At 34.9% G+C, this 72,089-nt stretch overlaps 3 protein-coding genes, 1 long non-coding RNA gene and 1 pseudogene across 4 annotated transcripts; 4 read left to right on the top strand and 1 right to left on the bottom strand.

The window, feature by feature from the left end:
• The first annotated feature begins 3,485 nt into the window (after nt 1–3,485).
• LOC142640760 (homogentisate 1,2-dioxygenase) lies at nt 3,486–9,346 on the top strand. Its single transcript, XM_075815007.1, has 9 exons — nt 3,486–3,980; nt 4,140–4,373; nt 5,546–5,625; nt 6,095–6,262; nt 6,421–6,596; nt 6,780–6,849; nt 6,960–7,114; nt 7,576–7,659; nt 8,699–9,346. Exons 1-9 carry the CDS (start codon nt 3,778–3,780, stop codon nt 8,951–8,953), a joined length of 1,425 nt encoding a protein of 474 aa, XP_075671122.1. The 5' UTR covers nt 3,486–3,777; the 3' UTR covers nt 8,954–9,346.
• Nucleotides 9,347–26,655: 17,309 nt separating this feature from the next.
• Nucleotides 26,656–30,457, top strand: LOC142638865 (basic leucine zipper 34-like). The gene is made up of 4 exons (XM_075812929.1): nt 26,656–27,660; nt 28,550–28,640; nt 28,842–28,968; nt 29,997–30,457. The coding sequence occupies exons 1-4, from the start codon at nt 26,975–26,977 to the stop codon at nt 30,152–30,154; spliced, it is 1,062 nt and encodes a 353-aa protein (XP_075669044.1). The 5' UTR covers nt 26,656–26,974; the 3' UTR covers nt 30,155–30,457.
• A 15,631-nt stretch (nt 30,458–46,088) lies between these two features.
• Nucleotides 46,089–50,640, top strand: LOC142639102 (uncharacterized). The gene is made up of 3 exons (XR_012845123.1): nt 46,089–46,556; nt 46,856–47,074; nt 50,267–50,640. It is a non-coding gene; the product is annotated as an uncharacterized LOC142639102 (long non-coding RNA).
• Nucleotides 50,641–57,086: 6,446 nt separating this feature from the next.
• LOC142639734 (glutamate receptor 2.9-like) lies at nt 57,087–60,429 on the bottom strand (annotated as a pseudogene).
• A 4,292-nt stretch (nt 60,430–64,721) lies between these two features.
• Nucleotides 64,722–65,831, top strand: LOC142639733 (uncharacterized). Its single transcript, XM_075813871.1, has 2 exons — nt 64,722–65,150; nt 65,271–65,831. Exons 1-2 carry the CDS (start codon nt 64,722–64,724, stop codon nt 65,829–65,831), a joined length of 990 nt encoding a protein of 329 aa, XP_075669986.1.
• Nucleotides 65,832–72,089: the final 6,258 nt, after the last annotated feature.

Below are 72,089 nucleotides of genomic sequence, written 5' to 3'. Positions count from 1 at the left end.
CATGTGAAGGTAAATCCAACCGTGACATCCCTCGTTACTGTCTTACTTTCTTAATTAGTTGCAAAATTTGTTATGGCTGGTAGAAAGTCTAGGCAAATTATTAAAATAAAAATTCTTTTGACTTGCTCTAGTCAAGACATTATAGTTCCTCGCAATAAGTTTAGAGTGACTCTAGTTTCCATTAAATATTTCACAACAATCGAGAGGAAAAGAAATTGTGGGCCAAGAAGAGAAACCCATAAATGAATTTAATTGTAAAAAAAATGTAGTGAAAAAATTATAATTATTGATGTAGGGTCAATGGGCCTACGAATATGTATTGGGCCAAAGGTCCAATCCGAGGACACTAAATGGTCTGAGGATATGGGAATATTAACTCAAGGAAGCAATATTGATGGGAGTGAAGATTAATCATAGTCATCCCGAAAGTTGGTCCGAGAAGGGTTCTCTCGTCAGCTAGATAAAGCCGGGGTAGGAAAGGTTTGCCTGACGTCCAACAACGATGTTCTATGAGATCCTGCATGTAAGGACATGCGTGGTGGGTGTATAGGATAAGAAGAAGGGTTGTGAAATATCCAAGATAAAGTTGCTACACTAAATGGTCCGAGGATATGGGAATATTAACTCAAAAAAGCAATATTGATGGGAGCGAAGATTAATCATAGTCATCCCGAAAGTTAGTCCGAGGAGGGTTCTCTCATCGGCCAGATAAAGCCGAGGTAGGAAAGGTTTGCCTAACGTCCAACAACAATGTTCTAGGAGATCCTGCATATAAGGACATGCGTGGTGGGTGTATAGGATAAGAAGAAGGGTTGTGAAATATCCAAGATAAAGCTGCTACCACTGCATTAAATGCTCTGCAACTAAACACCTGGCCGCATTAATGGGGAGGTGATGCTTGAGCATCAGGATTCAACCTTACAGCTACCTCCAAAGACTTCAAGAAAGGGTTGATGGGACAAGTATCCAAACAAGTAATCTAATCTATACGTGAAAGAAGGAGAAAGGAAGAGGGAGGATATAAAAGGAAGAGAAGGCTTTTAGGAGGAAGGATCGGAGAAAAAAAAGGAGAACAAATGCTGTAAAACATTAAGATCAATATTTGTAACCTACCTTCTTAAAGGAAAAATACAAGATCTAACATCATCGGCCTGAGTCCGAGGAAATTTTTTGTTATAAAGACTATCCCATTTATATGATGCTACGATCTAGCCCATCATCTTTGTTATTTAACATTGCTAGAACCTAGGTTTTCAAGCCCACTCTCTACAAATTCATTATATCGGGCTTTTTAGGCCTATTCCACTCTAATTTTTGGGATTTGGGTGCAAATTGTGTCCTTACAATTGAGTATTCTTGAAGTACTATACATGCATATTCCCTCCTCTCATATAATTGTGAATCTCACTAATTTATATATATATATATATATATATATATATATATATATATATAAAACCGAAACCTCTGAAACTCCCACAATTTTTCACGTTAGCACAATATTTAAATAAAATTATTTTTGTTTAGTCCAAACTTAATAAGGAGTGAAACTCAATCTCTCTAACAAATCCAACTTAAACTCAAATTCATCATTTTTTATCTTTTTTTTAAATAAAATTATTTTTATTTAGTCCAAACTTAACAAAGAGTGAAACTCTATCTCTCTAATAAGTCCAACTTATGCTCTGTTTGTTTCAATGTAAAATATTTTCAAATGTAAAATATTTTACATGTAAATGTTTTACTTATAAAATAATTTACTGTAAAACATTTGCAAGTGTTTGGCAAGTGTTGTGTCCTAAATATTGCAAATATAAATCGGCCAGCACCAGTCACCACATACCCGCCACCACCAAACATTGCAAAATATACCCACTATAATCCCATTCCATCAGCCATCATCATCTACCCAAACACCCAAGAGCCATCAGAATCACCACCAACCACTCAAAACACAGCCATCAAAACCACCACCAACCACCACCAAAGCTTCAAAAAAACCGCCACCAATTACCAAAAAAAAAAAACCACCAACCACCAAATCATCACCAATCACCCAAAAAACAACCATCAACAACCCTAAAATCCATATTAGAAAAGTTAAAACACCCATAAACCATATCAAAAGCCTAAAAATAAAAATCCACGAACAAAGAATCTAATATGAAAATCCAACAACCCAGCAAATCTAGCAGCAGCAAGATCAAAACAGCCACCAGCAAGATCAGAGCAACCATTAAAACCCAAGCTGCCGCCAGCAATATCAGAGCAAGATCGGAACAGCCACTAACAACCCGATGGACTTCGTGAGAGAGACGAGAGGAGGGAGGAGTGTGGAGTCGGTTGGTGGTGGCGCCGCTAGTGGGTAGCACCAGTCGGTGAGTGGCTCCTGTCGGTGGGTGGCGCCGCTATTGGGTTGCGTCAGTCAGTGGGTGGCGCCACCAGGTTTTGGGAAAGAAGGTTCAGGTTAAGAAGGAGAGAAAATTAAGAGGGAGAGAAGAGATAGCGTGAAAGGGAGAGATAGATACCCTGAGAGTTGTCGGGTGAGAGTTGGAGAGAAATTGTGAAATATTTTACCAAAATTTTAAGCATAAAATATTTTACACAAATTTACTTAGGTTAATTTCGTTGACTGAAAATATTTTATTTTTGACTAAATCTTTTACTGCAAAACAAACACCATAAAATGAGAAAATATTTTTCTACAAATGTTTTACATCAAAACAAACAGAGCGTTAAACTCAAACTCACCATTATCAGTTTTTTAAACAAAATTAATTTTGTTTAGTTCAAACTTAATAAGAAGTAAAACTCTATCTTTCTAACAAGTCTAACTTAAACTTAAACTCAAACGTTGATTAAAAAAAAAAACTTGAATAAATCCTATATTAAGATTATCCTAAATGTGGCTTTATTTGGATAAATATAAAAATCATCGACTAGTGATAAAGTTCAACATCTTTGGATAATTGATCCTTTCTACGGTAACTTCTTTAAAAAGTAATTTTCGTACATAAACCACCAAACTCTTTTTAGCTATTTTGTACGAGATAAAAAAAAAATTTCAATAATTGAAATTATTCTTTTAAATGTAACCCATCTTTCTTTTATATTTATCTATTATTTAGTCATATATATTTTGTTTTGTTTCAATAATTTTTAAGGAGTGAATCATTTGATTCTTTAATATTTTTTGGTATTTTAGAAGTTTTAATATTTGATGTTTGGTTATAAATTTTTTTGTAAGTCATTGCATGTTCAAACAATGATTTCTTCATTAAATTGTAACACAAATTAAAATCATACAAAAACAAATCATACAATAATATAGCTTCTTAATCAATTTAAAATTTTATAAAATTATTTTAGTTTTTCTTACAAATACGTAAGTTTCTCGTCTATAGCACGAATTAGCGACTGAACACACCATTCATACAACAGAAACCGTACGCATTTATACTACTAGCTGATTTTTCAATCATTTTGCGTGAAAAATGTAGTTTTGGTATCTCATTAAGCGGCATACGTCTCCTGCAACAGACAGTATCGCCACGTCATCATGATGACCTCTACGCATTTCTCAATCTTCCGGCTTATCCTCCGTTCCTCTCCTTTATAAAATGGTGATCAGTGACTCCTTCAACATGCAAATAATGAAATAAAATAATAATACCCACCTTCACCTTCACCTTCACCTTCACCTTCACCTTGGCCTTGAACCTTCTCTTGTATTTGTTCTTCTTCTTCTATAGATAAAGATAAAGATAAAGATAAAAAATGGAGAATAGTAAAAGCAATAAGAGCCCAGAAGAAGAAGAGGTGGAGTACCAATCTGGGTTCGGAAACCACTTGGCTTCGGAGGCAATCCCAGGAGCTCTTCCCAAAGGTCAAAACAGCCCTCTTATTTGCCCTTTCGGCCTCTACGCCGAGCAGATCTCTGGCACCTCCTTCACCTCTCCTCGCAACCTCAATCTTCGCAGGTCCTCTCCTTTTCTTTTCTTTCTGAATTAATAATTGGTTTACTTTCAATTAAATTACATATTGATCAAAATAATTGCATAGCTAGTTTGGTTACTGGATAGAAGAAGAAGAAGAAGAAGAAGAAGAAGGAGTCTAATTAATTTCGCTGTGGGCTGCAGTTGGCTATATCGAATAAAACCATCAGTTACGCATGAACCGTTTAAACGTCGGGAAGCAAGTCATGAGAAGCTGGTTAGTGAATTCAACAACCAGTCCAAAGCTTCTTCCACCCCAACTCAGCTACGATGGAACCCCCCTCATATTCCCGATGAACCCACGGATTTTATCGATGGCTTATACACCGTGTGCGGGGCTGGCAGCTCATTCCTACGCCATGGATTTGCTATTCACATGTAACTAATTTCCCTTTTTCATTCATTCTTCTTTTTTACGACTACATTAACGCCATATTCATATTCATGTGATTATTGTATTCCTCACTATTGCATACTTTCCCTACTTTCTTTCTTTGTTTGTTTGTTTGGTAATTAATTTTTAGTTAATTTGCATTCTGCCGTTTTATTTTATTTGTTATGTATGAATTGATTATCAGGTCAGCTATTAAGGTAAGGACACCCAGTTCTTCCACTTCCATATATATCATATATGGACCTATCATTTTTTTATTTTTTTTTATTTTTTAAAAGATAGAATATGGACCTACCAGTTTGGTAATGGGTTATCATATCACACTTTTTTAAAGTATATTTTTAAAAAAAAAAATAAATAAATTATCTTTTTTCTAAGGTGCAGCTTTTTTCAAACAATCTCAATTTCAAAAAGTTAAAAAATAAGCTATGCGAACTTTATTGTTAGATGAAGTCCAAGTTTTATCTTATCTTATGATTATTATTATTATTTTAAAAAATAGATAGAAAGAAAGAAGAAAATAATAGGGTATTGTACTTTAAAGTTTAAACTGTGTTTAATTGCTCAGAAATACTAGTTAAAGAAAATTTGGATTTTTTTTTTTTTGTTTTGAGTTTTACAGCTATCAAATGGCTGACCTTTAGTGTTGCAGAAACAGCTACAGTCAAGGTTTAAAAAAGCTGTGATGTTATAAATTAACTTAATTTATTCACAACTTCAAAGCTAAATAGTTTCTTTTGACTGCCGATGGTTTGCTGAAATGTAGCAAACTGGAGCTAGTGTTACTTAAGAGTGTTCTGTTTATACATTTTTGCTTTATATGCTCTGTGGCAACTAAATAACTGGTTCATAGTTCAATGTGTGAAAGTGATGTAAGAAATGCTAACAAGCAGTTGTCTTTTTATTTAGTTATTTATTTTTAATGCATAAGGGTAAGACTTGTGCACTGGGAACAACCCCATTTTTAGATCTTTCACACAATTTTTGTTGCTGTCTTGCTTTCATTTGCAAGTTTGCAAAATTTCTTCAGTAGAAATATTTTCCGAAGAGATTAACGAATTCCTAGATCCTAAATCTTCTTTATTTATGTAAACACATGAATGAAATTATGAAGGTTTTATGTACACCTTGATAGATTGAGGAATTAAATTTGTAGGTACACTGCCAACAAATCTATGACTAACTGTGCCTTTTGCAATGCTGATGGTGACTTCTTGATAGTGCCTCAACAGGGAAGTAAGTGATGTTTCTATCTTAAAGGTTGATTTCAATTTTGGTTTCTCTTAAATAGGGATTCCCCCCCCCCCCCCCCCGATATCCTGTTAGAACGCCATACTCTGTTAAAAATTGGAAAGGGACAAAGTCTGCAGATGTCTTTCTATATATGTACACACATGAAAGACAATTTCCCTTAATTGATGGAGATTTTTAGACACTGATTGCTTAATTTTAGAGGGTGATGAACGAATTCACCTTTGAATGAGCTCATTGATGCGAAACACATAGCCATAGTGCCCTCTTGCTGAAGGATTGGCATTCCAAAAGTCTTATATTCTGATCTTGTATCTAATTGTTGGCTCCTTGTGCTACTAGGTATTTGAAATTTTGCAAGTACACTGCTTAAAAAATCTAACCCTTTTTGTGAGGGCATTCTGTGTTAAATCGATAGGAGTTTTCTTTCTTACACTCTATGCTGGTTGTGCAGGGCTGTGGATCACTACTGAATGTGGAAGATTGCAAGTTTCCCCAGGTGAAATTGCCGTTCTACCTCAGGGATTTCGTTTTGCTGTTAATTTGCCTGATGGCCCATCACGTGGTTATGTTGCTGAGGTTTTTGGTACCCACTTTCAACTTCCTGATCTTGGACCCATAGGTACATAGTCTCTTGTTCAGCTGGTGGTGTTTGAGTAAAAAACAAGTGCAATTTTTTTTTTTTGGTCTCAAATTATATGACATAAATTACTTAATTGATCAATCACTAAACTTCAATACTTCCAAAAGTGAGAATATTATTATTTTGATTGCATGTAGGTGCTAATGGTCTTGCTGCTCCAAGGGATTTCCTTGTCCCTACAGCCTGGTTTGAAGAGAGTTCCTATCCAGGCTTCACTATTGTACAAAAGTTTGGTGGCGAACTCTTTACTGCTAGACAAGATTTCTCTCCTTTCAATGTTGTTGCTTGGCATGGTAACTATGCTCCGTATAAGGTGGGTGGTACTTTTAAGAAAGCAAGTCTTTCTTGCATGAATGAAATAAAAAGAATGGGCAGCTCTCTCTCTCTCTCTCTCTTCAGCTGTTTATATAACATTTTGGACTGTTAAAACTCTCTATATATGACTATGATAACCATAAAGGGACTTGATTTGGTGTGATATCTGATTTGCTTGCAGTATGATCTAAGTAAGTTCTGCCCTTACAATACAGTTTTAATCGATCATAGTGATCCATCAATAAATACAGGTATGCTTAATGGTGTGCTATTAATTCAAAATTGGGTTAATGAGGTTTTCGCTTTCACCTATAAAGTCTGTTTGATTATCTTAGTTTATTATTTTGCAATTACTATGCAGTATTGACGGCACCAACTGAAAAACCTGGTGTTGCTCTGCTCGATTTTGTCATTTTTCCTCCCCGATGGTTGGTTGCAGAGCATACATTCCGGCCTCCATATTATCATCGCAATTGTATGAGTGAATTTATGGGCCTCATTCACGGTGGATATGAGGTTGTTCTCAAAATCTGATTTTAGCTACTTATCTCATCGTGATGTGTATGTTGCTTGTGGTGGACAAAGTAATTTCCTAATATTCGGGAATTGAATATTGGCTGAGAATGGGATGTAAAATTCTTTGTGTTGTAGGGGAAGGTGGTTACTGCATATATTCCAATGCCAAACTTCTTTTTTATGCTGTTAATATTTAAAATAAATAATTAACATGAGGCTTCTAAATGCATGTTAGTCATTTAATATCATAAGATGTCTTTGTAGAATCATCACATTTTAGGGTCATATACATGTTGAAGTCTTCCTGGCAACAGGTGGGAAAATCGTGTTGTCCAGTTCTGGTCTATTATACTGTGTATTTAATGCATGTGCAGAACAATTTGGCATATGAGGAAGTGGATACTTGAACTCAGCTTTGTTCTTCATTTTATTATACAATTTATTCTTAATCTTGTTTTCAGGCAAAAGCTGATGGGTTTCTCCCGGGTGGTGCAAGTCTTCATAACTGCATGACTCCCCATGGGCCTGATACCAAGACATATGAGGTATGTATTTTATAAGCAACCAAAAGAAAAAGATGATGGCTACCTTTTATTTTTTTTGGTTAAAATATAAATTACTCCTTTCAAGATTATATCTGCTGTCAATCTGAACCCTCTGCATTTAATTTAATACCTAAACTTCCATATTGAGGTCAGTATGGTTTTCCATCCTTATCCATTAATGCTGTTAATTTTCATGTGAGTTAAAGGTGCTGACCAAAACAGTATCCTTTTAGTGGAAATAATTGAGAAAAAATAAAGAGAGAGCAGGTGCTGTGTGGTGGATGGGGTAGGATAGCTCTTGCTCACCTCATCATCATCCTTCTTTCCTTTTCCTATTCTTCTTGTCCCCGTTCAAGTACTTTTTCAATTCAGATATGTAAAAATTATCGTCGTCAAGCCAGACATAGTTAAAGTAGATCTAGAAGAGATTCCCCATCTTCTCCTAAACTACCGTAGTATTCAAATCTGATAAACAAGAGGAAAAATAAATTCCCCAAAATGAATTCAATGAAGCAAACAATCCCAAATTCATCTTTTGTTTTTCACTTTATGTCTTCAATTTTTTTTTTCACCCTGACTCGCTTTCCACTCTACTCTCCCCTCACTAATTACCCTAACCCCTCTCCATGTTTCTCTTCCTAATCTATTTCTTCATTATTTACCTCTTTTATGTTTTTTCTTTCTCCCAACACTCTCCCTCTCATTTTTTTACCAATACTTCATTAGTTTAACAGTTATGTGTGGGTAACATGGCATTTAACAGCTAGATAGAAGGATCATATTGATAGCAATCTGAATGGTCAATAAAATTGTTTAAATTTGAAAGAGAGATCAAATAATGGCAATCTGAAACATAGAGGGTCATATATCGGCTCCATTTCCAGGATTTGAAACCTTGAGTGGATCTAATGTTGAACACTTCAAACCTTGAGTCAACTCCTGGGGAGTCCCTTTACCGGCCAATGACATAATCTTGTTCATTAGGGTTAGAGTCAATGAATAGTCCTAATCTAACCATATTGCTCATTTTGATGCACAGGCAACAATTGCACGTGGAGATGAGGCAGGGCCGCATAAAATAACTGATACCATGGCTTTTATGTTTGAATCGTGTTTAATACCCCGCGTCTGCTCTTGGGCTCTTGAGTCTCCTTTAATGGATCGTGATTATTACCATTGTTGGATAGGCTTGAGATCCCATTTTACAGGCGAAGGGACAGATATGAAAAGTTTAAGCATACAGAATGCACATGATACTGAAAGTGGAGGCGAGTCTATGGTGGTTAATATATAGAACAAACATTATCAACTTGAAGCAACCATAAGTCAATCCAGCATGTAGATAATACAATAAAAGATCATCTATAGTGTAGATATATTACATATATAGGAATCCTTCGGTTTTATTGTTCTGTCTTGTCTTAGTTTGCTTAATAGCATGATTGTATCAAAATTTTACAAGTTGGCATGTGAAGTAATGTACGTATGTTTCAACCTACCAACATGCTTAATCATGGCCTTGTATCAGTTTTAAGGGTCTGGTAAGCATTGCCTGAGTTGCAAATATTGATAAGCACCTTCCACTTGTGATTGTTGATGATGTATTTTATCCAAATTTTGGGTGAAAAGTTTTCTCTGAACAGTGGGTGTTTCTATTGGATATATGTGATTACTATAATTCTGGTCAGACTAAACTGATTTTTAGTGTTTTCTGAAGTCACTGTCGTACAAGCAATTTGCCTCGCTCCCTCTCTCACACTCAAAGATATCAGCACTGTATATGCTTAGTTTGTTGTGTTTGAAAGTCGGGCATCCTAATTGTAATTGTTAGAAATATAACTGTTAGACTTAGAAATATAATAGCCCAATAGCATAGGCTCAAGCCTAATGCTATCTTTTGTCAAGTTAAGTCTCCTAGGGCATGTTTGGTAGACTGTAAGAGCACCCACAGCAGACGTGAAATATGTGTCAAATGCTAAATATTTGGCACATATTCCACACCAAACACCATTTGACCCCATTTATCAGATGTTCTAAATGCCATATTTTTTGCAACATGCAACAGTAGAGTTACAAATTTGCCACGGTACGATAAGCTGTGGCATATGGATTTATTAATTTTTTATTCATCTTTCTGTCTCATATCTCTTTCATCTTCTCCTTCAGCTATTCAGTATTCACCACCTCCATCTCCACTCTCCCATACTCTTTCTTCTTCCCTCTTCCCTTTTGCTCTAATCTCTTCCCATTCATGAATATGAGCCACCACCGATTTCCTCTCTATCATCACTGATCTATAAAATCTCTTTCACCGGTTTTTTTTTCCCCTTTTGTTTGCTCTCTCCTCTCTGTTCTATCTCAGAGTCGCCTATCGGCGTGGGTCTGGTTGTGGTTGTGATTTTCGATTGTGATCGGCGTGGGCGTAGGTCTCTGGGTTGTGGGTTTGTGATTTCGAATTGTGATTGGCGTGGGTCTCTGGTTGTGGGTTTTTTTTTTTCGTTCACGTTTTTTGGTTGTCGTTTGATGGGTGGGTTGGGCAATGGGTGGGTTCGGATGGGCAGATCGGTGGTGGGTGGGTACGGGTTGTGGGTTATGGCGGTGGGTGGGTTGAGATGGTGATGGGCGGATCAGTGGTGGTGGGTGGGTTGAGTTTCATGGGTGGTGGGTTATGGCGGTTCGGATGGGTAGATCGGTGGTGGGTGGGTTGTTTTTGTTTTTGTTTTTGTTTTTCTGTTTTGGTGGTTGTGATTTGACGGTGGATTCGGCGGCAGTTGTGGGTTGATTTTGGTGGTTGTGTGTGTGTGTATGTGTTTTTATTTTTTTATTTTTTTTTTATCTGGTGATTGTGGCCGCAACCATTTTTCTGTATGTTGTTGTAATTGTTGTTGTTGGTGTTGTTGACGATGAAGATGGGGATGAATTTAATATATTATTTGAATGTGTTGTAAATATTATTTTAATGTATAGAATTAAATAATAAAACATCTGATAAATAGGATGTTGTAAAATGATGTGGTAAAATAATAAAGTAGGGTTTTGGTGTTGTAAAATGACTTCTTCTTTTTTTCAAAATCTGCTACGGATGCTCTAAGAGACGCTATAATGTAATAGTTATTCCTATGGTTTACTTATTTTTTAGTTTGGTTATGTTTTTATTACAAGAAATAGTCATTTCTTATGAATAACTATTCTTCAAAATGAAGAATAACTATTCATTTTTAAAATGTTGTATTAGCTATTTATTAGTAAGTATAATAATTTCAAAACTTAATATATTTCCAAATAAACAAACTTTCCATGTACATCTTTTTTTATCTAACTTTCCATATATATCTAACAATTATAAAAATAAAAAATCATAAAAAATAACACATATCTCTCTTAAATTTTAAAAAAAAAAAAAAATTTATGAAGATATAATTGTATGAGTAAGATCTTTCCTAAAATAAATGTTAAGTTTCATAATAATGTTATAACTCACAACCAAACTAATAAATATGTTTAGTTATTACATTACAACACATTTTATTACTAGTAATAAAGATTACAATTCCTGTTGTAATTCCCATTCAGTGTACCAAAAGTTTATTTTAGGAAATTTCTTACTTATACAATTATATCTCCTTAAAAATTATTATTTTTAAATTTAAAAGAGATATGTGTTATTTTTTATGATTTTTTATTTTTATAACTATTACATTACAACACCTATTACACTCTAAATCTTAGATTAACCATATACTAACTATGGTTAATAGACTTGTACTATAAGTGGGTTCATTATATTTCTAACGCTAAGTTAGCTGGATTCTCAACAAAAAAAAAAAAAAAAGTTAGCTGGATCTCATTAATTTGTTGCTTCCTGGTGAGAAATTAGATTTTCTGCTCTCTTCATATATCAGACGACACGTCTTTCTCCCATTAAAAAAATAATAATAATAATAAAAAAAGAAAAAAAAGATGACATGTCTCTCTCAAGGTTGAGCAAGTAGGCAGTGGCAAGTTTACTGCTGCAATATGACTGCAAAATAAATAAATAAATAAAACAAAAATTAAGTAAGACGTAAAACTAGATAGATAATGACGCATTCAACTCAACTCAACTCAACTCAACGGTGAAGTAAGAAATTTTTCTCTGAGCAAGTAAAAAAATTTATATAATATATAATATCCTATATAATACATGTATCAAGTATGTCTTTTAACAGGAGTACAGGACCCAATATATGTTATTGTTTTATGTAGAGTAACATTTATATCCAAATAAAACTCAAAATAAGTATTTCCTTTCATAAATTAGCTTTTTGAACTTAAATAAAGTTGTGCTGCACATATCTTCTTTTTGGCGTTACAAGCTTTCTGATGACACCTTGTTTGAAGCAATTCGAGGTTAGAAGGCCAAGAACCAAGTGCATGAAAGTGGGAAGTAACTTGAAAAATTCTCATTTTTGTCCGCAAAATCTGCTTAGGGTGCCTACTTTTGGCATATATGTGCCACGAACTGCGTATATTTGATTTGAAAAACCTGTACTTTATGAATCTACGCGTTTTCCTCTAAATCTTGGTTGAAACTTGAAATGGCATTGCGAGATCATCTCTAGATTTTCGGAAATTAATTCCACAAAATGACAAAAAACCATTTTCAAAAGATTATATTTTCACAACAAATCTTAAATGGCAGGTTGTTACTGGTTATTATTGTTGGGGCAAAAAAGTAATCTTAGTGGTAAATTTAAATTTGAACCAATAACAACTAACCAACTATGATTTGTTGTGGAAATGTTATGAAAATGTTGTGTATGTAACACTTCTCTTTTCAAAATCTGACAATTTGAACTACCCAACTTCCCACTTGAATAATAATTTTTTTTTTGATACAAGATAAAATTCTACTCTAGCCTAATCTAAATGTATATGTGTGTGAAGCTCCCTCCTGGAGACTTGAACCCCGGCCCTTGCCCCCCACACCCCACAAGCACCTATACTTGTGGAGTGACTATCGTACTAAGGGTATGCAGTGGTATAATTTTTTTGAATATTAAATCAAATTGCACAAAGTTAATATCTTTGGAAAGTAGACATCATGATCCTTCCAATGATGCCAAAAAGACTCAAGATGGAGGTTAGAAAGGCCATTAACCAAGTGCACAAAATTCGTATTTGAGAATGGTAAAATGTTAAATAAACTGAGTTGAAAAAAAATAGGCTCACATTGTATGTGTGCCCTTCTAGATGGGCTTACATATGGTATGTGTTTCTGCCTAAAGGATTTTATTCTCTCTATAAGTAAAGTCTTTTTATTTGTAGGTTCTAGTTAGCTCAATTAGTAAAGTCTCTGATGGTTGAAAAAAATATTTGGGGTTTAACCCCCTACACCAAAAACCAATTGGTATCTTGGTCTAATGATGAAGAACTATTATCATGAGCGGATGCCATAGGTTGAAACTCTCTCAAAGTCCTCTTATCAGACAAAGGGGATGAATTCTAGAGCCTTAAACCCCATTTCTCTAATTCCCAAACCTCTCTAAATGCCTTAAAACACAACTACTAATCAATTCCATCAGATCTTCAAAATTTTCTTCATCCATATGAATAAATATCTTCTCCCTTGTTGAGGTATAAATTTTCGGGCTCTAATTTCATTAGCCAACTCTCTAAAAAATACTCATACAAGCCCATAGACTATTTTGAGCCCACATAAATATTTCCTACATACCTCCCATATATTACCCAAATATTTTCCCATACTATTACCCACATTGAACTCTCACGAATATTACCCATTATAGCCCACATATTATCCAACTTGTGTTTTCATGAAAATACTTATTACACTACTACCAAAATTATATAATCTCCACAAAAAGGCACAAACTCATTTTACCTTGTGGGCAAAACCCAAAAGTCCAACAAAACCCTCTAAAAGCCCGTTACGACACGACACCTCTAAAAAACCTGTTATGATATAGCACCTCTAAAAGCCCGTCACGACACAACACAACACTCTTACTAAAGTCTGTTACTACACAGCAACATTTTTACAAAATCTCACAAAGCCCAAACCTATTTTGGCATATATTCATAAAAGCTCAAATCTATTTTGGCACCTATTTATAAAAGCCCAAATCTATTTTGGCATATATTCATAAAAGCCCAAATCTATTTTGACACCTATTTATGAAGCCCAATACTATTTTGGCACATATTTACAAAGCCCAAATACTATTTTGGCAAAAATAATTACATTATGCTCAAAGCCCAAAATTATTCCTAGGAAAAACATATTTTCATATATTAAAGTCCCTAACTCATGGGAAGTATAAACTACTCATCCCTCTAAAATACTTCTTTTACAAAATTTATGGGAACTTTGCTTGTTTTCTTTCCATAATCAACTAACTACAAAAGCCCATGAATATCACCCATGGCAAAACTATTCATTTTGTAAGGATGGACAAGGCCAAAGAAGCTTAAGGCCCAGCTGAGCCAGCCTAGCTCACATGCAAATCCTAGCAGATGAAGCTCATGTGAGCTGTCAAGTCAAATTTCAACACAACCTAACAACTAAGGCCCATTACCATCAGTTCCAGCTTGTCAAATCATATAAGAAGAGGACACGTGTCCAACAGGGATTAAAGCCTTCCTTGCCAAGTTGATTTTCATCATTTCTCATTTGACACAAAGCTGAGATGACATGATATAAAGCTAGGAAGCTTCAGCTAGGCATATTTCCTTTCTTCTCCAACCCATTAGGTCAAGGACTAAGGGCAACCATAACCGGACCATGAAAGCTTCTGGAATAACTTGAAAACAGTTCACTATCATGCCAAAAATGTGTACTTTCTGGTTCATAGACCAAGCACATGAACCCAAATGGGGAAACTTAGGGAAATGTAGTTTGGAGGGCGCCAAAGGGATCTTCAGCAGAGTTCCTAGCAAAGGGCTCCAAGATTGACACCTGGCTTGGGGTGATACAATCTGCCCTAGGGAGCTCTAATTCTAGCAATAGCAAAACCAAGATCATTAGCTTAATAAATGCTCTAATCCCATTAACTGAAGACAATCAGCATTTAATACCAAGTCAGAACTCCAATTGCTATTACCCAAAACAGCAAAAATATTCTAAAAGCTGAACTTACCACTCTTGGCCAAAATCCTAGGAACGATTCTCTAAGGATTTTCTGAAGATTGAGGCTGATTTAGCAGATATTATTTGCTAATCACTCCCTAAAACTCAACTATAAATAGAAGCTCTTCACCAACACTCCAACACACACCAATAGAGAAGAATTCTCTCATAAACTTCTTTATTCTCCTTTCTCTAATTTTCTTAAAGCTCCTAGTGAGGTGCTGAGCCTCTGAATTCTTAGTTTCTAACTTAGAAACTAATCTCTCTAGCCCCTAGCTCATAAATACCCCTCACACCTCTACTTATCCATCTCCAGCAGAAAGCCCCAACAACTCCACTAAACACTCTCTCTCACTACTCATATTACTTGAAATGATCCTCACTACTCACTACATATACTATATCCATGAGCATACCTTGGCATCATAATGATCTTACTACGCTAGCTGGAATCTCTCTCTCTCCCTCCATCTCACACTAATTCCTCATTATTTGTTATAATGGAGCCCATATTATTTGTTTATTCATTTACTATTGAAGGTTATGATGTAATTGTTACTATAGATTTTTCCCTCATATTATTGTGTTAGAGAACTCTTCTCTATAACCAATGGATGATGAGTTTGAAGATACAAATACTTTCCTTAATCTATGAAATAGTTAATGGCTGGAGGTTTATTCTGTTCTGTCTCATTTTACCACTGGAATATTTTACCGCTGGAATAGTTTACCACTGGAATATTTTATTGTTAGGTGGCTATTTCTTTATTGCAGTATGCTTTTTAATCATGCTAATGTATCTGCTATAGGAAGTGTTTTTGGGCCATCCCATAATCCTTGTTAGGCTCAACCTAGGCCCAAGGCATAAAGTAAGGTGAATTCTTCAAATCTTCACTGATAGCCTTTGGGCCATGCATCAAGCCCATCGTCGAGTTTCGGTTTAGGCCCCCAACCTAACACAAATCTCATTTGTCGGAAGGAAGACTTTTCCACCCCCCGACATTTTGGTGACTCTGCTGGAGAGCCTACTGAAGCCAAAAGTTCACCATGCCTCCTAGGTTGTGGAATAGCCGGCAAGAAGGGACTCAAAACAATGACCCTCCAGCAGCACAAAGCCATCACAGCCCAGCTACACAAGAAAAACAAGCTGGCCAACATGAAGTTAATCAAGAGGGTTTTAACCATCGATTCGCTTTCCTCTTGGAGATGTTACAAGGAATGTAGCAAGCTCAGTTCGAACTTGGTGAATCTATGAGAGTCTTGAGGGAGGCTCAAGAGCCAACACCCCAGCCATTACATGAAGGTCTAGATCCTAGAACACAGTAGGAGAAAGGATGAGCCACTGGAAATTCTCAATCTGGTGAGCAAAACCCCTCCCCTCCTCAGTTTGCAACATTATCTGATCTCACTGCTTTGCTGGAAAGGGAAAGAATTAGCCAGCCAAGGGAACCAAGGCACTTTGTTCGAAGGCCACCATACCCAGCTGAGTTACTAAGCAAGCCATATCCGGAAAAGTATGATACTCCCACCTTCACTCTTTATGACGAGAGGAGAGGGAATGCTCTTGAGCACGTCAACAAGTTCTTAGATTCTATGGTCTTTTTGCTGGAAATGGAGGTCTTTGTCTAAGGGAGTTCTCAAAATCTCTTACCGATCGTGCTTATACATGGTATTTCACTCTCTAGCTAGGTTCCATTGCCACATGGGATGACATGGTTGAAAGTTTCTACTCAAAATATTTTCATGGGGAGGAAAAAGTTACTATCCTTAGTCTCCACAACACAAAGCAAAAGTCCTTCGAAGGACTCCTTAACTTCAATCAATGATTTAGAAATGTTGCTCTTAATTGTTATGGGTAATACAAAGAACAAGAGTTTGTCAAAATTTGCATTGATAACATGTCTCATGAGTACCGGGCCCATTTGGAGAATCTTGATATCATTTAGTTTGCCCAGCTGCTCCAGAAAGCTCGTAAGACAGCAGTATCAGTCAAGCCCTCCACTGTTGAAAAACCCAAGTCAGAAAAGAAGAGTGTTCCTCAGGCTTTCATGGTCTCCAACAATGAACTAATGGTTGGGGTGAAGGGAAAAAGAGAAGAGGAAGAACCAGAAGAGTACCCTCCCATACCATGCACTGATGAAGAAATGAATGCTGTCATTGACAAATGGATGGCTGATGGAGTACTTAGGCCCTTCAAGCCTAGCCAAGAGCCAACTCCAGAGGACATGCGAAAGCCCTTTTATTGTCGGTATCATCGATATGTAGGTCATGGAACTAGAGATAGTAGAGTAATCTAGAGAACATTTCACAAGAAAATTTCAAATGGCACTTTAAACCTCACCCATGAGCAGGAGGTCCAGTGGAACCCACTGCCTCAACATCACAGAGGGAAAGCCAGAACAGCTGTACTCTTTCATAATGGGGCTGATGAGGATGAAATGGCCAGCAGTACAAGCATGCCTCCAGCAGCTATCTCTGCTTTTCAAAAGAGCCCTACCTTTTGAACTTTGTTCAACCAATTGGGGCTTAAAGAAGAGTCAAGGAAAACAGTAACCGAAACTCTTGTATCCATTGCTGCCAACTTTGGAACACACTGCCTTACAGTTGAAGCTCTTGCCAACCGAGCTTTCCTAGAGACTAATAATGCCATTACCTTCACCGAAAAGGATATGGAGGTACAACACTCTAATCATAGCAGACCATTATATGTTGCTGCTCAAATTAATGATGTTCGCATAAGAAGGGCACTAGTCGACACTGGTGCATCACTCAATCTTGTCCCAACCAACACCCTCAAAGTAGTTGGAATCCCACTCAGCAGAATCATTGGGGCTCCTATTGAAGTTTCTAGTTTTGCTAGAATTCATTAGTACACTATTGGAAGTATGCAGCTAGTTCTCAAAGTAGGGCCCATTGTTACTCCCACCAAATTTCATGTGATCAACTCACTCGTCTCTTACCATGCTCTACTTGGGAGGCCATGGCTCCACAAACACAAGCTTGTGCCATCCACTTACTACCAATGTGTCAAGGGAAGATTTAATGGTAAGCCCATACGCATCCCTGTTAATCCTACACCATTTGATCTATCCAAGGCACATTACTTTGAGGCTACTTTCTATGATGAGCTCACCGCAAGTTGGGAAGATTCTACTTCAAGGCCTGTTGGAATCCCATTACCGAGCTGGCAAGATATCGAGAATGATCCAAAAATAGACATGAGGTTTCTCCTTGATCCAAAGAAAAAGAAAAGAGAACATGGGGAAACCTCCAGCAATGTCTCACAGCCACGACGTGTACATGTCCAACTACCAGATGATCGTTTGGGGTATCATTTATAACGGTACGCAAGGCCTAGCTGTCTCAAGCAGAAGGGCCCCGGACTGAATGAAGCAAGCATTACACCATGTTGTTATACTCAAGAAACAGAAAGCAGAACTATCTGAAAAGCCTCTAGCAGTAACCAATTTTTCACCTGATGTGGAGCTAGAGACCATTAATCTCAGTGATGATCCTAGTATCTAGCGATCAACTTCAATTAATGCAACTTCGCCACCGCTGGAAAAAGCTTAGCTTATTTCATTATTAAAGGAGTACATTGATGTCTTTGCTTAGGAGTACCATGAGATGCCCAATTTGGATCCCAACCTAGTAGCACATGCTCTTAATGTGGAACCAGAGACAAAGCCAGTAGTACAGCCCATGCGGAACTTCCATCTTGACTCAGTGATAATCCTAGTATCTAGCGATCAACTTCAATTAATGCAACTTTGCCACCGGTGGAATAAGCTCAGCTTATTTCATTATTGAAGGAGGACATTGATGTCTTCGCTTAGGAGTACCATGAGATGCCCAGTTTGGATCCCAACCTAGCAGCACATTCTCTTAATGTGGAACCAGAGGCAAAGCCAATAGTACAGCCCATGCAGAACTTCCATCTTGATGTTGAAGCTCAGATTATTCAAGAAGTTCAGAAACTCCTCACAGCTGGGTTCATCAACCCTATCATGCACCCAAAATGGCTTTCCAACATTATACCAGTCAAGAAAAAGAACGGACAAATACGATGTTGTGTCGACTTCCGGAATCTTAACAAAGCATAACCTAAAGATAAGTTTCCACTTCCAAACATGGATATGCTTATTGACTTAGCTACTGGACATGCTATGTTTTCATTCATGGATGGTTTCAGCGGTTATAATCATATCAAAATGTCATCCAAACATGTAGCCAAAATAGCCTTCCAAACTCCTATTGGCAACTTACTACACTGTCATGCCATTTAGTCTCAAAAATGCCAGAGCCACGTATCAAAGGGCTATGATCGCAATCTTTCACGATATGATGCACAAAGAAGTTGAGGATTATGTGGACGACATTGTTGTGAAGTCAAAGACAAGAGAGGATCATCTTGCTACATTACGAAAGGTCTTTGAAAGGTGTCGACTTTACAAGCTTCGCATGAATCCACTAAATGTGCCTTTGGAATTACGGCTGGAAAATTTTTAGGATTTCTTGTCCACCAAAGAGGCATAGATGTTGACCCTAGTAAAGTGCAAGCCATTGCTACTATGAAACCACCTACCACACTCACACAGCTCAAAAGTTTTCTTGGTAGACTCTCATGCATCTGGTGGTTCATCCCAGGTCTCGCTACCCTCACGCTGTTTTTACACCACTACTGGAAAAAGGAAGACTCCTCTAATGGACTTTCAAATGCCAGTAAACATTCCTCCAGCTACAGTAACTTATGACCAGACTGCCAACCGTATGTGCACACATACCAGGAAAACCACTCAAGTTGTATTTGGCTACTGACGAAGAAGCAATTGGGGAACTTATAGCCCAAGATGATCAAGAAGGGATTGAGTGACCAATTTACCACATTAGCAGAAAATTAAAGGACGCTGAAACCAGCTACCCAAGGGCTGAAAGGGCTTGTCTTGCTCTAATATATGCTACCCAGCAATTGTGTCACTACTTGCTAGCACACACAATACAGCTCTTAACAAAATCCCATCCAATCCACTCACTCTTGAGGTGTCCGGTTCTTTCCGGAAGGCTAGCACAGTGGCTTTTGCAATTATCTGAATTTGAGATCATTGCGATCACCCCAACAACTATAAGGGGTCAAGCCATCGCTGATTTACTGTCAAATTTTTTTGGAGAGGACAACTGGAACATTACTGATAATGTACCTAGCGAGCTGCTAGAAGTTGCACTGATGGAAACAGCTGGAGCTATTTGGACTTTACGTTTTGACGGATCCTCTACCACTTCTGAAGGAGGGGCTGGAATAGCCTAATCCAAAAATACTGGAGAAACAGTAGCTATGTCATTCAAGCTTGATTTCCCATGCACCAACAATATGGCCGAATATGAAGCATATCTTACGGGCCTAACGGTGGATCATGAAATGGGTATCAAACACCTTCGAGTAATGGGAGACTCAAATCTGGTTGTTTGCAAAGCTAGAGGAGATTTTGCACTCAAGGAACCATCAAGTGAAAATGTAAAAATTTTAAACATCAATTTTTATTTATTTATTGGTGCAAGCTCCAAGGGTTGAGAGTAAAAGTGAACTTTTCAAGTTCCATTTTCAACCATTAAAAGTGGTATTGTACAGGATCTCAATTCCTTTCAATGACAATAATGTTGTTAGGCTTATCTTAATTGATCTCTCTCTCTCTCTATTCTCACTTATTCTTAACTAAGTTTAATTCTATCCAAACTTGGTGTAAAACTAAGGGTTTATAACGTCCAATAAAATAAAAACACATCGATATTTCACCAAAAACTGAATACACCTTACCACACACAATCACAATTGAAAACCAACACACCCAAACATCAAATGGGTTTGATGATTTCATAATTCCTTGAGTCATGGTTATATAATAGAATGATTATGTGATTGAATGATTAAATTATGAATACCTTGGGATTTGTTGAATTTCATGTCATACGGCTATTTTCTCATGATTTAGATCTGTATAGACTCATAGTCGTATGGCATATGAACATGATGAAATGAATACATATGCATGTACACCTTTATATACAGACACATATATCTACTCATGTTCATATGATCATGATTTATGATGTACAATGTGAATGATTTTCATTTGAATGCAAAGATAAGTATGCATAACAATATGTGTTAGCATGTACATATAGCAATAGATGTTAGCATGTACATATCCTAATATGTGTGAGTACGAAAACCTCCTCCTTCATGATTAAGTGAAAATCTAAAAAAATATTTTAAGCATAACGTAGACACTCTCATTTTGTACTAATTAATAATCTTTTAGTCCCTAGCTCCAATGAGGAACTTAGAAAATGTCTACCAAGTATAGTTGTAGTATTCTCGATAGTTTGAAAGTAATCACAATTCACAACTTAAATGTTCTAAAAAGAATACTTCAAAAAATGACGTAAAACCTAAAATTTGTTGAACTACAATGAATGTTTTAGTGAGGTTTTTTCCATTAGAAAGTAGACAACCAAGGCTTCAAAATAAACACAGATTTGAATTTGAATCAAGTGAGGAATGCCATTTTGAAGTTTGGGAAACAATATCATCAATGTGACATACAATTGCTTTAGAGGGGCAACTGTGGACATTCTGTTTTGTGCTAGTTAATAATTTTTGGTCCTCAACCCTAATGTTGACATCAAATTTTTTGTTTGGGATCGACCCCACGAACCATTTAGGAGGCCTTGTTGACATGTGTGTTGAAAAAACTAGTTTTGCATCTCATACAAAACACGTAGTGAAAGCAACATAAAGATCTACTTCATTCATGAGAGATAACATATAACCTTGAATTTTAGAACAAAGAACAGAAAGTATACCTTGAAGCAATGAAATTCAAAAACAAGACTTGAGAATACCTTCAATCTTCATCCTAATTCCACATGGTGCCCAAGATAAGTGGTCTCTCAATTAGTTCTTACGTACTTTGGTTTTCCTTTGGAAAAGTGTATTCCAAAGTCTCTACAAAGAAAAATTGTTTTATCTTCTTTTTAATCATACGTACGTCTTAACTACATTAGCAGTTACTTTATATAATAACATTTATTAAATAAATAATTGATTATCTAATTGGGTTAACCTTTTGGATCGGCCAAATTGAGCTTAAGTGTGTGGCTTAGGATGGGACCAAAGGGACTAATAAGGCTCTAGCTTCAACGGGTTTTAGACTTATCTGTCAACTTTTGACAAGCTCAAAGTTACTATTAATTATATAACAAGTACCACTATAGAAATATAATTGCACTCTAAGTCTTATTAATAAATTATATTACAAGACTTTAATATAAAATCATTTGACCCCTCCATGAAATATCCATAGTGAACAAAGTCATAATTAAACTGTCACTTTGTAAACAACTATTTCATTCCTTGAGTCTCCAGTTTAATCTTTTAGTTATTCATATTTATGAAATCTAAGTTCATTAAATATAAACTTTAGTAACTCTTTACTAAAGTGGCCGGTCCTAAATATCTAGTTCTCATTAAACTTATCTTAAGAGGATATTTCGTGCCTCTATAGAAAGAGATTATGGATTTCATCTTGAGAATATGTGTTTCCTCAACACTATGTGTGGTTACCTAACATACTGAGGTTTTAACCGTTAAATTAGATCTCAAACCTAATATATCAAAGTAACCTACGTTTCATAATCAAGTTCACTATCCTCTTAAGATTTAGAGTCTATGAAATTAGAAGTCGTGAAATTTATTATTCAGGTGACAGTTGTTAATTGAATAATTAATATCACAGCTGTCCAATTCTCACAGCTGTTCAATTCAGTATGTCTTATACATTTAAGACACATCAGCACATCAACTAGAAGTCTCTACTTTCATGATTAAGACAAACTATCTTAGTTGATGTGTTATAGTTTTTGTAGATGAAACGCTCAATTTCATTACCGACTATGAACTACATTTTGAGTTTACAAGGAACTTGTGATTTATATATTCTGTAACTAAATCACATAAATCACACACAATGCATCTTAAAGACTATATAATGTTCAATTAGTTCATATACAAATAGTCTCATATAATTAAACAATTTAATCATTTATAACATACTAATAAATTGGATTTTAGGGCATAAACCCTAACAGTGTGAGGGTGTGATGATGTGTAAGTATTAGCTAGTCTTTTTTATTTTTGCCTTATATTTGCATTTTAGGAGTTTCCACCAACTATAGGATTTCTAGATGTAATTTTTCAATTATGTCTAATTCTTTTCATTTTATTTAGATTCTAAAAAAAATATTTTATTTCCTAATTAACCAAAAGATTCCCTAAGGGCTCTTCAGCTAAAAGGGAGAAAATATCTCGAACAAAATATACAAACTTGAAAGTTTGATCATGTATAAAGAAAGTGTTTCCGTGTTAAGCACCCCAAAGTGTATATTTAAGATGGTATATATATATTTTTTTTTTAGGGGCAAGATGGTATATTATTTTGATTCAATTTAATTGTCCACTATTTTGAAAGATAACTTGAATATATACTTGACATTATTATTATTATTATTATTATTATTATTATTATTATCTCATAAAAAAACATTTGAAAATAACTTCACATGCAGTTTTTATATATATAAAATGAAAAAAGAGAAAGAAAAAGGAAATCCTTATGATTCTATCTACTCTAATAGGAACAAATGGATGGAACTACGTAATGTGGTCACCACTTGTTTTTTCAATATATATAAAAATATAATTGAAATAAATGGAAATCTCTATATGGTATAATTGGTACAAATGGATGGAACTGTGCAATGTGGTCACCACCCCACCTTTCTTTCTTTATTAATGTGTTTGCGCGTTCTCTTTCTGGACCTTTTATTATTATCTGAATATTTTTTTAGGGGGGAAAAAATAAAAACAAGTAGGGTCTTCTTTGCTCCTCCCACGTGCAATAATGCTTCTTTTGTATTCAGTTCACAAACAGTCCTTTCCCTCTCCCCTCTCCCCTCTCCTGTACGGTACTTCAGAATTTTTGGGATCCCTCAATTAAATGAAAATTCAGAGAGGATTGAGATTAGAGAGAGATTATTGTTTCTCAAAAAAAAAAAGAAAACAAAGAGAGAGATTATTATTATATATATGTATTAGGTAATTCACTTGAAAGCTACCATTGGAATGCGCATGCAAGCCATTTTATTAGCATTTACCTGTGAGAATCTTATACTATTCTTTTTCTTTTATTCTTTTTAACAAAATTATAATTGCAATTTAAAAAAAAAAATTTAAGGTTTTACATATAAACAATTAAGCTAAGATTGTGTTTATTTGTCACCAATTTTTTTTCCAGTAAAAAATAAAATAAGTTAATGCTAAGTGAATACTTAAAAAGATCTATAGATAAAAAAATAAATTAAAAATAAAGGAATGGGTGGATCGAACTCGATCTCATCCCTTTGGAGGAGACAGCAAATAGATTAGAGGTCTTAAGCGTAACAGTACACTATATCTTAGCCAAAGTATTGATTTATATATATATATATATATATATATATATATATATATATATATATATATATATATATTTTCTTAGATAAAGGTTCTATTGGTTGGGTGGTGATTATATAAAATAATCACGCTAATATTATAGAGCGGAACATGGCATTAGTTGCATAGTGGAAGTTTTATCATTTTATGGGCATTGACCAAATATTTATTTATTTATTTATTTTGATACAATACAAACCCGTTGTGTTCAAATGCCTACTTAATATGCATACATTAAGAAAATATAACCCTTCCCCAAAGAAAAAGGAAAATAGAAATGACAATTGACAGACAAATTGATAATTAGTTAATAAACAAAGGGGATTACTTGGCATGCATTCTAACTTTTCAATTAATCATTATTTAAGCGTCTCCTAAGTAGTTAGATTAATAAATTCCAACATGATCAGATGATGGAAGGTACCAAGAAATTTAAGAGAGAGAGAGAGAGGCAAAAAGGGACACAAATCCTCCCATGTGAGTCTGATTTGGGGACAAAGCAAAGAAAGGTGGGCTCTTACAAGTTAGAAGCAGTTCACATGGGAGGGAGGAGGACATATGATTCTTCTTAGCCCTCTTTCTTTCACAGCTCATCCTCCCCCTAAGTCCTACATCTTCCCACTATATTCCCCCTATCCTATATATATAATAATTATCTTTCTAATAAGATTTCCTCCTATATATGCAACTAGTCCACAATAATACGCATGCACAACTTGACGATTAATAGAGCATGATCTTACACCATTCTAATTCATGATCCTACGCCCACCTTGACCCTGACCCATTTGATTCCTTAATTTCTTTCCTTGAACAAATTAATCCAACCTTAAAACAACATTTTGGGGGGGGGGGGGGGGGGTGTTCAACTAATAGTTTTTTATTAAAAAAAAAAAAAAAAAATTCTTTGGTAGCTCCTATATTCCTATGATCTAATTTCTTTTTGCTGAACCCATTAATTGATCCTAATTTCTTTGGTAGCATGAGCTTATACTAATTTCTTTAGTCCCTCATATTTATATACCCAACAATGATAAAAGTGGAAATTGATCCCATTAATTGATGCTAATTTCTTTGGTAGCATGAGCTTATACTAATTTCTTTAGTCCCTCGTATTTATATACCCAACTATGATAAAAGTGGAAATTCATCCTAAGTCACGATCATCTTAAGAAATCAATTTGGAATAAGAATCCTCTATTCTATTTGAATATGAGTATTTAAAGAAAAAATATTGATAACTTATGCTTAGGGGAGTAGGGATTTAAAGCTTACATAGATGTATTTGTTAGAAATAATAGGAAATACCAACTAGTTGAGATACAAGACTCTTGGTAATACTAGTATAAGTCAATTAATATAAATTCTATTACACATTGTGATGTAATCTTTGGAACTTTTCTAAAAATTAAATATTTGTGATATTATGAATTTGAGATGAAATCTTACACATAATTATTTCAAATCCACATATTAATAAAATAAATTCTTTCAAAGTTTTCATCAAATGAAAAAAATTCTATCATTTCATACCTTAATTAAGTCATTTAAACTACAGATTGCAATCCAAATCCTTATCTTTAAATTCCTTGATCAAGAAAATTCATTATTATTCTAATTTATACTCTACCAACCAAATATCTTGTTTATTTCTATTTTAAACTTTGATTATTTCATAAGAAAGAGAAAGAGAAAGGGAGAGAGAGAGACATGATAGACTGTCATCGACAAAACATAAAAATAAAAATAAAAAGTGGGATTTATGATTTGTGCTCGAAATATTTTAGGATCACAAATTATTTCACATCAATTTTTGCAACTATTTATGTGACTAATTGTGAGTAGTAGAAAAAATATAATGAGTACATATAAAAGTGACAAATAACTGGTCACAATCTACTATATAAAATATTTGTATATAAAAAAAAAGTACAATCCTATAGTAAGTTAATAACTTTTTTATTTTTTGGCTGAATAAGTTAATAACTGTTTTTATTCAAAGAATTGTGACACAAAATTTGATAGAAAAGTGGGCCATGAGATGATGATGAAGGGAAAATCCAATGGTCAAAAGGCACTTACACATAAAAGACAGCAATGGTAGAGATGCACAGTAGATGGAGGGAAGTGAGAGTGAGAGACATGTGGTACGTGCATATTGGTGATTATTCAGCGAAAAAAAAAAAAAAAGGTGCATGTTGGTGATTAGATTAAAAAATAGTATTAAGGGTGATGGATGCCAAGGAGAGGGGTCACATCGGCACGTGGTGGCTGATTCCGCCAGTTATTAAAACTACACTGACGACTTTCCAGTGGAACCGTTGAGTCCCCCCCCTCCCCATTTCCCTTCCTTTCATTTCCTTTACCCCTCCCCAGCTGTTGCTAGCTGTCTCTAATCTCTCCCCATGTGACCACCCCCTCCAAAACCTCTGGGCCTTCTAAAGAGAGAGAAATAGAAGCAACAAATTAATGCCGTGTTTGTGTTTGAGTTTGTGTGATTATAATCATTAAGTTGTTGCCCATCTACTGCCTCCTCCTCGATCTCCTCTTAGTCTTACTTTCTCTTTCTTCCTCTCCTCAGTGATTTTAGGACTCCCAAGATTTTTGTTTTTTTTTTGCTTGCTTGCTTATTCTGATTAATGAATGTTACGAGTGAGCACACATCTGTTTTTGTTTTGATTGGTCAGATTGGTTTCTCTCTCTTGTACATAAAAAAAACACATTTTTCGCTTCCTATTTTTGTGTGTCAAATGGCACAATTACCGCCCAAGGTACCAAGCATGACTCAAAATTGGCATTCATCTCCTCGCCAACGAATGCCAATTATAGCAAACTTCATTCCCACAAACCATAACACCAACAACAACAACACCCAACATCATCAACAACAACAACATCCCACTTGGATAGATGAGTTCCTCGACTTCTCATCCGCCCGACGCGGATCCCACCGCCGGTCTGTGAGCGATTCCATTGCCTTCTTGGAAGCCCCATTCATTGAAGAATGCCGGAATTCTAGCACCGCGGTAGTCATGCATGGGAATAATGGTTTCGACCGTTTGGACGACGAGCAGCTCATGTCAATGTTCTCCGATGACTTATTGGTCACACTTCCGCCTACTGTGTCGTCTTCCAACCCGTCTACGCCATCCGATCACAACAGCAATATTGATGATGACAATAAACCAATGCCACTAGAACAGCAGCAACAGCCTAAAGCTGAACCAGGAGAGGTGGAAAGCTCATGCAATACTGACCCACAAGCGCCACCGCCCTCCGCAACCCCCACCGGAGACTCCATCACTGATCCTAAGAGGGTTAAAAGGTAATCACAATAGGATCTTATTAACGTGTACCGTAAGGATATACAATAGTATACTATTTTTGGAAAAAAGTTTTATCAGAAAAAAGTTTTATTGTCAATTTTTTCAATTCCCAATAAATTTTTTCCAAAAACAAATTTGTTAATGTATACCATAAAGACATACATTAACCAGACCCATCACAATATTGATAACTCACGTATTACAATACCTAAATTTTAACTTATGTAATCTTTATTACTTGTTTTTGGAGTTTTGTTTTCTTGTTTATCAGGCTAGGAGTAATATGTTATTACTATTTATTTATGGAAAATACTAACGAATGCCCTTAGAGCATTGGTTAATAATTCATTTAAAGAAAGTTTTCATTTTCTATAAAAATTATGTCAAAACTTTATTAAAATAGATTGTTAATTAATTCCTTAAAGACACTATTTAGCATGAACCTTTATTTATAAGTAATTATGTTTTTCTACAATAATATCTGCACGACAGAAACCTTCTAGTAAAATAGAAATTTTAATTAATTAAACTAGTAAATTATTTTGTTATCTCTTTGATGAACATTTTAATATTTTTTTTATTTTTCTGATGAACGTAAAACATTTTATTATCAAATCATATAATAGGGGTGAAATTCTATCTACATAAAAAGAAAAGAAACTAATTTGTGTTTTTCCTTGACAGTAAAAAATAGTTATTATATAGTAGAACCGTAAATTTTAAATTCTATTGAGGTTATAATTTATAAAACAATTTAGAAACTATCATAGTTGTTCGCTAAAACATTAGTAGAAGAGGTATTGTTGGATCTATGGTGTAAAAGGAGCTAGCTAGCTAGGTCTGAAATCAAATTATTGTTTTTATTAATTATTATTGGGTTTGTATTAGAATCTTGGCAAACCGGCAGTCAGCGCAAAGGTCTAGAGTTAGGAAGCTACAATATATTTCAGAGCTTGAACGGAGTGTGACAACGTTACAGGTACATACTGTAATATATATACTTGCAATGAATAGATATAGTTAAGTCATTTTTCTTTATTAATGTGATATTTATTGTGGTCTAATATGTATACTATTCAAAAAAATTTTTGAGAAACACACACACACGTATACTATTCAAATTAAATGCAATAAATATATACTAAAAAAATTTCATTTAATTTAATAATGCAAATTGAAGACCGAAGTATCAGCATTGTCACCACGGGTTGCATTCTTGGACCACCAGAGGTTGATTCTTAATGTTGATAATAGTGCTCTCAAGCAACGCATCGCTGCTTTGGCTCAGGATAAGATTTTCAAAGATGGTAAGAACTTCTTTATTATTTTAATAAATAACACATTTCTTCCAACTGCAATTCCATTAATGCAATCATGGAGTACCATGATTTCTAAGTACAAACAATTGCTTCCATGACCCATGACCACATGGGAATTAATGTTTTGGGAGTAAGTTTAACATCCATGTGACACGAAATGATAAAGGTTGTAATTATTTTGTTTGACACGAAATCACCAAGTAAATTACTAATAACCCCTTACAGTGAATTGAAACCATAATATATAGTGAACCTAGCTATATATAAGAAAATCACGCAGGTCTCTAAACTGTGTTTGGGATTAGGTTTTTTTTTATTGGGAGCTTTATTTGCTGAAAGTTGACAAAAATACTTATAATTGTACCTAAAATAATGAGATTTTAAAAAGTGGGTATATAAACGAATAAGTTTATATATAAAAAAAAAAGGAAAAAGTTAATACAGACAAACTCTTTTTTTTGAAGGGCTGGTTTTCTTTTTTGATAATCTTGAAGAGCAGGAAAATGTTACAATATCTAATACCAGAAACACTACTCCTGCACATGCATAATTCCCTTAATCACTTTGGAATTTAATATTTGTTTAGAAATGGCATTAGTAGGTGTCAGACTTTAGGAGGAAAGGTGGTGGATACATAATATTAATGAGCAGATCTCTAATTTATACAATTGATTTTAAATGTGAATACGAATCGTATATAAGAAGATTGACACCCAAAAGATATGCAATTGATACTTTTATACTAAGAAAACACATTTTATATTTTAGAATTATAATTAATTGATTAAATTTATCATTTGATAATAATTTAAACTTTTGAGACAATCTATAATTTACCATATATAACATCAAATTCAAAAGTTGGAAAATCTTATTAATTGTATCTCACATAATTATTTAGTGGGAAGTTTGGCTTAATTAAATGTTTATGATGATGAATAATGTATCATTATTATTGAGTGGGCAGGGCATGCATGTCTAAGCAATATTTTTTGTTATTATTTGCTATTAATTAGCTCATCAAGAGGCATTAAAGAAGGAAATAGAGAGATTAAGGGAAATCTACCACCACCAGAACCTTCAGAAGATGAGCAACCAAAATGCAGCGCAACCACAACAGCCACCAACCTCTGATCGCTTGGGCTGTACGGACACCGAGCAGCTTATCAACTGAGGCTGAGAGAGTAGTACTAGTAGCGCGCGCGTGTAATCACGTACTGCTACTGTGTAGGTGCATTCTGCTAACAGGTGTTTTCACGTGATATATGTTCCCACTTGTATGTTTATGTGGGACCTCTCTGACAAGCTTTCTAAGATTCAAAGGGCTTGGGATGGACACGTGGTTTTCTTAGATTGGGTGGTGAAAACATCTTGTTTTTTCCAGTAATGTTTTGGGGAAAATGGGATTTTTTTTTTTTTTTTTTGGTTAAATGTATTCATGACTACAATATTTTTTTTTATTTCTTTTTTTCACCTATAATTTTTAATTCATTTTTTGAGGGGCAAAATATGGTGGGTTGTATTTGATAAAAGAAAGAGTTCAGGGCGAGGGATCGTTAATGTCTAATTATTGGATTTTTTATGTGGTTTTATTTCCCCTTAGGTCTAAAAATCTAATAATGTCTTATCTATGACTTTGGTTTTAATTCTTTTCTTGGAAAAATGTAAAAAAATTTGAGAAATATTTTACAGTTCAGCTTAAGAAAAACAAATGAATATTCATGTTACATCGTAAAGTAAAGTGTTGTTAAAAGAATTCAAACTTGCTATGTTTCATTCTCAATTGGATTGAAAGTGCGGAGTGATTAACACATGCTTATTCTTAATTGTTTGTGCTAATCCCAATAATTTATAAATATATACCTTTTGTCTATCTTAATCACAAATAGCATTATAATTTAAAATTTATAAAGGAATGAAATGAATACAATAAAAATAAAATAATAAAAGGGAATGAAAATAAATAAAATAGTTATCTGTCTTTTTGGATGGAAAAAAAAAACTTTTATTACAATGTATTTTTAAAAATAAAAATAGAGATATACATTAAATCATATTTCTTCCTTTTTATTTTTTGGGTAGATACTATAGAAATTTAAGTTTATAATGTCCACTACATAATAATTGCTTTTATAATTAGGAATCGTCAAGTTAAGACACTAATTAATTTTTTTTATGTAGGTGAGGTATAAACTTTGGACCTTATATCTTTTATTTGATATAAAAAACTTGACTAGTTAAGCTAATTGGAACCTACAAACAAATTTCATTATAGTTAAGAAAAAACGGTTATATTATGGTTTTAGATAAAAGTCATTAAAACAAATTTTATTCTCTATTATTTTTATTTAATTTTTTTTGAAAAGATTGAAAAATGGGCATAGAAGAAAAGTAATGCAACTTCTATTAAACTCCTATTCAGAAAAGTAATGAGCATAGAAAAAAAATCTTAATATTTTTATCATTCAATTGAATAGATTCTCCTTCTTCTTTTTCCATCCAAGCAAGCTGTTGGCTACGTGCTTTTACCACTAAAAAAAGAAAGAAAAAGAAGTTAAGTCATCTATTGAGAGTCGTGGAGTAACAGAAATCATTGACATTAATTGATGGTATTTTCGGCCTTGGAGTTTCTGAAATTAGCATGATTGCGGGGATAGGACTTGTTAAATACTAAAGAACAGCTGGGATAGAAAATGTGGTCTGCGACTGATTTATCAATCAACTATTATTATTATTTTGACGATTTTATCAATCAATTATTATGGTACAGTAGAAAGAGAAATCAAATGTTGGTCAAGTTCCTCAAAAGAAAAGAAAAAACAGAAACAAAATGTTGGGTGAGTACATAGCACGTTCAGAAAATGAAAATTATTTCACTATTTAATTTATTTTTGATACTATTTGAGTCCAAATCTTCTATCCCACTCTTTCTGCTCCACTCTATACTCTACCAATAAAAATTTGTCACGTGTTCACCTAATTAATTAAATACTACTATTAATTAATAACGGTAGCATTTAATAAGTCAATAATGATAATATTTAATTAATTAGGTGAACACGTGATAAGTTTTTATTGGTGGAGTATAGAGTGAAGCAGGAAAAATGAGACAGAAGATTTGGACTCATACTATTTATGAGTTTTATTATACTTTTTGGTACTATTTATGGGTCTTACTATACTCTTTTAACTAACTTTTACCTTTATTTACAATACTTTCAGTAATAATTTTTCAGTTTCAATAAAATAAGCAATATTCAAATACACCCTTAAAAAGTTTCATAAAAAAAAAAAAATACACCCTTAAAAAGGATAAATAAAAATAGAAATCAGTCAGTAGCGTGACTAGCGTCTATGAATGTGCTCCAGCTGGCTATTCAAAGTGTAAAAACTAAAAAGTACTCTAATTGCCAGTTGGCTCAGCCTCCGCCTCCCTAGGAAAAATTGCTTAAACTATAATTGACATTTTGGTGCTTATCTTTCAAATTTATTAGTTTTATTTTTTTATTTTACAAACTGTATCAATATAGTCCCTCTATTTGTGATAGTAAAAGAAGCTACCTTTAAGGCTTTTAATTATTCGAAATTACAGAGTACAAAGGTGTTAGATATTCATCATGTTTAGATAAAGTTGGTCTTCTAGAACATGGTGACTATAGATTCATGGCATATAATTAAAGTATTCAAATATTAAAAAAAAAAATAAAAAGACTGTGTTACAATTAGAAAAACTGAATCTAAAATTAGATTTTTGAAAAATGGATTTTGAGCATATTAAAAACACGTGAGCACGTGAAAATCTTATGCTATGTTTGGATGTTGGGAGAAGGAGGGGGAGTAGAGTAAAAGGAGGGAGAGTAATTAAATTACTTTGTTTAGATGTTTTTTAAGGAAGGAATGGGAGGGACTTGGAGGGTTTTGGAGGGGTTTGAACTACTTCGGTTTAAGGTTATACCTGCATGCAAGTTTGGTTTCTTCACAAATGGGTTTGAATGTTCTTTGGGATTGGAAACTTAGCTCTATGGGCAGCACCTCCTCCCTTCAAATGTTCTCTCAAATTTCCTTCTTGATTTCTTAAAATTAGGGTAGAGTGACGGAAAATTGTTGATGGACTGATTGTTGAAGAAGGAGATGAGTTTAATGGTCCTAACGCTAGGGCTTAGGTATTTAGGATTTATGGAGGCAATTAGGCATCGATTCAAAGTGATTTCTAAGCTATAAAAATAAAAAAATTTCTAGCCTTTGAGAAAGAGTGTTGTGATTGATAGAAATGATCGTTATTCGCCTATTGATTCTTCTCAAAAGTTTCTCTAAATGTTGAAAGTGCTTTGGAACTAAGGATTCCTATTCTGTTTATAGAGAGGGAATGTCTTGGTTGATGAGTTTGAATGAATTTCCAACTCTTCAAGGTTGGAATTATTTGGAATTTATCTCATAAAATGATTAAATAAAGGAGAAAGTCTATGGATACAAAAAATTTGACATTTGCTGACTCAACAGGTGTCAAAAAGCTACTCTCAGACAGTAGAACGACCGTTCCTTGGGTGAGGAGTTCGTTGCTCCTCAAGTAACCTTTTGTTATTTCTAGGCGTTTTTGGGAATATTTTCCTATCTATTGAGGTAGCGGGGTAGAGGGCTATTGAGATGGAGAATTTTGCCGAGAGTTGGAAAAAGTTATCTTTGAAAGATAGAGAAGCAGAAAACATAGAACTCCCCGAGAAGAATCTAGCAAATGAGTTCATCCTGGAGGCAAAATTTCTAACAAAGAGGGCCTTGAGTGTTGAATCTGTCATTAGAACCTTCAATCCGTTGTGGAGGTCAACGAAGGGCTTTGAGGTGAGAAGAGTAGGGGACCATGTCTTATTGTTTGTGTTTGATAACAAGGAGGAACCAGAAAAATCCTTAGTAGTGCGCCATGGAGTTTTGATAAACATCTTGTGGTGGTCCAATGGTATGACAGAGATGTGCCAATTAGGGCAGTAGAGTTCAGTAAGATCCCAGTTTGGGTTCAGGTGCATGATCTCCCGGTGAGATTTCTTAATCGTAAGGTTGCGGAGGATTTGTGTAAGGTAGCAGGCTCGGTGTGCAAAGTGGATGATGTCAATGAGATGGAAGGAGGGAGCTTTATGAGGGTTAGGGTTCTCATAGACATTAACCTTCCACTTTGCAGGGGGAGAAGATTTTCTTCTGCCCAGGGGGAACAGGGGTGGGTCTCCTTCAAGTATGAAAGATTACCCAATTTGTGCTACTGGTGTGGGTGTTTAAGCCATGGAGATAGAGATTGTGACATATGGCTAGACAGCGAAGGTAAGTTGAAGAAGGAGGAGCAAGCCTATGGAGCCTGGATTCATGCTAGTCCATTTACCAAAGTAAGAAGCTCGGTGGTCAGAGTTCCGGGGTTCTACGAATCAAGGAAAAAAGAGAGACAGCAGATGAAAAAAAAGGGGCCAATACCAACCCCTGTGGCGGTGTTCGATCAACAACTGTCGCCGGTGGAGGTGCTGTCTCAATCCGAGGCAGGTGAGGATATCCAGGAGGAGATCAGTGTCAGGGAGGCGTGTCCACTTACCGAGACAGTGACTGTGATGGATAGGAGGAGGGAAAGCTGGGTTTCCAGGGAAGTTTTTGAGGAGCGGATCGAGGAGATTGACAAGGAGTTGAGAAAGTTTGACAAGGAAGAGTCGTCAAATCCGAATCCTAATTTGGGTAGAATCCTGGGGAAAGCAAGCAACGGTGAACAAGTAAAAGGGTTAGAACTGGACCAGACCAGTGAGGAAAGGAACCAGATACGTCATGGGCAGCACTTTGGAATACTTTTGGACAAGGAGCTGAGTGGGCAGCCACGTGGGAAGGATGTTGACCTGGTACGTATCCCAATCACTCTAAGTGCTCTAGGAGATATTACTAATATATTGGGTAGGCCTGATAAAAAAATAGCCACGGTGGAATGCAAAAAAAAAGAAAAGAAAGTTCTTAGGAGTAGCATTGATGAAAATATGAGCTTTTCGGCTAGAGGGGGGGGGGGGGTAAAAAGAACCTGTGAAGAGGAGGGTAGTGGGTTACCAAGCAAGAAGAGAGCGGCTTCCCATTATGATCAAGCTTCAATTATTTCAATGGTGGAGGCTGGCAACCAGCCCCGCCAACACCAATGAATATACTATGCTGGAACTGTCGAGGGCTTGGGAACCCCCAGGCAAAGCAAGAGCTTGGAGACATTATTCGGGCTCAAGGTCCCTCAGTCGTGTTCTTAGCCGAAACATGGCTTGATAAGTCTAGGCTAACTTTTATTAGGGATAAACTTAAATTTGAAGGTTTGTTGGAATTCTCAAGGGAAGGCAGATGTGGGGGGGTTGCTGTTATGTGGAGGAAAGATGTAGACGTTTCAGTTGATACTTACTCTCCCAATCATATCGACGCTATTATTAACAAAGGAAAGGAGGGGGAATGGAGGTTCACCGGGTTTTATGGCGAACCCGACACAAGGAACCGCTATATTTCTTGGGCCACTCTAAGGAGACTAAAATCAAAATACTCGCTGCCCTGGCTATGTGCCGGTGATTTTAATGAGATAACTAGGGCTCATGAGAAGTATGGAGGGAGGTTGAGGCTGTGTAAGCAAATGGAGGATTTTAGAGACGTATTAGACGAGTGTGATTTTCAAGATCTTGGGTTCAGTGGCAACAAGTTTACATGGTGTAATGGGCAAGGGGACGGTCACACGGTGTGGGCAAGGTTTGATAGAGCAGTGGGATCGGTGGAGTGGCTGGATATGTTTTCGGCATCCAAAGTGGTCCACCTGGAAAGCGGCACCTCGGATCACAGGCCTCTCTTGATCTTCTTAGCGGGCATTCCAAGAAAGATAAACAAGCCATGGCAGTTTGAGCAAATGTGGATGGAGGATGGGGGATGTAGGGAAGTGGTGGAAGATGCTTAGGCTTATGATTTCCAAGGTTGTGCCATTGCTAGATTGGAAGGATAAGTAGATAGGTGTCGCAGGAAATTGAAATGGTGGAGTAAGGTGGCCTTTGGGAATGTGACCTGAAAGTTAAGGGAGAAGAAGAATCTGCTTAGGCTGGCCGAAGTTGATGCATTGAGAAGAGGTACCATTGCTCAGGTCTTGAGGCTAAAAAAAGACATCTCCAAACTCCTAGTGAGGGAGGAGCAAATGTGGAAGCAACGGTCTCGCTCCCTGTGGCTGCAAGAGGGGGATAGCAATATGAGATACTTCCATAGTCGTGCCTCTCATAGGTTTAGGAGAAATCGGATTGATAGCATGGAAGATGAAAATGAGGAGGGCATATCTAGTATTTTGGTATATTACTATCAACAACTCTTTACATCATCCAACCCGGATGAGTTTGAGGCTATTATTGAAAAAATTCCTTGCTCAATTAGTGATGAGATGAATTAGGAACTAGTGGCTGATTTCACAAGGGAAGAAGTAGTAGTGGCCTTGAACCAAATGGAACCTTTGAAAGCACCGAGACCGGATGGGCTACCACCTTTGTTCTTTCAACACTATTGGCGGGAGGTAGGAGATGATGTGTCAAGGGCGGTGCTGCATTGTCAATCTACGGGTGTTATCCCCCCTTCCATCGATCGGACGTTCATCACCCTTATCCCAAAGGCAAAAAGTCCCTCAAAAGTCTCTGAATTCCGCCCTATCTCTTTATGTAACATTATCTACAAGCTTGTGTCAAAGGTTGTCGCTAACAGGATGAAGGGTTTCCTCCTTCTTATTATTTCGGACTCCCAGAGAGCATTCCAATCCAACAAGGCAATTTCAGATAACATTTTTGTAGCTTTTGAGACCCTCCATCACATGAAAAACCAAAAGTCGAAGAAGGGGGGGTTTATGGCCCTTAAACTTGATATGAGTAAGGCGTACGATAGAGTTGAATGGCGATTCTTGGAATTAACTATGAGGAAAATGGGTTTTTGTAAGAGGTGGGTGGATTTAGTTATGTCTTGCATTTGTTCAACTTCTTACCAAGTATTGGTGAATGGGGTTCCTAGGGGGGAGATATGGCTGACAAGAGGGATTAGACAAGGGGACCCTTTATCCCCGTATCTCTTTTTGGTTTATTCAGAAGCACTAAACAATCAACTCCAGCATGCAGCCAGCTCTGGGGCAATTAGGGGCTTCTCTTTGTGCCGAGAGGGTCCAAAAATCAGCCATTTATTTTTTGCTGATGATACGCTACTCTTTTGCCGTGCAACTAAGGGAGATTTGGAGGTCATCCTTCATATCTTACAGCTTTATGAGCGAGCTTCGGGTCAAAAGTTGAATAGAGAAAAAACTACGGTGTTTTTTAGTAAGGCTGCTTCGGAGGATAGATGGATGGAGTTGGTGGATTTTTTGGGGGCGAGTGAGGTTAGAGAGTACGAAAAATATCTTGGCTTACCGGCTGCGGTAGGGAGAAAGAAGAAAGAGAGACTCAACTATATAAAAGAAAGAGTGTGACATAAACTCCAAGGGTGGAAGGAGAGACTCCTCTCCCAAGCAGGTAAGGAGGTGCTTCTTAAGGCGGTGGTCCAAGCAATTCCAACCTTTGCAATGAGTTGCTTCAAACTCCCAAAGGGGCTCATTCAAGATATTGAGGGGTTGATTAGGAAATTATGGTGGGGGCAACGGGAAGATCAACGAAAAATTCATTGGAAGAGTTGGAAGACCTTGTGCAAACCAAAGGCTTTGGGGGGAATGGGCTTCAAGGACTTGGAGAAGTTCAATGAGGCGTTGTTGGCAAAACAAGTGTGGAGGTTGCTAACTGATCAAACATCCTTGTTTTATCGGGTCTTTAGAGCTAAGTACTTCCCAAATGGCTAGGTTTTGGATGCAAAACTCTCGTCGGGGTCATACGCTTGGCAAAGCATTGTCAAAGCAAAGAAACTTATCAAATCGGGCTTGTTGTGGAGGGTAGGAGATGGAAAAAAGATAAAAATACTTGGGGATAGGTGGCTGCCTGGGGAGGAACCTGCACAAGTTATCTCACCCTCAAACCACATCTCATCTGAGTGGACAGTAAGTAGGCTTTTAAACCCGGATGGTGCTGGCTGGAATTCCTAACTGGTGGAGGCCATGTTCTTACCCTTTGAAGCCCAACGGGTCAAAGGTATACCCCTGTGTGTTACAAACCAAGAAGATTGTGTCTCGTGGCCCAAATGCAGAACTGGGATGTATTCTGTAAAATCTGGGTACCAAATGTTGTGTGAAGCCGAAGCAAATGGTGCACCTTCGGGATCCTCGGATGGGAGAGCAAAAACCTTTTGGAGAAACATTTGGAGTATCAAAGTACCCAACAAGATTAAACTCTTCCTTTGGCGGGCATGCTCCAATGCCCTTCCAACAAAAATGGGGCTCCAAAAAAGACAGTTAATTGAAAACTCAACATGTGATCAGTGTTTGTAGGATGATGAGTATGTGATTCATGCTGTATGGGGTTATGAATGTGTCCACTTGGCTTGGGAAACCCCATTCACAGAGGTAAGGCTGAATCACCCCAGAGTGCAATCCATGTGGGATCTAATTTGCATTGTTCACGAGGAGACGGGTGAGCTCAACAAATTCGCCATGGTTGCCTGGGCAATTTGGCAGCGCAGAAATAAGCTCAGAGGAAAAGAGGCAAGTACCCCGGTTCATAAAATTTTCAAAACTATTCTGAACCTCCTGGTTGAGTTTAAGCAGCAGCGACCAAGGCCTGCTGTCCAGAGTAGCCCCAGACCGAACCAGTGGCAGCCCCCCCTCCTAACACAGTCAAGGTTAACTTTGATGGTGCAATCTTTGGTGAATCTCATGAGGCGGGGGTGGGAGTGGTGATTAGGAATGACCGGGGGGAGGTGATGGCTTCTTTTTCCGAGAAAATAGCGATGCCATTGTCTGTGGAAGTACTTGAGATGCTGGCTGCTAGGCGAGTAGCAATCTTTGCTAGTGAGCTGAGGTTCAGAAATGTTTGGTTTGAAGGCGATGCCGAGGGGGTAGTAAGGAGCTTGTGTAGTGGAATTAGCTCAAATGCCTTTGTTGGGCACTTAGTGAAAGACTTTAGGTCTATAGTTGGTTTTTTCAAACCTATTCTATCTCCCATGTAAGAAGGCAGGCCAATAGTGTGGCCCATGCCTTAGCTAGGGAGGCTAGAATATCTTTTCCCGTACGTATTTGGATGGAGGATGTTCCACCCAATATTTTGTCTATTGTTTCCAAAGACTTTCCTGTTGAATGAAGTTCTTTCTCGTTGGGAAGGTTTTCTCAAAAAAAAAAAAAAGTTGCCAATTATAAAAATTAAATTCTGAGTTAAGGCACTGACGTGCCATTTTGCATTTTTTGAGTATTGAATGGCACTTGCTTTGAGTGTCAAAATGCCAAAATATCAAATGACACTTAGATAAGGTGTTCAATAACTTATTGAGTTCTAATTAATTTTTGAGACAAATGTCAGTAACAATTTGTTACTTAGAATTTATTGTAAAAATATTATAAAAATATTGTGGACATATTATTTCTTTATCAATTAATTATCTTAAATTAAAAGATAATCAATAAGTTATTTTTTTATATAAAAAAACTCAACTATTTAATGAAATTATCTGGTGCATGAACATACACAGTGAAAAGTTAATGACAGGGTGGTCACAAGACTACCCAAACCTAGGAAAAAAATCATATATAATATTTTTAAAATTTATGACTTGTCCATCATTAAGAAAAATTTATTAGCCTTAAAAAAAAAACATTTTGACCATCTAAATTTTTTAAGCCATACAATATTAAACTTGATTCCCTTGACAATATCCCAGGCCCCTTCAAACTAAAAGAAAAAGCCCAAAACACTTTTATTGATATAACTTGTTTTCTTTATACTACAAAAAAAAAAAAAAAAAAAAAAAAAATATATATATATATATATATATATATATATTGAACAACTTGACTCTGGAGAATTCTAAGAATCTTAGTTCCACAAAAGTAGGAGAAATTATATGGTCCTTGTAGTGGACCACATCACTTGTTCATAATTCCACTAAAAAACTCACTTTTTAAAAATTGCTGAGTTAGTAATTAGTTTCTGTATAAAAAAATTTTAGACTGAGCAATTTTAAACAGGTGAGAGTTTTTTAATGGAATTGTAGACCACATTACTTGTCCACCATGATAACTTTATAATTTATCCAAAAGTAGAGTAATGTTATATCCACAATATTTTTACAAAAATTTCACAATAAATCCTACATGGCAAACTGTTATTAGATTTACATTAAGTCCACTTTGACATGTTTTTTATCCATCAATAATAGTTTGTCACCTATAATATATTGTGAAATTGTTGGAAAAATGTCATGGACGTAGCATTTCTTACCCAAAAAACAAATCTTGACCCCAAACATAATCCATTCCCCTTAAAGAAAAACATAAAAGTCCAAAGAACAACAATAAAAACTAGGCCAAATAATAGCAAAATAACAACAACGAAATTAGGCCAAACAACAACAAATGAACAAAAATTCCCTTAAAAAAATCTCCTAATCATTCAAATTCATAATAGTTCAACCAATTCCATAAAAATAATCACTAATTTCATTTTTTTTATACAAAAAAATGGTACCAAGAGAGATATTATGGCCATGAGTTCTCCTCAATAGTGCCGACAACTTTGCTATTCTTGTAGCTCGGTTCGCAGTCACAGTAAGTATCTCTCTCTCTCTCTCTCTCTCTCTCTCTCTCTCTCTCTCAGGGATGGCAATTTTGCCCCCCCACGCTTGGCTCGCCCCTCCTCGCTTTGCCCCGCAAGGGTTTTTGCTGTCCTACAAAAGTGGTGTGGTAGGGATGGGGGAGATTTTAGCCCCGCACCATGTGGCGGGGTGGGGATGAGCTTAGATTTTTTAGACCCACCCCGCCCTGCCCTGCGTTGATAAGGGTTAAATTGTAAAATTTTCACACCTTAAAACCCTACTATTTAAACAAACATATCAATTTATTTTGTTCTACCTAACGTAGTTCTCTACCTCTTTTTTCTCTCTAGCAAAGTTGGAAATAAAGTATCAATTTTAACATTTTCTTTTGTCTTTATTAAAACAAATTTGTATACTATTGAATCATTAATTTTGTACAAAGAGTTTTTGTTTTTATTGTGATATTGTCTTGTTAAATACCTGGATAGTATTATTCAGTTTTTGCTAAAAATTAGTTTGATTTGATGGGATAAATTTATTTATAATTTCAACTATATTTTTATTAATGAAACATATTTTATTGAAAAAGGTATTGTAATAGTTGTGGTCAAATCAACAATAATAGAGTTTTATGGGGTGGGGCCGGGCTTCGCGGGGTCCCAAGGGGCGGGGATGGGGCAAGAAAATTTCCTCGTCATGCGGTGCCGAGTAGGGCAAGGACAGGGTAAGACAAAACCATATAAGGTGGGGTTGAAGACCCTATCCTTCGGCCCCGCCCATCCTTCACCCCGCCCTACCCCATTGCCAACCCTACTCTCTCTCTCTCTCTCTCTCTCTCTCTCTCTCTCTCTCTCTCTCCATTTTTCTCTATTTTATCATCCTTTCAAACCATCTCTCACTTTTACTCTCATTTTAGTATTTTCAGTTCTCATTTTATCTCTCATTAGTCATTTTTTGCTTTTTCATATTATAAGTATAAGAAAATTTTAAAATTTATGTAGTAGCATTTTTTGTGTGTGATGTCGATGTATTCAAGTTCTCTTTATTAAATTCTGTATAAATTAAGTTTTTTAATCACTACCTTAGAAAAAAAATTCCTAGAGCTGCCTTTGAATATACACTTGGGGGTGTACATGGATCAGGTTGAGATGAGTTGAGGGGGTTTTTTTTTAACTCAACTCACCATGGTGAGTTAAAAAAAATCTAGATATCCAACACAACCCACATTGATCAGGTTGGACCCATGGGTTTGACAAAATTGAGAATTACTATCATTAATATTAAATTGAGGATTAGAACAACACTATCACAAATAAGATCAAATTTATAAACAGTAATCCTAAGCATAACACCAACACAAACTATATAAGGAGAATTTAAGGTTTGGGTTTTATTTAGGAAGGAGAGTAAAAAAGTAAATAACAAAATTGTATAATATTTTTTAAAATTTAAATATATATTAAATATAGGTGTGTCAAGTTAAATGGATTTGTAAATTTTATGACTCAAACCCAACCTAATCCACTGTAAAAACAAATTTTACAACCCAACACAACCCACCAACTTGTTGGCGGGTTGGGTTGGATTGGGTCCATTTAGGCGGGTTAATTGCACACCCTTATATAATACATTTATTGTTTTAAGTTCGAACCAATGAAATTATGAAATGTAATTGATTATATTTAATTTTTTAGCCTATCATAATCACACATAATTAATCCCATTTGTAAGAGTGCATATTGACTACTAAACTCTTGATTCAGCTTGATCTTGCAATTTGAAGGTTTGATTTAAGCGCATGATATATTGTTTTGACAGTTAGAACTTCTAGATTCATCCAATTGTCAAAATTATGATTTTGACATACATCATAACACGATGATTTTGCCATTGGTGATGAAGTTAAACAGAAGTTGCAAAATGAAGAGCCTACATAATTGCACTTTTTTGGCCTTCCAAACCACAAATCTCCAAGTTTTTTCGCATCAAAGCTCATGCGTTTTGACCATGAAAAGAGTTTAAAGTGACCAAATCACTTTTATTTGCCGTTTGTGGAGTTTTTTTGAGAAATTTGTTGGCTTGGACTTGGAGTGCTTAGCTTTGATGCTTTTGTCATTAACCAAAGGTTGCTTCTTTTTGGCTTGTAGTGAGGAGGCTAATGTGCTAGCTCTATAGCTCATTCTGAAATGATTTTTCGTTTTGGCGGTTCATGGGTGATAAGAAGTCTGCTTCTTTTTTAAGTTTCGATTATGATTGTCTAAGCTTTCTCCAATCATAAAAAAATTTGGCCTTTGTTTGCTAAAAGGAGAGAGAGAGAGAGAGAGAGAGAGATGTTGAAGTTGCACGGGAAAAGTTGGTGCTCATGTGCTGGCAACATGTTGCTTGGACATGGAAATGTGGATTTTATCCCCTTTCTACATGTGTTTTTTCTTTTTCTTTCCTTTATTGATTTGCTTTTTTGTTTTATAATGGTGATGTAGTTCATTAAGGGAAATAATTTAGTTCCTTTTGTTATTACCCTTGCCCATTTGAATCTTTTGTCTTCTAGTGAGGTGGACTTATTACAGAATTGGAGCCAAATATGAAATTCCGCCCATTAGATCTTGGGTCTTGGAGAAGCATGCTTGGGGTCACTCATGACTTAGTGCACATACTTTAGTGTAAACATTGTACACATAAGTTAGAGTGGTATTTATTTCACGCACGCTCACTTTTTTGTGCTAAACTCATAACTTGAAGTCACGATTTTGAAGTTGGAAATTGTAAATTCAAGTTACAAGTTTAGTGCAAAAAAGTGAGTATGTGTACTTCGTAAGTAGTAATATTCGTGCACTCATTATTACCATTTTTTTTAATACCAAATATGATGACATGACATGAGTTACCTAATTGAATGACGCCACACAATGTGCGCATGAAAAAAAAAAGAACAAGAGAGCATAAATTTAATCCCTTTGTGAACTTGAATAGATTTTTGTTATTCTCACCCACACCACATTATTGTAGCACCAATCAAACTTTTTCCAGAGGGCAAAGTTCTTCTATTGGAATTTTCCCTAGAGTTGAATGTCTAAGAGCATTCAATCTAAAAACACAATGATAAAATCTGAACTCAATCAACCTAACCCATTTGCTTGGTCTATCTATTCTCACATGATAAAATCTAAAAACACAATGTAATCCTGATGTTGTTCACTATGAGTGGTAGAGAAAAAAAATGATAAATCCGAAGGTAACTTATCACAATCTACCACATCTAAATTTGTCATAAGCACTCCAGCTCTTGAGTACTTTTATTTCAAAGGTGATCCATATCAAATCAGAATCATCGATGGAACACCAGACAACATAGTTCATGCAGATGTTAATATTAGTACCCATAAAGCTAGATTTTGGCATGCGATAATCTTTTCTCTATTCTTTTTCCTCCCTTGATATATGAACATATAAAATTTGCATCTTAATATCTAACAGAACAACATATATATGATGCCTGCTTAAGCTATTTGGTCCATGCAAATATGCAAATGAAGATCAAATAATGCCACAACCAACTAAGATCAAAACATCTTAGAACCAAAAAAAAAAAAAAATCTTAGAACGAAAGGTAATGAATCGTTCCCAAAAAGGTGAAAGACCAAAAAAAAAAAAAAAAAACTATAATCCAAATTACTCCCATAAATTTAAAAGGATTATAAAATGAAAATAAAATAAAATTATGGACTAAAATGACAATTAAATGTGAGTTTGGATTTTAGGGAAAAAACTAAAATACGTAACATGAAAAGAGAAATTTGTCCCAATTGATATCGGTGTTAGCGAGGCCCAAGTTTGCAGCAGTTTTAACCTCGGCTTCCTACTTTATGGCTTTATTCCACTGTTCGTCTAATAGTATTGTGTCCGCAATGACTTATACTAATATTTTCTTGCAGTTATTATGAAATCTTAGTAGTATTGTGTCTGCAATGACTTGTACTAATATTTTCTTGCAGCTATTATGACAGATTTCGAGGATAGTATTTTTTAGCGATTGTCTCCATTTCCATTTATGCAAAATAAACTTTGAGAAAGTTCTAGCTGGTTTGGAATTGCATGGGAGAGGAGGTGGAGACCGGAGGGAGTAGTTGGCTGATAACATTGCATCCCTATCTTCTTCTTTTTTATTTTTATTTTTTATTTTTTTGAGAGATTGCATCCCTATCTATTTTAGGAGAAATTATAAGGTCCACATGATGGACAAGTGACATAGTCCACCATTTCACTAAAAGACTCACACTTGTTTAAATTGCCGAGTTAAAATTTTGTTTTAAACAGAAATTAATTATTGACTCAGCAATTTTAAATAAGTAGGAGTTTTTTAGTAGAATGGTGGACAAGTGACGTGGTCCACCAAAGAATTGTATAATTTTTCATTTTTTAGAGCAATTTTATGTAAAGATAAAAGGATAGTTGCCACTTAACTACGTGTGCTATGTAAACTGTTGAGGCAAATGCGGGAGGTTTAAGGTTTGAGGGTTTTATTTTACGTATTTATCCCTATTAGTTTAAAACCTAAAATAAGGAATATTTTGGGTATAGAACTGTAGATAACTAGATATAGATATATAATAAGAGAATAAATAACAAACTACTCAAAAATAAAAATAAAATAAGACAAATTCTGAAATTTATGCATAGTTCATCGTCACCATAAAGAGTGAAAAAAAAAAAAAAACTAAATGTTATCCATAAATACTAAAAAGTGTGTATATATAACTATTTTTTTTTTTTTTTTGGGTTGAGACAGAAGTATGTTTATTCTTTAAAAATGAATATATTGTAGAATAAACTATGTATTTGGTTCTTATCATTTACATCATATTTTAATTTGATTTTTAAATTTTTAATTATGTCAATTTAATCCTTAACCTTTTAATTTTTGTTATTATCTCTTGGATGTAAATTGGTAATGTGACAAACAACCAAAAAAAAAAAAAAAGTTTATTGTCACATTAAATGAAACTAATTTTTTATGTTGGCTATTAATTAGTCACATTAACAATTTCAATCTAATACAGTACTAAAAAGTTAAGAACTAAATTAATACCATTGAAAGATTAAAGAACAAATTGAAATATAATATAAAAAATAGATAACAATATGAGTGAGGGCATAGTTTTATTTATTTATTTTTATATAAAATAGAATTTTACTCTAACCTAATCTAAGTGTATATATGTGTAAAGTTCCCTCCTGGAGACTTGAACCTCAGCTTTTGCCCCTCACACCCACAAGCACTTATATTTGTAAAGTGACCATTTCACCAAGGGAGGGCATAGTTTTTATTTTGGGTCAATCAAAAATAAAAATATTGGGGGGGTGGGTGGGTGGGGGGGGGGGGGGGGTCGAATATGAAATTTTGTTGGGGTTCAACTTGAGTTCTTTGATGGGTCCAAATTTGCAAGGTGTTTGAAAAGTCGTGAGTTGTGATGTGAGTGGTGAGAAGAATAGGATATTAGCGAGTGAAGCCTGGTTCTGGTTCTGGTTCTAATTGTGGTTGATGGATAAATCAAAGAAAGAAACAGTACTCTGGTGGCAGAAGCAATCATGAGAAATGCAGACTGAGTGAACTACCAGACTCTCTTCTCTGTCACATCCTTTGGTTTCCAACCAAACTAGCATTTTGTCGAGTAGGTGGAAACTCCTTTGGACTCTCTCTCGTCCCAACAGTACACTTGACTTCAGCCTGAATTGGGGGTTTGCTGCACGTAAAGTCGAACAACTCGATCTCCAGTTACACCTCGATTGGAAACTTGTAGTGGAGTTGCCTCATTGCAGCACGACTTTAGTGGTTCTCAAATTAAGCGGCAATTTTGAATTGAATCTTCCTAGCTACTACATCTGCTACACCCTTTCAATTCCCAACCCTAAAGGTATTACATTTATTAGTACATGCTTTTCCTTTTCATTTACGTGTCTCTGCCTCTCGATCGAAGATTTCTCATTCAAATATTTGTTCCTACGCTAAAACGTTTTGAGTTTCATTTTGAGTCACACAATAATGTATAATCTATTTTGGTGAATCGGAGCGTGGGTTTCCTTATAAAAGACTCGAGATAAACACAACAACCTGAGTACTTTGATTTTGATCTGCGTGACATCAAAATCCTTGAAAAACTAGACAACTTAATGTCGATATTTCTACATTTGAAGCTGACTATTGGCAATGCAGAGATAGGAGGATATTCGTCCTTCTTGCTGCACTGATCAATCAAATTCCTCAAATTTGAACTGGAATTCATATATAGAATATATTCTATTCTGAAGAAGGCAATAGTCTTGAAGACAATGAAAGTACAAGTTTCTGATGGAGAGTCGAAGAAAAGTGTTCTTGAGGAACTATCAATGTTTCCAAGGTGCTCAAAGACATGTCTACTTACATTTTAATGAGGTACACTTCTATTACTGGTACTTAACAGTTTATTAGCAACTCACTCCAAAGGCAATGTTACAAATATATATATATATATATATATATATATATATATATATATATATATATATATATATATATATATATATATTTTCTTGGATGAAAAGAAATTCCCAAATACACAAGTAGTATACAATGGGTACACAATCAAGTTCTGAAATTACAATAGTCAATCATATCAAGGAGAGAAGTAAAGAAAAAGTGGTGCAGGGAAATTAGCTGGCTGCTGTTTTGCTTTGGAAATGAATAAGGATTGTGAGTTGATTAGAGTAACCTATAGGTGGATAAGCAGCTCTGCGTGAACATAGTTCCAAGAAAACCTCTCAAAGCTTAATGCATTCACAAATTCAAGTAACTGATCACTATCACAAGCAAATTGCTATTTATACAATCTGCTGGTATTAAGGCTAAGAACTAACTCGAAGTGGGACTAAATATTATTGGTTAATGCTTAACTTATAGCTGACACATTAACTAACTAAGTGGATCTAATTGGTTGCTGGTACAATAACTTCCTCAAGCATGCTGTTTGGTTACAAGTCTTAACAAATTTGAACTCTTCTAACAAACTGTTACATCAGAGAACTCCAGCTTTCCATGCTCCCTCCAGTTACTTCTAACTGACTTGGGATTGCTTTAGAAACTTAGTTAACCATCTTATCTTGATCCTGGTTGGCTGCTGGAAATGGTAGATCACACTAGAGTAGGCTGCTGCTCTTACTGAACTAAGTTACTAACTGTCTGCTGAACTCAGCTGCTGCAACTTATTCTAACTGCTGCATCAAGCTTCTCTGGTTGTTACTGACTTGTACCAAGGCTGCTAGTGTAAACAACCATTTTGATGCTCTTGCATCAAAAAGGAATCCTAAGCTAGCTGCCAATGAAATAAAGAATTATAGAAAAAAAATTTAAGGTCGAGAATACTCTGTTCACAGCCCTCGAAGCTTCTAGCATTTTGTTCCTGCCAAACGCACCTCATTGAACGATGAGGCACAACTTTCCAAATTGCTATATTCCAATGATGACCAAACTGACCTTGCCAAGATGCTAGCATATCCAAAAGTCTCTGCAGCATAACCCAGTGAACTCAAAAAAACCAAAGCCATAATCTGTTGCTACAGGGCAATGAAGTAGTAAATGGTCCATAGTTTCCCCATTAGACTTACACATATAACACCAATCTACCACAATAACGTGTCTCCGCAAATTATCGATGGTCAGGATTTTTCCCAAAGTGTATCTACAAAAAGAAAGCAACTCTAGCAGAAGCTGCGGAACCTTCGTTCTCTACATAATTTTCCAAGGAAAAGGCATAGAAATGTAAGTCATTAATAAACGATAATAACCACCTACTTCAATCATATTAACAATGGTTTTGGAAAAGGCATGGCAATTTTTTGTGAAATCCTATTATAAAATCATTACAAATGGTGGAGATCATTCTTTCCCTTGGTGAATGGCAAAGCATGTGGAAGGCGAGAGTTCCTTCAAGGGTGGTGCTTTTCTACTTGGACTGCAACTAAGGGGAAGATTCTTACCCTTGATACTTTGAAAAGGCGGAATATTTGTTTGGTCAATTGGTGTTGCATGTGCCAATGTAGTGAGGAGTCTGTGGACCACTTACTTATTCATTGCACTCAGGTGTCTAGTCTATGCCCTTTGGTTTTCTTTTTGTATGGTGTTTCTTGGGTGATACCTAAGCATGTGGTGGAGTTGTTAGCGTGTTGGAAAGGTGGTTTTGGGTGCTGTTTGGCTGCGGATATCCGGTGGGCAATTCCACTTTGTCTTATGTGGACCATTTGGAGAGAGCGGAACCTGTGTACCTTTGAGGGGAAGGAGCATTCCATCCTGGATTTGAAAAGATTTTTCTCCCTTTCATTGTGCGATTGGATGTCTGTGAGGTCTGATCCTCCCTTTTCTTCTCATGTTGATTTTTTGGATTTATGCTCTTTAGATGATTTATCTAGGCTGATGTAGTACACATCCTGTGTACTAGGAGTCTAGCTTATACTGTTCCTTTTCATCTTTTAATAAAGTTCCATTTACTGATTAAAAAGAAAAAGTCATGGAAATGAACAATAATGCCCTTCAATAGAGAAATGTTAAGCATCTTGATAAAAAGTGTTCCATGCTTGTTTATTTTGCCAGTAATTATTATTGAATATTACCAAATTTAATGTTAACAAACTCTAGGTGTTTTTGCTTCCTGATTGCTTAATAGAGTTTCAATGGGCTTATTAGTTAAGCCAGGTTCTAGAGCTGCATTTGTATCATTACTCTTAGACAGAGCAACGGTACATATTGTCGAGTTTCTGTACCTGTTAACCATTAATGTAAATCAAGTTTTCTTTGGTGGAGTTAAAGTATGTTTTGATTATGCCTGTTGCCATGTGTAAATAATGAAACTATTCCTTTTTTATTATTATTATTTTATTTTACCCCTTTCTCTTTTGCCTTTGTTTTTGTTTTTTCACTTATGCTTAGTATTGCACTATTCTCTGTCTCTTATTGTAAAGAAGGCCATATATCTATAATTTAATGACCTTGGTATGCTATTACCTTTATTATCACAACAGAGATTAAGAAATCACTTTTTAAGTTTTTTATATGACACTGAGTTGAAATGTGCAGTTTTATTACAGGAATATATATATTGTTGAGATACTTCTATAGTTATGCTTACTTATCTATAAGTTTTATTCTTGCATAAGTACCTGCTGCTGTTGGTTCATCGTGTCCATCCAGATGGCGATGAACTTTTCTATTTTCATATCCTCCTTACCAACAATATAACTGGTATCAACCTTTTAGCTGGCTTGTCTGTTTCAAGGATGATGACTTAAAGACTTCTAAAAGAATGCATTGCACATGCAATATATTACCGCTATTCTTACTAGAGTTGATCTTATCGTTATATGAGTAGCTGGTTTCATCGCTCATTACCCACATGCTATATTTGGTTTCATTGATCATTTCAAAGTGTCTTTTTATTGAATTTATCTGTCGCTCTTATACCATACCTTTCTTTTTTGTTATGTGGCTCTTATATCATACCTCATTGATGGAAGCGTAAATCTATCTCGACAGACCATTTTATTGATTGAGACCAAGTAACATCCATCTCTAATTACATTTTCTTCACTATTGCAGTTGTAGTTTGCTGCAGTTATCAACAAAACAAGTTTGGTATCATGATTTTGGCAAGGTACGTTGGTAGTTATGATTGAAATATCTAATTATTTTGTAGCTCTTGTTGGTGTCTCTTAGTTTTTTTTGGTTGTGGCTGGTTAAGTTGGAGATAGACAGGTCCACTCTCCAGTTCCAAGACCATCTAAGAGAAGGGAAGTTCTGTTTGCTCCATTGGCATCCCTTGTTTCATAGACTTGGGATCTGAAACTTTTTTGTTGAGGGCAATTGTAAAAAATCTCAAATTTGGCGTAATTTTAAGGATTGAATTTTTATATGTAAGAGATAGTTGAAATTCTTATTATTGTTTTTAATTAATACCTTTTTACATAGTTCCATGTTTTCTTGGCGGATTAAGTTCACCTTCTTATATAGTTCCTTATTTTCATGTTGAAGTTGGTTTCCCTGCAACAAGAAGGATGAAATTTAGTTGTGTGAATGGTAACAAAAATGAAAATGAAAATAAGCAGCCATTTTTTTTTTCGGTTAAATTCTTTATTTAATCCATTAAAATTTGGTCCTACAAATGTAAAAAAATTATGGTAAGTACCATGTGTGTGCTTTTTACTCAAGTATTGGAATTCTAGTGAATGAGCTTTGCATATAGGAAGAGGCCTCCAAAACTTTTTCATTTGAACACCCTGAAGACTTATTTCTGTTTGGTTCTCCAAATTCTGCAAATCTTTGACACTCAAACCACAAATTTCTTCACCCATCATTTCCCTGTTATGTTAATAGACATTTTTTAAGCCTTCAAGTTTTCATCTTGAACATATCAAATTCATTTGTATGGTGCACTTACGATATTCAAGTCTCAAGAGACCATATCTTCCAACTATAACATTACTGGAACTGTTGAGAAATGCTATTCTGTGAGCTCTAATGATCCTATGAAACTCGTCTTGTTATTGATGGCTTTTACTCACGAATGCAAATATCTTTGTGAGCATCTAAAAATTTGTCCATTCTTCATTCTTTGCAATGCAAGTTCTCTTGCTAGTATGTATGAAAAGTCGTTGCATTCTTTCTTGATTTTGTTTCATGATTATGTACAAAATAAATAAATAAAAAATCTAGAAGAAATAATAAAGTAAGATCTCAAAGGTATGTCTTTGGTAGGTTTTGCCTTACTAATGGTTCTATTTATTAAATTGTTGCGAGTCATTTTTCTATTAATTAAGTTATTGATTCTTGTGGGAAATTGTTTTGGTGATCCGTTTTAGTTTATCAATTTATCCGAAAACATGGTATTTAGTGGTCTAAGAACCCATTTTTGGTCTGTATAAAACACTAGTATCTTGAATGTGTTTGGGTTTTGATCAAGAAGCTTCTATACCTTTCTTTGAAAAAAAGAAAAGAAAAGAAAAGCTTCTTCTATACCAAAATAAGTTAAGTGATTATTGTCATCATGATATGCTAGATAGTTGATGTAGAACCTTTTAGTTCATCTATTGCTCGTGTGAAAGAGAGGATGTAAATTTCGTCGACAAGTATATGTCTGCCTCAACTTACACTATATAAAAGACTGCATCAGATTAGTTCCATTGGCTATTAGCTAAACTATTTCTTCATTTGACACTTACAAATCTTAAACCTTTTTTTATTAGCTTGTTTATTCAAGGGGTGGCAAAATTAACCCAAACCCATTTGTCCACCCAAACCCATCCACTTAAATAAGATCTAAACGCGCACTCAATTATTAGTTGGGTTAAATGAGTATTAACCCAATTAAATCCAATTAACTTTAATATTTATTGAGTTTTAACTGGGTATCCAATTATGACTTAAGTATCATTTCTACAAATCACCCAACTTTAAAATAGCAAAAAACCTCTAAAAATGCCAAAATACCCATTAAACCTAAAAAAGTACCAAAATACCATCTAGACCTAAAAAAATAACATAAATACCCTAAAATCTAAAATTTACCAAAATACCCCTCTAAACCTAAAAATGACCGAAATTCCCTTGAAACCTCGAAAATGACCGAAATACCCTCGAAACCTCGAAAATGACCAAAATACCCGAAAACTAGAAAATGACTCAAATACCCCTAAAACCTAAAAAATAACCAAAATACTCCCGAAACCTAAAAAATGACCAAAATACCCCCTAAACCAAACAAATGAACAAAATACCCCCAAAAACTAAAAAATGACCAAAATACCCCATAAACATAAAAATGACCGAAATATCTCCGAAACCTAAATATAACTGAAATCCCCATGAAACCTATAAAACGACCGAAATACCCCCAAAACCTAAAAAATGACCAAAATATCCCATAAACCTGAAAAATGACCAAAATACCCCTATAAACCTAAAAAATGACCAAAATACCTCCTAAAACTAAAAAATTACCAAAATACCCCCAAAACCTAAAAAATGACTACAACACCCCATAAACATTAAAAAAAAAAAAAATACCTCCGAAATCTTTATAATAACTGAAATACCTTCGAAACCTATAAAATGACTAAAATATCCCCAAAACCTAAAAATGACTAAAATACCCTTGAAACCTAAAAAATGACCACAAAAACATAAAAAATGACCAAAATACCCCCATAACCTAAAACATGACCGAAATACCCTCAAACCTATAAAGTGACGAAAATACCCCTAAACCTTTAAAATGACTAAAATATACTGAAATCCTCTAAAATGACCACAAATAACCTGAAACCTCTAAAATTACCAAAAATACCTTGAAAACTCTAAAACAACCAAAATAACTTTAAACCTCTAAAATGACCAAAATACCCCCTCAAAGTATCCAAAATGACCAAAATACCACTAAAGTTGTAAGATGAACAAAATACACCCGAAGCCTCTAAAATTACCAAAATAGAGGTTGGGGGTATTTTGGATGTTTCAAGGGTATTTTCATCAAATTAAAGGTTCTAAGAGTATTTCGGTCATTTTGAGGGAATGTCAGCTATTTTCTAGGTTTTAGAGGTGTTTCATTAATTTTTAGATTTTGGGGCTATTTCGGTAATTTTTAGGTTTCGAAATATTTTGGGTCATTTTTATGATTTCGAGGTATTTTAGTTATTTTTCTTTAATTTTGGAGGTATTTTGGTCATTTCTTAGGTTTAGGGTGTATTTTTATCATCTTATAGGTTTAAGGGGAATTTTTTATCATTTTTTAAGTTTCTGGGGTATCTTGGTCATTTTTTAAGTGTCGGGAGTATTTTGGTTAATTTTTAAGTTTAGGGGTTATTTTGGTCATTTTTTTAGGTTTCGGTGGTATTTTGGTCAATTTTTAGGTTCAGGGGTATTTTGGTAATTTTTTAGGTTTCAGGGGTATTTCGATCATTCTTTACGTTTAGAGGGGGAATTTTGGTAATTTTTAGGTTTCAAGAGTATTTTGGTCATTTTTAGGTTTTGGGATATTTCGGTCATTTTTTAAAAAGGTTTTGGGGGTATTTTGATCATTTTTTAGATTTAGTGGGTATTTTGGTCAATTTTACTAGTTCTTGGCTATTTTAGAGTTGGGTGATTTGTAGAAATGATACTTAGGTCATAATTGGGTCTAATTGGATATCCAGTTAAAACCCAATAAACATTAATATTAATTGGGTTTAATTTGGTTAGTATTCATTTAGCCCAATTAATACTTAGGTGGGTTTATGTTTTATTTAAGTGAGTGGGTTTGGGACCTTGGGTTAATTTTGTCACCCCTATTTACTATGCAATAACTTTTGTGAGCCTTACACACTGTCTTGTGAGTTCCACGTGCCAAATTTTGACCTCCCTCAATGTTTTTTTGTTTGCCCTTTATTTATTTCGACAACTAATATAACGGTCTTTTAGGTATTGAAATTGCGTAAACTGTGAAATTATTTTTTAATGTACCATGTTTGCATCAAACAGAGGTTCAGATCGAAGTTTATCATGGCATCGGGCAGTGGCGGCTCCAAGAACATTTTTTAGAGGGGTCATTCAAATTCGTGTTGAAGAGGTTGACAAGGACAGTTTTGTAATTAATTTTTTTCATCTTGATCATTATGATAATATTGATGAGATTTTTTGTAACCTATAATCCAAAGGAAGATTCTTTTTTTATTTTTAAGTCAACATGAGTTTTTTCTAGATAATAAATCTTAGATAAGAGATAAATCTTGCGGTATATGTGACTTCCTTAACAAAAATTTATTCATAGTATTAGCAAGAGAAATAGAGATAAATTATAAGTTCATTGGGCATATGTTTTCTTAGTATAATGAAAATATTAATTATTACTGCTAAGATTAAATCTTGTAAATTATCAATTCTCTATTACTATAATAAAGTTATTAATTATTCTTGTTAAGTGAATTTTAATTATTATTATTTAGAAAACTCTAATTCATTATTTATTAGTTTTTGTTTCTACTCTTTTCAATTCTTTCATTTAACAATTCAACTCAATTGTGAAAACTTACAGGTCTTTGTAATTCATTAAGAAGAATTTTGTTATGTTTTTTACATTACTCTATTAAGAATTCAACGCAACAATACAATCATTAAAAAAAAATGTCTTCATTCTCCCCTGTCTCACGCCCTACTTCCACTGCCTCACACTTAATTTTCTTTTAGTGTTTACACTTTACATCTCATTTAATTGTCTTTTTCTGAGATTTAAGATCAACAAATCACTAATTTTTGTTGTTGAACTTGCTATTTTTTTCCTTAGATTTTAGATCAAATTGGTTTGATATTGATTTTTTTTCTTTTTGTTTAAGAAGGCCAAGATAAATTTTAGTATTAAATTGATTTGTTCTTTGGACTTATTTTAGGGGGTTCAAAATTTTATTTTCAAGTATTCAAAACAAAAATATTTTAAAATGTTATATGTAAAAAAAAATCACAAGTCAGGGGGTTCATTTGAACCCCCTGAACATCATGTGGCGCCGCCACTAGCATCAGGAAGTTGGGCACCTCATAAAGGTGCTTCTACTTTTGAGGTGTTTTGGAATTGGATGGATGGTGTCATTGGAAATTTTGTGACATCAATTTCCAGTATGAACTTTAATTCTGCTAAAATTACTTTGTTTTGCGAAGTTACCTATGCGAGAATATGCCTATTTTCACATACTTCAAAGTTCCTTTGTTTTACCACCGGACGTCCTTGGTGCGATGGTCGCTTCACAAGTATAAGTGCTTGTGGGGTGTAGGGAGCAAGGGCCGGAGTTTAAGTCTCCAGGAGGAAGTTTCACACATATATACACTTAGATTAGGCTAGAGTAGAATTTTATCTTGTATATAAAAAAAAAAGTTCCTCTGTTTTTGTGATTTGAGGGTCTTTTTCCCCACTCTGAAATTTGTGGCTTGTGACCCCTCAAAATGAAGCTTTTCATGTGAGTTTCCAATAAGTTATGACTTATGAGATTTCAATATCATTTGACCAAAATTCGACTGGAATTAATATTTTCCATACTTGGTTTAAAAACACATTGAAAGTTATGATTTTTTTCCCCAGATGCCTCATTTGATTTACATATATTCTTTTTGATTGAGCAAATATTTTAAAAAGAATTCAAACATCTATGTGTTAGTCCAATACTTTTTAGATCGAACTATAGGATCGATATTTCAACCAAACTTAGTTAAAGTTGGTCAAACCTAGTTAAACTTGATCAAACCTCATATTTTGTAATAAAACTTTTAAGTTTGGTCTAGTTTGGCTTATCTTCACCCATTTGAGATAATTGGCTATGTTTAGCGTCATCGGTTAGCTTTTTGGTTTATATTATAGGGGAAGTAATAGTTGTTTGGTGGTATTAATGATAGATGTAATGATTTATTTATTTATTGTTGTTGTGGACAGAACGATCATATTGATCACATTTGCAAACTTTGATTGTGGAAGAAATTCAAAAAAAGAAAGAAAGGGATTTTAGATATTAATGTGACATATACCAAACTTTTATGAATTAATTTTTTTTATGAAGATTAGGAATTCATTCAAAACTTAAATGGATGCAATTTAAACTTAAGAAAAAGAAAATTGTGATAGGTAACTGATTTAAAGATAAGAGAAACATTGTTATGCAAAAATTTATAAAACAAGCTCCTCACATAATCCATATATTTGGTAAGAAAAGTATTTCACTTTGAATCGTCCATACGAAAAATTTTACATATACATTTATCCCCTGAACTAGGGGTGCCCTTTGTAAAGTGGTGCTAAAAGATTTATTTATGTGCATTTAATATAGTAGTCCTAGGACACAAGAAGATTTCTTTTGGATACATTGACTTCTTAACAGTGGCATTAAATTTCTATACCGAAGTATGCTGTCTAATCTTATATAAGATGTGACTTATCAGCGGGAACCTTTAGTGTGAGGGTCAGTTTATAAGTATAAGTGCTTGTAGAGTGTGGGGTAAGGGTCAGGGTTCATATCTTTAGAAGGGAGTTTCACACACACACACACACATATATATATATATATATATATATATATATATATACATTTAGATTATACTAGAACAAAATTCTATCTAGATAAAAAAAAAACTTATATGATTGAAAATTGAAAATTGAAAACACTGTAGCAAAATAATTTTTAGAACTTATTGCTGAAAACTAAAAACTGAAAATACTGTAGCAAAATAATTTTTAAATATGTGAATAGTACTGTAGGACTCATTTTTAATAAAAAATTGCTAAAAAAATACGTGAACAGTGCGTGCACGTGCACTGCACACTTGTCTCCGCAGCAGAAAAAGAAAAAAGAAAAAAGAAAAAAAAGTAAAACGTGAATGCAGCAAATATAAGCTGGATCCAAACCCTCTCTTAATTACTCGGAATTTCAGCAACATCACTGACTCTTCTTGAAAATCGTCGCTTTTGACTTTTCCAGTGTTTCATTACAACCATCATTAACCTCCAGATTGTTTTGTGTCGAAGCATGGAATTATCCACATGAAAAATGTAGACTACGAGAGCACTTGTTGAGGTGCCTCCGGTTAATATGAAAAGTACTAAAAAGCTGTTCGGGCTAAGACTACGACTTCCAGTTTCGGGTTCTACATCTTTACACTTCTCAGATGCAATCATGTTGTTCTCTAATTCTTGTAGCTTGCCACTCTTTTACTACCTTAAGCAGTGCTTCAGTTATGCTAGGAAGCAATTGGGACCGCCTTGGAAATGCCTGTGTGCACGCAACATAAAAATCTTATTTATCATTGCTCCTTAATAACAATACGATAGATGCATCGAATTTTACATTTTTTACAATATATATGACTTGATAGATTTTGATTAGTGCAGTATCACTTTCACTCGGACTGCCATTGTATCACTTTTGTTATACACCAATCACAGCCCACCATCTTAACAGTTGTAAATTATTTATTGTCTTTAACTATATTACCTCCTTAATTACCGTTTTGATTTTAGAAGTTTTAATGAAAAGAAATGCAAAAGAAAGTAGTAGAAGTATTACAAATCCGAACCCTCCAAATTTGTATGTGGGTCCAGATATGGTAAAGCCTTTGCAGTATTTTGCAAGGAACAACTTGGCCAAAGGATATTCAAGAGAGGCAGCAGCTATTTCTTTGCTTCTGGGGGCTTGAGCATAAGCTTCAGGTGAGGTAAAAGCCTTGATGTTGTCAGGCTTGAAATGTAACACATCTGCCAAATATTCTGAAACAAAGGATCCATTGCGATGTCCAACCATGGCATTGCTATTTTGCAGTGCCTCAACATCGGCTATAGTAGGTTCAAGCTGTTGGAAAGTGAGCATGCTGGTGAGGATAGCTGTATAAGTCTGCTTATGACTAGTGCCACAAACACCCACACCACCATTGTCATTCGTGACAAATTGCTATGTATCCTTTCCCCCTTGTCATTCAAATCAATTAAAGTAAAGTAACTTGCATTAGTTACATATTTTGAGGTTAATATTAAAGATAAAAGCTTATTCAAAGTTGCAAAAAAGGGGAAAATTATGGTACCATGTATAGAGAAAAGTGTTCTGAAGGCCAGCCACATTAAGGTTCCCAATTGGTTTAGTACAGAGCCCTTAAGTTCGGGATTATTATTTCTCTCTATGAACCATATAACAAAACCATTGTAGACATATATTCTCTATCAGAACCCACATGGCCTTTGTGAACGGATTCACGAATAGCCAAGCTCTATCGGATGCATTTGATTGAACAGGAACTATCATTACCAGTCCTGACTCAGTATAGGGGTGTGTAAATTCTGCATGCTGGTGTTGCTTGGCCATGACAACTATGTCGCCAATTACTGCATCAAAATTCTGTTCCAAGGCATAAACAATTCCATGATTAGAAATGCACGTGTGATAACTGATTTATGTGGAATAGATTAGATGAATGTGTTCTGTGGGCATGTGCTGAATTTCACATCTAGTGTTTATCAAGTCGAATTGAGGTTCTAATTGTAACTTAACTAGTCGGTCAAACCAACCAGCCAAGGGTTGTTACAACTGCCATGGTGGTATTGACTAAGGAATCTGGACTAAATTAGTTTATTAGAGATTAACATAAAAGTTTATCCAACTTCATTAAGTAGGGTGAACTCAGGAAGGTAGAGTTGAATAATAGAAGTCAACTTAAATTATGTCATAAGTAGGGTGAACTCAGGAAGGTTGAACTGAAATGAAAGGGCTGCGAGGGTTTAGTCTAAAACTTAAATTATCTACAACTTTAAATTATAATCTGAATGAAGGTTAATCTCATAGACTCATACCTTCAAATGGATTTGCTCCACCAAAGCGTTGTATGTGCCATTGAAGGGAAAGAAATTGTATGGCAAATGGAAGGGAAGCCGTTCTACAGTGGCTTTGAAGATATTGATTGCAAATTCAGTGTAAGATGTTTTGTTTTCAGATTGATCATATTCCACTTTCACATACTGTTTGAATATGGACCCTACAGGTACACCAATTCTCAGTGGTTTTGCACTTGTTGGTAGAGTCCATCCTCTAGGAGTATACCAAGGTCCTCCTGGCCAAAACACTTGTCCCAGTTCCTTCATAGAAGAGCTGTAAATAGCATTTTCATTGATACTCTCTGAGAAACCCAACCCATTTGACCAGAATCCAAGTTCTCTGTAGCTCTTACCCATCACATTGACAATCTGAAAAATATGTGCAGGGGCTAATTTATTGTCAATGAATTGAACCTTGCCACTTAAGCCATGGAAATCACTAAGAAAAATTTTATCTAACAAAAGTTTGCCTCTTTTTTTGCTTCTCCTCATTGCTAGTGCCATTGTCCATGCAGCATCATATGCTTGCACAGCAAAAATGCCGGGCTCATGATTATGCTGTTCAGGATGTTCTGATCTAAACTGTTTGCTAAATCTAAGATTGAAGTCTTGAAAGCGGCCTCCGGTTTTGGGGAAGTTGCCCTTGACTCCTAAAATTCCTTGCATTGTTGAGATGGTGGAGGCATTCATGGCATGAGCAAGGTTTGTAATGGGATCAGTGGTGATCCATATATATTCCTTTTCCATCATTTTCATTCTTTTTGCCATTTCAAATAGCCTCTCGGCTAAACTCAATGACAAATGTACCACCAAGACTCTACATTGCCCTTCTTTAAGCCTCTGAAGCTCTAGAGACAATGAAGAAGAAGCAAAAGGTGGAAGTGCGAGAAGTTGACTTATTTCTGCACCAACTTCACGCATGGCATTGGAGAGATAATGCAAGACTGCTGTAGTTGAAGAATCTCTTTCTTCATATATAATAGTGACTTGCTGCCATTCCCAAGACTGAATAATAGCAGCTATGTCTTTCATCGTCATAAATTGGTTGGGTGATGCTTGCACCAGGAAGGGCCACCGCTGTGCTGCCCATGTTGGAGTGGTATCAGCTAAAGAAATAACTGGGATGTGATTTTGGCTGCTAACCTCGGCAACTAAAGAAGTCTCTTCCCTTGTTCGTGGTCCTAAAATGGTTTGCACTTGTTGTGTGTGTATAAGATCCATAGCTGCAAATTGATTAAACAAATGGTATTACAAACAGAGTACTACTTAATACTTATTCCTTATCTCTCTCTCTCTCCCGTGGGAAGTTAAGATCCAAAATATACTTACTAGTAGCGGTCCTAGCTAAAGTAGTGTTCTTTGTTGATATGAATTTGAACAGTCAATCTCTCAATTAGGCATCATTATCATTGAATTGTCATAAAAAATGAACTGTGACTGAATTTAATGTCTTTCTTACTGTCTGGCGAAAGAAAAAAAGCATAGCAAAGAATATGATTCTAGCACAAACCACTGAGTATACTTGACATTTATGTAGATTTTTTAATATGCCAATTTATGTATTAATTCCTTTTATAGTTGAATATTTCTGAGATACTGATCACATAAATCTTTTGTCATTTTCCCTTAAACAAGCCTGTGTTATTATACCGTTTGCGCTTGAATTGCAGGGGGTTTAATTTTCTTTTCCTTGAACTTGCTTAAGTTAAAAAAGGTCCATGCCTTAAAAATGGTTTCAATAATCCAAATGATCTGTTTCCTTGACTTGACAGCTCATTTATGAGTAGGTTTCTAAAATGCAACGCCAGATAGAAATAAATAAACCTCGTCAAGGCCCATATCAGGTCTGTTTATGATGACTTGAGGAAAGCCCTAGCCACTTCGGTGCTATTACCTCAAAATGATTAGCCAATTTGGTGAGAGTATTATCCCAGAAGGATTTATTATAAGCAAAGAATTTTAGGGTAGCATTTTATGGATAAATTAGGAATTTTCATGCTATGGATATTAAAACATGAAACTGAATGATTATGAATCGGATTAAGCATCTTAATTAAATTTTATAACTCTCAATTATGTCAAATTAAGGTCAGGATAATAGGATCTAACAAAATGAGTAGATATTATATTTACAAGCTTATATGTTATAACCTATTCGTATGCACAGGTCTAAATAAGAATAATCACAATTCTATACTGCATGCGCTCGCATACACATATACACACACGGAGAGAGAGAGAGAGAGAGAGAGAGAGAGAGAGAGAGAGAGAGAGAGAGAGAGAGAGAGAGAGAGAGAGAGAGAGAGAGAGAGAGAGAGTTTCACAATAATGTAAATATAAGTTCGAATTGAGTTATATATTTTTTAAGTTATATGCATAAATTTTCATGTAAATATAATTGACATAGAATTATATTATAATTGAAAATTTGGAATGCTACTTGGCATGGAATTAGAGTGTAATTAAGACACTTAGCAAAAAGTTGGAGTGCAATAGAATCTAATTTAAATACTTGATTAAGCTTCTATTTTAATACATTAAATATGATTATGTTAAATATTGGTTTTTCAATATATTATTGTTTAATAAAATTGGCTAGCATAATATTAATATGTAATCAGGACATGTAATTAAAGTTTTGTAACTTTAACTGAGTGAAATTATTATAAATTTGAGAATAATAAGAGAATTGAAATCATTAAGCTTAGAATTTGAGCCAAATTTGAAGATTTTGTTAATCTGAGGCTATGTCAAATTGAAGGTTCCTCTATGAAATTAAGGTGCTCAATTATAGTTTCTAATGTTTAATTTGGTGATGTGATGAAAGGGATTTTTTTTTCTAAGCTTCATTTAAAAAATGAATGGAATCTATATGGATTTGAAGGTTATATTTGACTCTAGTTATGTTTAGGGCCGTAAACGAGTTGAGTATTAAAAGTTTAAGTTTGTTCATTTAATTTTATTTTGAACACGAGTCGAGGCTTAGTACATTTTCTTGTCAAACAAACTCATGCTTGTTTACGAACTACTTAACTTATTGAGAAATAGTAAAACCATGACTAAAATTTGGTATCTTTTAACAAATTTATGATTTTACTATTAGTTGATTGTTTATATTATAAAAAAAAAACTACAAATAATAATTTGACATCATATAAACCTATTTGTAAACTTATACAATCTAATCTTATTTCTATATAAATATATTTTTAAAGAAGCATATATATAAGAATATAATATTACAAATATTTAAATCGAGTCTCATGTTCATGACCTTGTTTACGAACATATTATTAATTTTTATATGATTTTTTTTATATGTTTGTTGTTTGTGAATATATTATTATGTTTGTACTTGACTTATTTTTAATTATCAAGCCTAAACTAAAGCTTGAGTTTGACTTGTTTGTTAAACAAATAAATATAAATAAGATTAAAAAAAAAAAAGATTGGGCTTAAATTGTATGTAAACAACTTGGTTCATTTACAACCTTAGTTATGTTTAATTATGACTAGCTAAATACATGATACTGATGATAGGTTTAATTTAAGAATTATCATTACTTATTAGTAGATAAAAATAATAAAATGGAGATTTTTGAGTTAAAGATTTTTTTCACTTAAATTGATAGTTTAAGTTTGAGATTAAACAAATTTTTAGTTAGTTTTTGTTATGTTCTTTATCTTTACAAACTTGTTAGAAATGATTTTTGCTTAATTAGTTGGTTGTGTACGCTTAGGGTAAGTAAAAGTAGGACTTTACATCTCATGCCTTCTTCTTTATTTTTTTATCGGGTACACGTAGGTATGAAGTTCAAAGAACAATATTAGAACATTTTTGTACCTTGCTGTACTTTTTACTACTGTCTACCAATATTCTCTTAAATGGCCTAGTTATATGGTGATGATAGTTTCGTATCTAAACATGCATGGTTGAAGATAACTGAGCAAGGACAAATGAACAGAGGATCATATGTTGTTACCTTAATATATGCGTACGTACGAGAAATTGAAATTAACTTTCATATTTTTTCAACCTTAAGATTTCTTCCGCTTTTCTTGGGTCAGCATATCAATAGCGTATTTCAGATTCTTTCCGTTTGAATTTGATCTATCAATTATAACATGATACAGTTTATATATTACAAATTTATTAGTGTATTCAATATAATGTTATTTAAAATTGTGACACTCTGATCACTGTATACCCTTGGTGTGATGGTTACTCCATAAGTATAAGTGCTTGTGAGGTGTGAGAGGTAAGAGCCGGAGTTTAAGTCTCCAAATAGAAGCTTCACAAAAAAAAAAAAAAAATGACACTTTGTACAATATAAGATGGCTCCTCTGAAATCGCCCGGACCGGATGGAATGCCACCCATTTTTTACCAACATTATTGGTCCTTGGTGGGCAATGATGTGGTTGATGACATCCTACATTTCTTAAATTCGGGTAATCTCCCTCCATCTTTATGTCATTCATTTATAACTTTAATCCCTAAAGTTCATAGTCCTGAATATATTTCACAATATCACTCTATAAGTCTCAGCAATGTTTTGTATAGAATTTTTCAAAAGTGTTGGCTAACAGGTTGAAGAAAATTCTACTCCACTTAGTGTTAGATCAACAAAGTGCTTTTGTGAAGGATAGATTGATTTTTGACAATATTATGGTGGCCTTCGAAACCCTCCATTATATGAGAAATCATAGTTCGGGGGAGATGAGGTATATGACACTTAAATTAGACATGAACAAGGCGTATGATAGGGTGGAGTGGTTGTATATGGAGAATTTGATGAAGAAGATGGGTTTTGGAGACACTTGGGTAAATCTGATGATGCAATGTATGTCAAAGGCTACTTATTCTGTTTTGATTAATGGGGAGCCACATGGTCCCATCACACCATCGAGGGGGATGCTCCAAGGAGATCCTTTGTCTCCTTACTTATTCTTATTATGCATGGAAGGTTTCCATGGTTTGTTGAGAAAAGCGAAGAAGAATGGAGATATTTGTAGAAGTGCACCAAAGCTAACACACATTCTTTTTGCAGATGACAGCCTTATTTTTTGCAGGGCAAAAATTAACGAGTGTGAGAAGCTTTTGGAGATCCTAGCCACTTATGAGCAAGCATCCGGGTAACAAATAAATAGAGATATAACTACTTTATTTTTTAGTAAGCCCACTTCCCATCAAATGCAAGCTTCAATTCAAGAGGCCTTTGGAGTACCCGTGGTCAAACAATATGAGAAGTACTTGGGGTTACCAAGTTTCATAGGGCGAGAAAAGAAGGATAGTTTTGACAACATTAAGCAAAGAGTCTGGAAAAAGCTTTAAGGGTGAGAAGGCAAGCTTCTATCACAAGCGGAGAGAGAAATTTTAATTAAAGCAGTGACTCAAGCACTACCTACCTACACTATATCATGTTTCAAACTACCGGTTACTCTTTTCCATGATATTGAAGCTTTCATTCGAAGATTCTTTTGGGGGCAGCGAAGAGATAGTAGAAAGGTGCATTGGGTAAGGTAGGAAGAGCTATGTAAGCCAAAGGACCAAGGAGGGATGGGTTTCAAGGATTTGTTCCATTTCAATGATGCTTTGCTCGCTAAACAAACTTGGAGACTTCTACATGATAAATCCACACTGTTTTACCGGATTTTTAAAGCAAGATTTTTTTCCAAATTGTTCAATCATGGAAGCCACTTGTCCAAGTTCGGCATCCTATGCATGGAAGAGCATTATAAAAGGGAGAGATGGGAAGTCAATTCATATTTGGGGGGATAGGTGGCTGCCACACAAACATTCACCACTTGTTTTATCTCCACAGGTAGAAGGGTTGGCTGAAGCAAAAGTCCAAAGCTTGATTGATGAAGATCAAAGATGTTGGAAGACGGACTTGATTGATGGAACCTTGCTGGATTTTGAGGCAACAATGGTGAAAAGTATCCCCCTCTGCCTTACTGATCAACCGGATGAATTAATTTGGCCTCACAGTGTAAAAAGAGCCTATACAATCAAGACGAGTTATCGGTTTCTGCAGACGGAGTTTCAGAATCAACAACCAGGTCAGTCCAAACCTTTGATGCTCAAGCCACTGTGGAAAGGGATATACAGTCTCAATGTGCCAAGCAAAGAAAAGAATTTAGTTTGGCAAGTTGCAAAAAACTCACTCCCCACGAAGCAGAACTTAGTCAAAAGAAAGGTTTTAACTGATGATTGTTGTGATCACTGTAAAATGTAGCATGAAGATACACTTCATGCTCTCTACCTTTGCCTGAAATTGGAGGAAATTTGGCTCTCGGTACAAGCATGGAACCGGCTCAGTCTACAGCAAACGACGAGTTTCGTTGGTCTCATGGGTTGCATTTTGGTGGAGAACAGGGACTTGGACCTGTTTGCTATGGTAGTATGGGTTGTATGGAAGAGAAGGAATGATATGAGGGTAGGGAAAAGAGACGAAAATCTCCCAAACCTGGTGCAGCAAGCTTGCAGCAAGTTACATGATTTTTTGTTGCATAATTCTGCAATAACGGCACCTGTGGGAAGACCTCCAACTCAGTGGCAGCCCCCAACGCACCAACAATACAAGATTAACTTTGATGGGGCACTTTTCAAGGTTGAAAACCAGGCTGGAATAGGGGTGGTAATTAGAGACAGTGAGGGGCAGGTGATGGTCTCTTTGGCGCACAAATCCCATTGCCCAATACAACTATTGAAGTTAATGCCTTGGCAGCTCGGCGTGCAATGGAGTTGGCATTGGAAACCGGCCTCAATAAGGGAGTGTTGGAGGGTGATTCACTGATTTTCATGAACGCTCTAAAGTCAAACTCTCATAGGCTTGCACAATTTGGTCACATTATCAATGATATATAGTACTTAGCCTCTCAGTTCTCTATTATTTCTTTTTCTCATGTAAGGAGACATTGTAATACTGTAGCTCACTCGCTTGCGAGGAGGACAATTTCTTTTTCTTCATTACAAGTCTGGATGAAAGATGTACCGCCAGAGATTGCAGATGTACTTTATGCTGATTTTCATAGCCCTAGTTGAATAAAAGTCTTGTGATGTGGATTCTAAAAAAAAAAAAGTATTATAAATTGTGTTTTAAATTAGCATATTTGTTTTTGTAGATTGTATTTTTCTCAACACATTTTTCACATGAAATTTTGTATTTTCCACATGCAATTTTGTAATTAGTTAGAAATAATAGTTTATTAGTGATATTTTCTTAGGCCATCACTTGTATATATAAGAGTGCTTAGTAATGTAATTTACACGTATCAATAATATATACACTCCATTTTTGGCACTAAGAAATAAGATTTTAACTATGAAATAGATTCTCTCCATGCTCAATATCAATATCAAACATGAAGATGTAAGTACTCTCTCAATTAAGATATCAATTTAGTATCCCTAGAGTCAGCATGATTAATGTGTATTCAATCCAAACAAGCTAAAGAGTGCAAGAAATGAAACCGTGGAGTCGACATATATGCTTATTTTTTTAGAGATAATTACAATATGTTGTTAACTTTATAGTTTTGTGCATGAATATTTGCCAATTCAACTACAAGACCTTTAGCCTACTTTCTTGATTTGCTTTAATAAGACTTCAGAAAGTCAGCCTCATATAGTTACATTTTTTCGCATCAATGGTTAAAAGAAATTTGGAAAACGAGAAAATTCCTGACAATAGGATCATAATAGCCTTAGGATGTAGATCTTAAATTATAATATTAGCAGCAAACCAATTAGATTTTTGTCAAACTACTTATTTATAGCATTTTTAATACTAACTTTGTCAAAAAATGCAACTAAGAGCACTCTCATCAGGTGTCTTAAATGTGTTAAATGCTATAATATGACACATTTGGCACACCAAACACCAAAAATGGAGCTTTATCAGGTGTGTCAAATGTCTCAAAAATTTGAGACATGCTACAGTACCTGTTGGTGAAAACACAATGATAATGGAAATAACACGAAGAGAAACTGAAAAATACTTATAAACTTTTATTAATTTAAAGAAAGAGATTATACAACACTATTTGGACTGAGGCGCGGTACTAGCTCTCTTTAAGGAGATTCATGCCCTTAGTTGGCTAAACTTTGTAACCGGTGCAGACTGTCTCTGACTTGTCTCCCCCAGGATACAATAGCCCAACAAGTGTCGTATGGCTAGAACAACCTCTGCACCCAAATTAATCTGATTAATTAGGTCCATTATTTTGATATAGTGGGTGTTACAAGATTAATTGTTGGATATTATTTTGATGGGCTAGAGTTACACAATTAATGGTGAGATAAGGAGTTACACAATATTAATTCGGGCCATTTACTCACCAACGGATATGATAATTACTCTGAATGGGCTGTCAAGTAGGAGGATCCAAGGTCCTGATTCATTTCCAAATTTGACACATCCACCCTTCACCTCCCCCTTGCGCACGTATCTGGCCCAATATTTGAGACAATTCATGTTAGCCCATTAATCACCACAATTAAAAAGAACAAAATAGTCTCTTTCCTTTTCAATGTGGGATTAAACATTTTCACTAACTCCTCATCTTTCACATCTTTACATTTATGTTATAACATTTATTTATTTTAATTATTTAATATTAAAGTGCTCCAACAATCCCCCACTCATTTTAATATTAAATTTTAGTTAAAGAGAGATTTCCAAGCAAAGATGGGTCACTATGCATCATGAAGGTGTGCTCTGCATTGTGCCTTCACTTAGTAAAAGAGCGATCTTAACTCCAGAGTCGTAGTGGTCTACGACTTGAACTAGGACTGCTTTAGGAAAATTAAGCGTCACTGCTTACGCATAACAACCCGGCTGTTGACATGAGCTTTTATAGCTAGCACTTTACGACCATGTGCTGATCCCGGTTTCATAAGTGTATTTGAGATTAAGTCCAAATCTCATAGGGAGCGGCCCCACCCACACACTCACATAGGTGAAATTTTGTCAAGGGTGCTCCTATAATTCTGACACCCCACTCATACGAGCTACAAATTTCATTAAGAGTTTTTTACTCAACCTCTCTACATTACAGGATAAATGCACTTACATCATAGGGATGAACAGTTAAAAAATTATTTACAAAATAAATACTTAACAAAATAAATTGTGCATTTCTTACGACCATCGTATGATTCGTTTTTCCCATTGAACCCAATTCTCAGGATCTCTGGTCTTTGAGTTGGGTATCCTCATACATGGCTCATGATTCTATGGACTTTAGTCCCATCCCCCTCGATGTATTCCAGATTCTATCTTTTGCCAAGGCCTTGGTAAATGGATTTGCAAGATTATCATTAGACTTAATATAATCCACAGTTATGATGCCACTACTCAAATAAAATCGCACAGTACTGTGCTTTCTTCTTATAGGTCTGGATTTACCATTGTAATAATGGTTTTTAACTCTACTAATTGCAGCAGTGCTATCACAATGAATAAATATAGGTGGAATTGGCTTCTCCCAAAGTGGAATTTCATATAACAAATCTCTAAGCCAATTTACCTCTTCACTAGCTGAAGCTAATGCTATTAATTCAGCTTCCATTGTTGAATTAGCAATTATTGTTTGCTTTTTAGATTTCCAACAAATGACACCACTACCTAAGGTAAAAATATAACCAGTGGTAGAGAGAGAATCACCTGACAAAGTATTCCAATCGGCATCGCTAAAACCTTCAATCATGACAGGGTATTTTTTATAAAATAAGCCATAACTTTTGGTACCAATTAAATATCTCATGACTCGCTCAATAGCTAGCCAATGATCTTTACTAGGCTTGCTAGTAAATCTGCTTAGCACTCCTACTGCATATGCAATGTCAGGTTTAGTACAATTAGTAGCATAACGCAAACTACCAATGATGCTAGCATAATCCTTTTGATTAAAAATCTCATCATTATTATTCATAAGAAATAAATGAACACTAGAATCAAAAGGAGTAGCTACACTTTTGTGATCATGAAAATTATATTTTCTCAATATTTTCTCAACATATTGTGATTGATCGAGATATATTCCATCACATGCTTTTGTAATTTTCATGCCCAAAATAAAATTAGCCTCACCAAGATCTTTCATATCAAAATAGCTTTTAAGCATATTTTTTGTCTCATTTATAACATGTATATTTGAGCAAAAAATCAACATATCATCCACATAGAGGCTAATAATAACATGTAAATTATTCCATGATTTAGAATAAATACATTTATCACATTCATTTGATTTATAACCATTCTCAATCATGCATGAATCAAACTTTTCATGCTACTGTTTAGGTGTTTGTTTTAAGCCATATAGGGATTTAGTTAGCTTACATACCTTGCTTTCTTGTCCAGGCTCTACAAAACCTTCAGGTTGATCCATATAAATCTCTTCCTCTAGGTTCCCATTTAGAAAAGCAGTTTTTACATCCATTTGATGAATTTTCAAATAAAAAATTGCAGCAATAGCAATTTACAATCTAATAGATGTAATTCTTGTTACCGGAGAAAATATATCAAAGAAATCAAGATCAGTTTTTTGTTTAAAGCTTTTTGCAACAAGCCTAGTTTTAAATTTATCTATTGATCCATCCGGTTTTAACTTTTTTCTAAGGACCCATTTACAACCTATGGTCTTACAACCCGGTGGAAGATCTAATAATTTCCAAGTTTTATTAGAAATTAGAGATTCAATCTCATCATTTACAGCATCTTTCCAAAAAATAGCATTAGGTGATGTTAAAGCCTCTTTTAAATTTTGGGGGTTTTCCTCAATGTTAAAAACATAATAATCAGGACCAAAATCCTTTTTAATTCTAGCTCTTTTACTTCTTCTAGGTTCTATTTCAAGATTTTCTTGATTTTGTAGATGTGAAGTAGAAGAACTAGGTTGTGACAACATATTTTCTTCACCCCCACTATTTTTCAATTTAAAAAGAAATTTTTCTTCATGAAAAATTGCATCACCAGATTCAAAAATTATTTTGTTTTCAAGATCAAAAAATCTATAGGCTGCACTATTGATCGCATAACCAAGAAAAGCACAGGTAGTAGCTCTTATACCTAATTTAGGCATTTTACAGCCAGTAAGCCTTATATAAGCAAGACAATCCCATACTCTCAAATATCCCAAATTTGACTTATGTCCTTTCCATATTTCAAAATGTGTGGTGTGTAACTTTTTATGTGGCACCCTATTTAAAACATGACATGTAGTTAAAATAGCTTCACCTCAAAAATGTAAAGGTGCACCAGATTCAATTAGCATGGCATTTGTTAACTCAATTAAAGTTCTATTTTTTCTTTCAGCCACACCATTAGAAGCAGGTGAATATGGTGCAGTAGTTTCATGGATAATTCCCAAAGATTGAACAAATGAGTTGAATGCACTTGATTCATACTCACGACCTCTATCACTTCTTATTTTTTTTTATTTTTCTACCAAATTGATTTTCAACTTCTTTTAAAAAATCTTGAAATTTTTCAAAAACATCACTTTTATTTTTCAACAAATAAATAATTGTATATTTTGAAAAATCATCAATAAAAGTGATAATATATCTATTTCCTCCATGAGTTAAAATTCCCTTAAATCGGAGTGAATTAACTTAAGCAATTCAGTATTTCTTACAACACTTTTATGAGGCTTTTTTGTAATCTTAGCTTGACTACAAGTTTCACATTTTTCAAAATTTTTTGGCAGTCTTGGAATTAACCCTAAACTACTCATGATTCCCACATATCTAATATTTATATGACACAAACGAGCATGCCAAAATTAATAGAAGAAAGCATATAAACTGAACTGGTAGATGCTTTATTATTCTCAACATTCAATTTAAACATTCCATCGCAAGCATAACCCTTGCCCACAAATAATCCATTTTTAGTGATTACATAATTATCAGATTCCATAGTTTGCTTGAAGCCAGCCTTGTTAAGCAAAAAACTTGACATCAAATTCTTCCTCATGGACGGAGTGTAAAGTACATCTTTCAATGTTAGCACATGTCCAGAAGTGAATTTCAATTCAACCTCACCACTCCTAAGAACCTTGGTTTTGCTAGAGTCACCAAGCATAACAGTTTTTTCTTCTTCAAAAGGAGTGTACAACTTGAACCAATTTTTGTCATAGCAGACGTGCCTATTAGCACCAGAATCTGCCCACCACCCTTTAACATATTGCACCATATTGATGTCTGTAATCATAGCCACTAAAGGTTCTTCGGTTACGTTAGCCTGCGGGACAGATTCACGTTTTCGAAATTTGCAAAATCGAGCAATATGCCCACTCTTGCCACAGACAAAACAAGATCTATTAAATTGATCTTGTGAAGGGGGTCCTTGGTTCTTATTGTAATTCTTATTCGGGTTTTCCCTTCCTTGAGGTCTATTATTATTTTTAAAGGCTCTCTTTTTAGGCTTCAATTGACAATTTCTAGGAAAATAATTTTTGGGCATATTATTATTGGATGAAATAAGGTTTACATTTGTGGTGGAATTACCATTGCTCTCTTGTGTCATGAGTGCATCTTGTTCTCTAGCCTCCTCCTCCACACGGATGCGTGTGATCAAGGTCTCCAAAGATGTCTCCTTTTGTTTGTGCCGCAAAGTCTTTTGGAACTCCCTCCAAGATTGTGGTAGTTTATCAATTATGCCAACTACCTCCAAATTGTCTCCAATTTTTATGCCTTCGGATCTCAATTCTGCTACAATCATTTGGAAGTCTTGTGCTTGATTCACCGCCGATTTTCCATCCACCATTTGGTAACGGAAAAATCTACTAGCAGCATACTTCTTTGCATCTGTCACCTCGGTATCATACTTGCTTTGTAAAGCTTTCCAAATTTTTTTAGCAGACTTGTAAGTTGTATCATAATAATCATAGAAATGATCGGCAAAACAATTCAATAGATAAGAGCGACAATTATATTAATCTTTTGTATACTTATCTATTTTTTCTTGATGGAGAATATATTCTTCGTCACTTATCTCATCGGTAGGAACCTTTGACGGATTCTTCTCAGTGAGGATGTAAGCAAC

Source organism: Castanea sativa, chromosome 6, assembly GCF_040712315.1.
Source record: "Castanea sativa cultivar Marrone di Chiusa Pesio chromosome 6, ASM4071231v1".
Taxonomy (NCBI): domain Eukaryota; kingdom Viridiplantae; phylum Streptophyta; class Magnoliopsida; order Fagales; family Fagaceae; genus Castanea; species Castanea sativa.
Note: the sequence above shows the minus strand (reverse complement) of the source record. Positions and strands in the feature narration are given on the sequence as shown.

What these genes read in the sequence shown, in the direction of transcription:
- LOC142638865 (XM_075812929.1), top strand. Translation starts at nt 26,975, where the DNA reads ATGAATGTTACGAGTGAGCACACATCTGTTTTTGTTTTGATTGGTCAG. An exon ending in GATCCTAAGAGGGTTAAAAG is followed by an intron (nt 27,661 to 28,549) that starts GTAATCACAATA and finishes GGTTTGTATTAG; the next exon opens with AATCTTGGCAAACCGGCAGT. An exon ending in GGATAAGATTTTCAAAGATG is followed by an intron (nt 28,969 to 29,996) that starts GTAAGAACTTCT and finishes GCTATTAATTAG; the next exon opens with CTCATCAAGAGGCATTAAAG.
- LOC142639733 (XM_075813871.1), top strand. Translation starts at nt 64,722, where the DNA reads ATGGAAGCCACTTGTCCAAGTTCGGCATCCTATGCATGGAAGAGCATT. An exon ending in AAGGGATATACAGTCTCAAT is followed by an intron (nt 65,151 to 65,270) that starts GTGCCAAGCAAA and finishes TGTAAAATGTAG; the next exon opens with CATGAAGATACACTTCATGC.
- LOC142640760 (XM_075815007.1), top strand. Translation starts at nt 3,778, where the DNA reads ATGGAGAATAGTAAAAGCAATAAGAGCCCAGAAGAAGAAGAGGTGGAG. An exon ending in GATAGTGCCTCAACAGGGAA is followed by an intron (nt 5,626 to 6,094) that starts GTAAGTGATGTT and finishes CTGGTTGTGCAG; the next exon opens with GGCTGTGGATCACTACTGAA. An exon ending in TCATTCACGGTGGATATGAG is followed by an intron (nt 7,115 to 7,575) that starts GTTGTTCTCAAA and finishes TCTTGTTTTCAG; the next exon opens with GCAAAAGCTGATGGGTTTCT.